The sequence below is a fragment of the Salmo salar genome, chromosome ssa08 (assembly GCF_905237065.1).
Source record: "Salmo salar chromosome ssa08, Ssal_v3.1, whole genome shotgun sequence".
Taxonomy (NCBI): Eukaryota; Metazoa; Chordata; class Actinopteri; order Salmoniformes; family Salmonidae; genus Salmo; species Salmo salar.
Window position 1 is genome coordinate 15,767,313 of NC_059449.1, and position 72,089 is coordinate 15,839,401.

The 72,089-nt window shown below is 44.8% G+C and overlaps 1 protein-coding gene across 1 annotated transcript; it reads right to left on the reverse strand.

Annotated features, from left to right (window-relative positions):
• Window positions 1-6,277: 6,277 nt before the first annotated feature.
• On the reverse strand, window positions 6,278-32,440 carry LOC106610259 (centlein-like). Its single transcript, XM_045722614.1, has 11 exons — window positions 32,100-32,440; window positions 31,473-31,560; window positions 28,503-28,591; window positions 24,627-24,711; window positions 24,061-24,075; window positions 21,355-21,474; window positions 20,123-20,281; window positions 16,487-16,606; window positions 15,849-15,904; window positions 15,429-15,591; window positions 6,278-6,598 (listed from the first exon to the last, which is right to left on the reverse strand). The coding sequence occupies exons 2-11, from the start codon at window positions 31,554-31,556 to the stop codon at window positions 6,335-6,337; spliced, it is 1,155 nt and encodes a 384-aa protein (XP_045578570.1). The 5' UTR covers window positions 31,557-31,560; window positions 32,100-32,440; the 3' UTR covers window positions 6,278-6,334.
• Between the last annotated feature and the right edge of the window lie 39,649 nt (window positions 32,441-72,089).

Below are 72,089 nucleotides of genomic sequence, written 5' to 3' on the forward strand. Positions count from 1 at the left end.
GTAATCCAGTTCTTTATGTGACCTCAAAGAAAGCCTTATCTTGTCCCCACTTTTCTCCTCGTCATGTGTTTTACCTCATATGGCCAGTGTGTGTATTTGTGTGCGTGTGGGGAGATAAGGACAGTCCTCGGAGGCAGTGGTTTATATGCAGAGCCTGCCTGGGCTTTCTTTCTCATACACAATTAATGATGAGGAACATGGCCTTAACATAACACACACACACACACAAAAAGCCTTAAACATATGCAACCATACTGTGCGTTGCCACCTCTCCCCTCGTCCTTGACGACCCTGCATAAAAAGGTGAGCAGTAAATAATGCATTGAGCTAGCCCGAGAGTGCTATACCTACCACTTCCTTCTATAGCTACCACTTCCTTCTATACCAGGCGCTAACACACATGCCACATTCCAGCGTATAAAAACTGCCGACTGACAAGTAGGGCCTTGGCACCTGTGTGTGTGTGTGTGTGTGTGTGTGTGTGTGTGTGTGTGTGTGTGTGTGTGTGTGTGTGTGTGTGTGTGTGTGTGTGTGTGTGTGTGTGTGTGTGTGTGTGTGTGTGTGTGTGTGTGTGTGTGTGTGTGTGTGTGGTGTGTGGTGTGTGTGGTGTGTGGTGTGTGTGTGTGTGTGTGTGTGTGTGTGTGTGTGTGTGTGTGTGTGTGTGTGTGTGTGTGTGTGTGTGTGTGTGTGTGTGTGTGTGTGTGTGTGTGTGTGTGTGTGTGTGTGGTGTGTGGTGTGTGGTGTGTGTGTGTGTGTGTGTGTGTGTGTGTGTGTGTGTGTGTGTGTGTGTGTGTGTGTGTGTGTGTGTGTTTTCTAGGATCACAGGTACTGAAAGAAACAGCACCAGCGCTGTCATCACCTCTCGATGTTTCCTGATCCCATCATCAGGAGTAGCAGCCTTGTTGCGAGTCGCTTGGCATCTGGGTGTGACCTTGTTAACTGTCGGGGTAATTCACTTTAACCAACGGGGAGAGGGGATGATAAATTATTAGCGGTGGAAGATTTTGTTCACATTTTATTAAATTGGCCTGTCAGAAGGGGTCGGCCAAATTATCTGGGGCCTCGTTTATTGGAGGTTGGCCATATTGCTACATCTGTTACAATTATTTATAATTTCTAGCTCAGTCGGACGGAGGGAAAAAGAACAACCAACCAGAGTTTTCTCGGTCGGCATCGGCAACGTAAAGCAATTTACAAATGATCTGATGAGGGACTGTTTTAGTTCTTTCCTCCCTCATTTTCTAAGCCAAAGCAGAAGAGAACGGGGGAGGGAGGGATGAGAGGGGGAGGGGAGGGGGAGAGAGGGGGGAAAGAGAGAGAGAGAGAGAGAGAGAGAGAGAGAGAGAGGCGCGCTGTAATTACCGAACACGATTAGGTTCTTCTGGGAACTTATCTGGCGCTCGTGGCCCTGGTAAGATGCGGCAGGAACATATGGAGGAGGCTTGTGATTGTGCTCCCTGAAGCTCGTGACCCGTCTGCTGCTGAGCCCTTCAGCTGAATTTAAATGAGCAGTGCCATGGCTAATGTTCTACACATGCACCATTTATGCCACAAAACAAATCTGATCACTGTTAATTATGGAGCAGCTATAACCAGGGCAGGCCCTACCTCACATCTGTGGCAACGCCGGGGTCTCTCTGCCTGTGTCTCCGATGCTGTTGGAAAGGTAGGCTAGGGTAACGCATGGACGGGACGGGGCGGGGGGTTGGGGTGGAGTTGGGGGGGTACTGAAGGGCGCATGGGGGTGTGTTTGTGTAACCCCCCAGTTCAGATGCAGTGGGCTGTGTTAGTCTGGATGGTTGCTCCTGAGTGGAAGTGGGTGTGTGTGTGTGCGCGCGCTGGGTCCTCCCACACAGTCTGTCTGACCTGTGTGCCTGCAGCACATGGCTGTGGTTGGTTAATGAGGAGAGCTGCAGTACACAGGGCTCCCTTCTAATGAGACCACTTGAGCTATTAAATCACAACACTGGAGTCCATGTTGAGTCCATGTCATTACTGTCTCAGGTCTAATATATGGGCTCTCATCTGCTGCCAGACAGAGAGCCCTGACACTGGGTGGTTCACTTGGTAAGAGCGTGGCACTAGCGGCGCCAGGGTCATGGGTTTGATTCCCACAGGGGTCGCACACAGTACAAATAAATTCATTATGACACAAAGAATGAAGTCGAAGTCATTAAATGATGGAGAATCTGAGAAAATGGAAAAACATGGCTCTAGTTAAATGAAGGTAGCTTTAGCGTAGGTTGCAACAAAATGGCTTTCAGTCCACAACTGGCAAAAGTTTCTCTCTATTGCTCTGCCTTCCATTAGGCTCCACTTTCCACTTCATCATTTTTGGGGTGTTTTGATGTAAATCGATTCTGTTACGTTTCTAAATTCCAACCCGACATCACGGCTTCTTCTTCCATCAATCTGCTTTTGTAGCTTTACGATTTCATAGATCCTATCTGAGAACCAACTATTAATGCTTTCCCCTCTGAGCCTCTGTCCACCATCACTAACCATCTAAACATTAAAAAAACACACACAACTTCCATTCTTCACTAGGTCTATAACTCCACAGGATCCAGGGGTATGTCATGTATGATGATGATGAGGATGATGATGATGCTGATCAAAAGAAGCACCTCTCCTCATCCAAACCTGACCCTGGCGGAACAGAGCGGCGGGCGAGTGGGGAGTGATACTTGAATTATACATCTGACAGACAGCGCCTGATTCACTAACACTAAACAAGGATTAGATGGAGGCAGATGTTATAGGAAGAGCCATGGCTGTTTAGCTGAGGGAAAGGAGGGAAGGATCCAGGCAACTAAAGTACCTTTTATTTAGCCAGAAGAAAATCGGAGAATAAGAAAGAGAGAATAAATAAGTGTTGTTACCGCAGTGGGGGGGGGACTGGATTTCAAAGTTTCATTTAGCATTTCATTATGTTAGCTCCGGTCTATGTGTTGATGTGGTACAGTCACACGTACTAGGACCCTCCTGCTTCCCATCAGTGTGTCTGATGAAGAACAAAAAAGGATGCAAGGCAAACTAGCACCCTATTCCCTTTAGAGTGGCAACAAGTAGTGCACTATATGAGAATAGGGGGCCGAGTTCCAAGTTGACAAAAAGGACAATAGGTGTCCTCCTAACATCCCCCTCTTCAACCTAGCCCCAACTTCATTGGACTGACTGAGAGCCTCTTCTTCACAACTCCTTCATTTCCAACGCTGATGTGGGGCTTCGCTAGTGAGCTCTGCTTTGAACGGCTGCCCACACAATTAAGAAGTCACTGTTCATTTAGATGGCTGTCCAGAAAAGCCTGAGGTCTACTATGTATTCTAATGTGGCTTCTACTAATCACCGCTTTACTGTAGCCAGCCAGAGAAACAGTAGCTAGTTACCCTGTGTGCAATGCGGTGACAGTATGGGCTGATTGGGCTACAAAACTCTGCTGGTGGCCACTGATCACTTGTGGGGGTTTCCCAGTCTCCTTGGTTGCGGTGGCAGCCGCCAATCTGGCAACCGCTCGATCCAACCTGGCAACCCATCATCCAGGCTGGTGTGTGGCTGAGCTGAGTCACCTGGGCTGCTGGGTTGTCAGACCACAGCCAGGACCTTCAGGCTGAATAGAAGAACAAGGCACAGGGCCATCTTCTAGACTCTATGGAGATCTGTCTCGGTCTGTCTGCAGTGTACTCACTGACTCACATAAAGGCACAAAGGCATCCAACTATCTAGATGAACGGCTAGCAAGGAACTAGCAAGCTCGTTGTGAGAAACTCTCACAAGGATACAACTATGGTACAAGAGGAAGTTTTAGTAGGATCACTGGCCCGTTCCTTCAAAACAAATGGAGATCAATCAAAAGATGTATCGAGAAAATGGAAATTATATTTCACCTACTTCCCTCTTGCCAACTCCAAATCATTAACACAACTTTCACCTGAATTCTGCATTCCAGTACAAATGTGTAGATGAAGGCACTACAGTAGCTATAGAAACTAGACAAGATTGAAGTCAAGATTGACATAGTCTGACTACTAGATAGACTGATTCCTATTCAGACTTGACCTGCTTCAGTCTAAGTCCCAGAGGCAGCATTGAGTGGGCTGTAAAGCGTTAACTCCACTTCAGACATGGAGACAGAAGACAGACAGTAGTTCTCTAGCAGAGCATGGCAACATAACACACAATGGGTGTTTTTTCACCTCCTGCACCCCCTTCCTCCTCCCTCCCTCCCTCCCTCCCTCCGAGAAAGTAGTGTTCAAAGCCGTCGCTCTTCCCCCTCTTTCCCCGTATTCAAATGAGTGTGGTGCTAGCTACGTCTCCCCCCGCCCAGCGCTCCCCCAGCGATCAGCACTTTGATCATCTCCAACAGGTAACTTCCAAACATTTAAAATGAAAATAAATCTCCGGCTAACAACCGGCGCATTAGAATTTAACAGGTGTTCGGCGAGAGGAAGTCGTTATGGAATATGCTATTTACGCTGGAATACACACACGCCCTGTCAGTGCAATTATAGCCTGGGAAACGGAGAGGCCTCTCCCTCCTGACTGGCTGTGATACCTTGGGACGATAATCTGATCTGTTCACTTTGATGTCAGTGGGTAAGGAAAGTTAAGAGACAAAGCAGCCCAGGTGCTGGTTACATGTGTTCTGGGTAAACACAATTTAATATTGATGCCACGCATCGGTTTTTATGCATAAGGATGCCCGAAAAATATGTGATCTGAGTTTCTTATGATGGAGGATGGATGGATGGATGGATGCTTACTGGGGTGGAAGACTGAGAGACAGGGGTGTCTGCCTTGTATTGGCAGTGTCAGAAAGAACACACACACACACACACACACACACACAAAGACTTGTAACACACACGCGCAAAAACAGTCAGTTATAAACATACATGCACACACACTACACACCAGCCTGGAACGCAGCTCCTCTAGAACGGAGTATTAATTACTGGGGTAACACTACATAGCTGGACTTAATTGCTCGCTAATTGATCCATTTATATTTCAACATTCATTCGGCTGAATTAACAGGGTTAAGTGAGACAGAGGCAATTGTAACTCACTTAACATTTGCACTGATATCTTTTGACTTCCTGTCCGGGGCGATGCTATCTGGAGGATTACCACCCGTCAAATTAGACAAACACAATCAATTTGTAAAGCAGCGAATAGCAAACCGTTCTGCACGGTGTAACACTACTCAGATCAGGACCTGTATGCATATCATATCTCAGAGTAGGAGGGCTGGTCTAGGATCCGTTTTACCTTTAGATTATAAATCAATAAGATTACATGGTCAGGGTGGACCTGATCCTAGATCAGCAATACGACAGCCTGATATAGTCTTGCTACTGTTGTGGATCTATGGACCGTGACTGACCATGTGTGGTCTAACCAATAGGGAGGATGACTGATAAACGCATCATTAAAAGATATTAAGTGCTACTTTGGTTGATGGAGCTGGACAGACAGACAGACACCATCTTGTTACTCTCTACCCTCTGGCTGTGAGTTGAGAAAGGGGGGAGAGCTGACACCATCATTACTCAACACCATAACCCATCTCCAATTAAACCTGGGCCTCCACAGACGGAGGGGAACGGCAAAATGGATGCCGCTTCTATGATTCTATCACCTGAAGAGAATTTTACATTGAGTCCCAGTCTAGAGAGGAGAGGAGAGAGAGAGAGAGAGAGAGAGAGAGAGAGAGAGAGAGAGAGAGAGAGAGAGAGCGAGAGATAGAGAGCGAGATAGATAGATAGATAGTGAGAGAGAGATCAGAAATCTACATGAAAGACACTGACATTGGGCTTGAACAGAAATGGGAAGATCAAGGGTGGGCTGGAGACATGATATCAAGCCAAGCGCCTGATGAGCGTCTCTCTGTCTCTAAAGACCACCCCCACAACGGGCTATGGTGGGCATATCACCACCCACACGCTCCTGCCAGGCCGGACAATAATTACACACTGGTTGAGTGTCAGGGGGTCGGAGGTTAGACGTATGTCTATATCAAGGGTGGTGTAAGTGCTGGACCATTATAAACAGCTTAGACGTGACATGGGTCAAAACAAACATTCATTATTTCATCAGGCAGTACTTAAAGTGTGAAAGTGCATGCAGTGGCGTGCATAAACACACACACACACACACACACACACACACACACACACACACACACACACACACACACACACACACACACACAGATCTGTCTGCAATGAAAACCTTCTGCAGTAGACAATATGGCCACTCAGTTCACTGCCTCTGGCTGTACAGCACTCTCAATATAATCCCTGAGATAGGACAAGTGTGACGCAAAATGTCTTCAACTTGCCTCTAGTTCAAACCTCCGACAGCTCACGTCAAAGTGTTTAGATTTGGTCTGCCTGGCTGGGGGACCGGCTGGGGCCATGGTCTGTGGAAGCTGCTGCTGGTTGTGTGTCTGCTGTTGTTGCTGTAGCTGGCCTTGGAGCTGCACAATCTGCTGTTCCTTCAGGCCCAGCTGGGTTGTCAGGGCGACGTGACTCTGGCGGAGCCGGCCCTCGTTGGATTTGAGCGCCTGGTAACATATGCTCAGCTCGTTGTAGAGCTGTGGCCACAAGTGGAGGAGAGGGAGAGAAAAAAGAAACACTCATCACATCAGGTGCTGACGGGACAGAGAGTCGGGACAACGATTGTTCTCCTATTTCCATGGAGAAGACGAGAGCACAGATGCTATGATCATCTGGAAGGAGGGTGGGAGAGAGAGAGAGAAGGAAAAAGGGGGTGAAGGAGAAAGTGGGAGAGTAGTGGAAAGTGTAAAACCCCTGACTGGACAGATTTTTTAGTCATGTTTGTCCCACCACCTCTCCACACAGAAACTCCTGTTACAGACAGGGCTTACAGTGAGTGGCTTGGCAACCATGTGATCGGCACAACGTTGAACATCTGAAGGAGAACACGTTTACTGCCTCACTGTAATGCCACTGTAAAGACAACACATTGTCAGCTTGCCTTATGGTGATGTGGTTTTGGGGAGGTGGTGATGGGGTTTTGGGGAGGTGGTGATGGGGTTTTGGGGAGGTGGTGATGGGGTTTTGGGGAGGTGGTGATGTGGTTTTGGGGAGGTGGTGATGGGGTGATGGGGTTTTGGGGAGGTGGTGATGGGGTTTTGGGGAGGTGGTGATGGGGTTTTGGGGAGGTGGTGATGTGGTTTTGGGGAGGTGGTGATGTGGTTTTGGGGAGGTGGTGATGGGGTTTTGGGGAGGTGGTGATGTGGTTTTGGGGAGGTGGTGATGGGGTTTTGGGGAGGTGGTGATGGGGTTTTGGGGAGGTGGGGATGGGGTTTTGGGGAGGTGGTGATGGGGTTTTGGGGAGGTGGTGATGGGGTTTTGGGGAGGTGGGGATGGGGTTTTGGGGAGGTGGTGATGGGGTTTTGGGGAGGTGGTGATGGGGTTTTGGGGAGGTGGTGATGGGGTTTTGGGGAGGTGGTGATGGGGTTTTGGGGAGGTGGTGATGGGGTTTTGGGGAGGTGGTGATGGGGTTTTGGGGAGGTGGTGATGGGGTTTTGGGGAGGTGGTGATGTGGTTTTGGGGAGGTGGTGATGGGGTTTTGGGGAGGTGGTGATGGGGTTTTGGGGAGGTGGTGATGTGGTTTTGGGGAGGTGGTGATGTGGTTTTGGGGAGGTGGTGATGGGGTTTTGGGGAGGTGGGGATGGGGTTTTGGGGAGGTGGTGATGTGGGTTTTGGGGAGGTGGTGATGGGGTTTTGGGGAGGTGGTGATGTGGTTTTGGGGAGGTGGTGATGGGGTTTTGGGGAGGTGGTGATGTGGTTTTGGGGAGGTGGTGATGGGGTTTTGGGGAGGTGGTGATGTGGTTTTGGGGAGGTGGTGATGTGGTTTTGGGGAGGTGGTGATGTGGTTTTGGGGAGATGTGGTTTTGGGGAGGTGGTGATGTGGTTTTGGGGAGGTGGTGATGTGGTTTTTAGTGATTTCATTGTTATTTTACTGATAGGAGCTGGTGTCTCGGTTGTGGTCATGTTTGTTAGAGTGTTAGGGGGACTGGTTGAGTGTGATGTCGTGTGGTGAAGTAATGGTAAAGTAACCGTATTATAAAAGGTGGTACTGGTATTTGTGTTAGTACTGTGTGCTATGGGTAGAGTGTGTTAGTACAGTGTGTTAGTACAGTGTGTTGGTACTGTGTGCTAGTACTGTGTGCTAGTACTGTGTGCTATGTGTAGAGTGTGTTAGTACTGTGTGCTATGGGTAGAGTGTGTTAGTACTGTGTGCTATGGGTAGAGTGTGTTAGTACTGTGTGCTATGGGTAGAGTGTGTTAGTACTGTGTGCTAGTACTGTGTGCTATGTGTAGAGTGTGTTAGTACTGTGTGCTATGGGTAGAGTGTGTTAGTACTGTGTGCTATGGGTGGTGTGTGTTAGTACTGTGTGCTAGTACTGTGTGCTATGTGTAGAGTGTGTTAGTACTGTGTGCTATGGGTAGAGTGTGTTAGTACTGTGTGCTATGGGTAGTGTGTGTTAGTACTGTGTGTTAGTACTGTGTGCTATGGGTAGAGTGTGTTAGTACTGTGTGCTATGGGTAGAGTGTGTTAGTACTGTGTGCTATGGGTAGAGTGTGTTAGTACTGTGTGCTAGTACTGTGTGCTATGTGTAGAGTGTGTTAGTACTGTGTGCTATGGGAAGAGTGTGTTAGTACTGTGTGCTATGGGTAGAGTGTGTACGTACTGTGTGCTATGGGTAGAGTGTGTTAGTACTGTGTGTTAGTACTGTGTGTTAGTACTGTGTGCTATGGGTAGAGTGTGTTAGTACTGTGTGCTATGGGTAGAATGTGTTAGTACTGTGTGCTATGGCTAGAGTGTGTTAGTACTGTGTGCTATGGGTAGAGTGTGTTAGTACTGTGTGCTATGGGTAGAGTGTGTTAGTACTGTGTGCTATGGGTAGAGTGTGTTAGTACTGTGTGTTAGTGCTCTGTGTTAGTACTATGTGCTATGGGTAGAGTGTGTTAGTACTGTGTGTTAGTACTGTGTGCTATGGGTAGTGTCTTAGTACTGTGTGTTAGTACTGTGTGCTATGGGTAGAGTGTGTTAGTGCTGTGTGTTAGTACTGTGTGTTGGTGCTGTGTGCTATGGGTAGAGTGTGTTAGTGCTGTGTGTTAGTACTGTGTGTTGGTGCTGTGTGCTATGGGTAGACTGTGTTAGTACTGTGTGTTAGTAATGTGTGCTATGGGTAGAGTGTGTTAGTACTGTGTGTTAGTACTGTGTGCTATGGGTAGAATGTATTAGTACTGTGTGTTAGTACTGTGTGCTATGAGTGCGTTATCAGTGTGAGCTATGGGTAGAGTGTATTACTACTGTGTGTTAGTACTGTGTGCTATGGGTAGAGTGTGTTAGTACTGTGTGTTAGTGCTCTGTGTTAGTACTATGTGCTATGGGTAGAGTGTGTTAGTACTGTGTGTTAGTACTGTGTGCTATGGGTAGAGTGTGTTAGTACTGTGTGCTATGGGTAGAGTGTGTTAGTACTGTGTGTTAGTGCTCTGTGTTAGTACTATGTGCTATGGGTAGTGTGTTAGTACTGTGTGTTAGTACTGTGTGCTATGGGTAGAGTGTGTTAGTGCTGTGTGTTAGTGCTGTGTGTTAGTACTGTGTGTTAGTACTGTGTGTTAGTACTGTGTGCTATGGGTAGTGTCTTAGTACTGTGTGTTAGTACTGTGTGCTATGGGTAGAGTGTGTTAGTACTGTGTGTTAGTGCTCTGTGTTAGTACTATGTGCTATGGGTAGAGTGTGTTAGTACTGTGTGTTAGTACTGTGTGCTATGGGTAGAGTGTGTTAGTGCTGTGTGTTAGTGCTGTGTGTTAGTACTGTGTGTTAGTACTGTGTGTTAGTACTGTGTGTTAGTACTGTGTGCTATGGGTAGAGTGTGTTAGTACTGTGTGTTAGTACTGTGTGTTGGTGCTGTGTGCTATGGGTAGAGTGTTAGTACTGTGTGTTGGTGCTGTGTGCTATGGGTAGAGTGTTAGTACTGTGTGTTGGTGCTGTGTGCTATGGGTAGAGTGTTAGTACTGTGTGTTGGTGCTGTGTGCTATGGGTAGTGTGTGTTAGTACTGTGTGTTGGTGCTGTGTGCTATGGGTAGAGTGTGTTAGTGCTGTGTGTTAGTACTGTGTGTTGGTGCTGTGTGCTATGGGTAGACTGTGTTAGTACTGTGTGTTAGTAATGTGTGCTATGGGTAGAGTGTGTTAGTACTGTGTGTTAGTACTGTGTGCTATGGGTAGAATGTATTAGTACTGTGTGTTAGTACTGTGTGCTATGAGTGCATTATCAGTGTGTGCTATGGGTAGAGTCTATTACTACTGTGTGTTAGTACTGTGTGCTATGGGTAGAGTGTGTTATTACTGTGTGGTATGGGTCAAGTGTGTGTTAGTACTGTGTGCTCGTACTGTGTGCTATGGGTAGAATGTATTAGTACTGTGTGTTAGTACTGTGTGCTATGGGTAGAGTGTGTTAGTACGGTGTGCTATGGGTAGAGTGTGTTAGTACTGTGTGTTGGTGCTGTGTGCTATGGGTAGAGTGTTAGTACTGTGTGTTGGTGCTGTGTGCTATGGGTAGTGTGTGTTAGTACTGTGTGTTGGTGCTGTGTGCTATGGGTAGAGTGTGTTAGTGCTGTGTGTTAGTACTGTGTGTTAGTACTGTGTGCTATGGGTAGAGTGTGTTAGTACGGTGTGCTATGGGTAGAGTGTGTTAGTACTGTGTGTTAGTACTGTGTGCTATGGGTAGAATGTGTTAGTACTGTGTGCTTGTAGTACTGTGTGCTATGGGTAGAGTGTGTTAGTACTGTGTGCTATGGGTAGAGTGTGTTAGTACTGTGTGCTATGGGTAGAATGTATTAGTACTGTGTGTTAGTACTGTGTGCTATGGGTAGAGTGTATTAGTGCTGTGTGTTAGTGCTGTGTGTTAGTACTGTGTGTTGGTGCTGTGTGCTATGGGTAGAGTGTGTTAGTGCTGTGTGTTAGTACTGTGTGTTGGTGCTGTGTGCTATGGGTAGAGTGTGTTAGTACTGTGTGTTAGTAATGTGTGCTATGGGTAGAGTGTGTTAGTACTGTGTGCTATGAGTGCGTTATCAGTGTGTGCTATGGGTAGAGTGTATTACTACTGTGTGTTAGTACTGTGTGCTATGGGTAGAATGTATTAGTACTGTGTGTTAGTACTGTGTGCTATGAGTGCATTATCAGTGTGTGCTATGGGTAGAGTGTATTACTACTGTGTGTTAGTACTGTGTGCTATGGGTAGAGTGTGTTATTACTGTGTGGTATGGGTCAAGTGTGTGTTAGTACTGTGTGCTCGTACTGTGTGCTATGGGTAGAATGTATTAGTACTGTGTGTAGTACTGTGTGCTATGGGTAGAGTGTGTTAGTACGGTGTGCTATGGGTAGAGTGTGTTAGTACTGTGTGTTAGTACTGTGTGCTATGGGTAGAATGTGTTAGTACTGTGTGCTATGGGTAGTGTGTGTTAGTACTGTGTGCTATGGGTAGAGTGTGTTAGTACTGTGTGCTATGGGTAGAGTGTGTTAGTACTGTGTGCTATGGGTAGAATGTATTAGTACTGTGTGTTAGTACTGTGTGCTATGGGTAGAGTGTATTAGTGCTGTGTGTTAGTGCTGTGTGTTAGTACTGTGTGTTGGTGCTGTGTGCTATGGGTAGACTGTGTTAGTACTGTGTGTTAGTACTGTGTGCTATGGGTAGAGTGTGTTAGTACTGTGTGCTATGAGTGCGTTATCAGTGTGTGCTATGGGTAAAGTGTGTTATTACTGTGTGGTATGGGTCAAGTGTGTGTTAGTACTGTGTGCTAGTACTGTGTGCTATGAGTGCGTTATCAGTGTGTGCTATGGGTAGTTGTTACCTTCTGATAGGAGGTGGTCTCTGCAGTGTGAGCCTCTTCCTGCTTACAGAGGACTCTGGGTATTGTAGTGTAAATGAATATCGTGGTAATATATAGTATAGTTAGTCACCTTCTGATAGGAGGTGGTCTCTGCAGTGTGAGCCTCTTCCTGCTTACAGAGGACTCTGGGTATTGTAGTGTAAATGAATATAGTGGTAATATATAGTATAGTTAGTCACCTTCTGATAAGAGGAGGTGTCTGCAGTGTGAGCCTCTTCCTGGTTACAGAGGATTCTGGGTATTGTAGTGTAAATTAATATCGTGGTAATATATAGTATAGTTAGTCACCTTCTGATAAGAGGAGGTGTCTGCAGTGTGAGCCTCTTCCTGGTTACAGAGGATTCTGGGTATTGTAGTGTAAATGAATATAGTGGTAATATATAGTATAGTTAGTCACCTTCTGATAAGAGGAGGTGTCTGCAGTGTGAGCCTCTTCCTGGTTACAGAGGACTCTGGGTATTGTAGTGTAAATGAATATAGTGGTAATATATAGTATAGTTAGTCACCTTCTGATAAGAGGAGGTGTCTGCAGTGTGAGCCTCTTCCTGGTTACAGAGGATTCTGGGTATTGTAGTGTAAATTAATATCGTGGTAATATATAGTATAGTTAGTCACCTTCTGATAAGAGGAGGTGTCTGCAGTGTGAGCCTCTTCCTGGTTACAGAGGATTCTGGGTATTGTAGTGTAAATGAATATCGTGGTAATATATAGTATAGTTAGTTACCTTCTGATAGGAGGTGGTGTCTGCAGTGTGAGCCTCTTCCTGGTTACAGAGGACTCTGGGTATTGTAGTGTAAATGAATATAGTGGTAATATATAATATAGTTTGTTACCTTCTGATAAGAGGAGGTGTCTGCAGTGTGAGCCTCTTCCTGGTTACAGAGGACTCTGGGTATTGTAGTGTAAATGAATATAGTGGTAATATATACACTGCTCAAAAAAATAAAGGGAACACTTAAACAACACAATGTAACTCCAAGTCAATCAGATGTGAAATCAAACTGTCCACTTAGGAAGCAACACTGATTGACAATAAATGTCACATGCTGTTGTGCAAATGGAATAGACAACAGGTGGAAATTATAGGCAATTAGCAAGACACCCCCAATAAAGGAGTGGTTCTGCAGGTGGGGACCAGAGACCACTTCTCAGTTCCTATGCTTCCTGGCTGATGTTTTGGTCACTTTTGAATGCTGGCGGTGCTTTCACTCTAGTGGTAGCATGAGACGGAGTCTACAACCCACACAAGTGGCTCAGGTAGAGCAGCTCATCCAGGATGGCACATCAATGCGAGCTGTGGCAAGAAGGTTTGCTGTGTCTGTCAGCGTAGTGTCCAGAGCATGGAGGTGCTACCAGGAGACAGGCCAGTACATCAGGAGACGTGGAGGAGGCCGTAGGAGGGTAACAACCCAGCAGCAGGACCGCTATCTCCGCCTTTGTGCAAGGAGGAGCAGGAGAAGCACTGCCAGAGCCCTGCAAAATGACCTCCAGCAGGCCACAAATGTGCATGTGTCTGCTCAAACGGTCAGAAACAGACTCCATGAGGGTGGTATGAGGGCCCGACGTCCACAGGTGGGGGTTGTGCTTACAGCCCAACACCGTGCAGGACGTTTGGCATTTGCCAGAGAACACCACGATTGGCAAATTCGCCACTGACGCCCTGTGCTCTTCACAGATGAAAGCAGGTTCACACTGAGCCGCACTGCCCTCTTCAGTAGGTCCTATGATTAAGTATAGTCTGGCCCAGGAGTGTGAAGGTGAACGGAAAGGCTGGAGCAACGAACCGCCCTTGCTGTCTCTGCCTTGCCGGTTCCCCTCTTTCCACTGGGATTCTCTGCCTCTAACCCTTTTACAGGGGCTGAGTCACTGGCCTACTGGTGTTCTTCCATGCCGTCCATGGGAGGGGTGCGTCACTTGAGTGGGTTGAGTCACTGACGTGGTCTTCCTGTCTGGGTTGGCCCCCCCCTGGGTTGTGCTATGGCGGAGATCTTTGTGGGCTATACTCGGCCTTGTCTTAGGACGGTAAGTTGGTGGTTGGAGACATCCCTCTAGTGGTGTGGGGGCTGTGCTTTGGCAAAGTGGGTGGGGTTATATCCTGCCTGTTTGGCCCTGTCCGGGGTATCATCGGATGGGGCCACAGTGTCTTCTGATCCCTCCTGTCTCAGCCTCCAGTATTTATGCTGCAGTAGTTTATGTGTCGGGGGCTAGGGTCAGTCTGTTACATCTGGAGTATTTCTCTTGTCTTATCCGGTGTCCTGTGTGTATTTAAATATGCTCTCTCTAATTCTCTCTTTCTCTCTTTCTGTCTTTCTCTCGGAGGACCTGAGCCCTAGGACCATGCCTCAGGACTACCTGGTATGATGACTCCTTGCTGTCCCCAGTCCACCTGGCCGTGCTGCTGCTCCAGTTTCAACTGTTCTGCCTGCGGCTATGGAACCCTGACCTGTTCACCGGACGTGCTTGTTGCACCCTCGACAACTACTATGATTATTATTATTTGACCATGCTGGTCATTTATGAACATTTTAACATTTTAACATTTTGACCATGTTCTGTTATAATATCCACCCTGCACAGCCAGAAGAGGACTGGCCACCCCTCATAGCCTGGTTCCTCTCTAGGTTTCTTCCTAGGTTTTTGGCCTTTCTAGGGAGTTTTTCCTAGGGAGTTTTTCCTAGCCACCGTGCTTCTTTCACATGCTTTGCTTGCTGTTTGGGGTTTTAGGCTGGGTTTCTGTACAGCACTTTGAGAATATCAGCTGATGTACGAAGGGCTATATAAAAATAAATTTGATTTGATTTGATTTGATTGATGTGCTCGCCAGAGGTAGCCTGACTGCCATTAGGTACCGAGATGAGATCCTCAGACCCCTTGTGAGACCATATGCTGGTGCGGTTGGCCCTGGGTTCCTCCTAATGCAAGACAATGCTGGACCTCATGTGGCTGGAGTGTGTCAGCAGATCCTGCAAGAGGAAGGCATTGATGCTATGGACTGGCCCGCCCGTTCCCCAGACCTGAATCCAATTGAGCACATTTGGGACATCATGTCTAGCTCCATCCACAAACGCCACGTTGCACCACAGACTGTCCAGGAGTTGGCGGATGCTTTAGTCCAGGTCTGGGAGGAGATCCCTCAGGAGACCATCCGCCACCTCATCAGGAGCATGCCCAGGCGTTGTAGGGAGGTCATACAGGCACGTGGAGGCCACACACACTACTGAGCCTCATTTTGACTTGTTTTAAGGACATTACATCAAAGTTGGATCAGCCTGTAGTGTGGTTTTCCACTTTAATTTTGAGTGTGACTCCAAATCCAGACCTCCATGGGTTGATAAATTGGATTTCCATTGATTATTTTTGTGTGATTTTGTTGTCAGCACATTCAACTATGTAAAGAAAAAAGTATTTAATAAGATTACTTCTTTCATTCAGATCTAGGATGTGTTGTTTAAGTGTTCCCTTAATTTTTTTGAGCAGTATAATATAGTTAGTTACCTTCTGATAGGAGGTGGTGTCTGCAGTGTGAGCCTCTTCCTGGTTGCGTAAGACTCTCTGTGTGTCCAGGTTGAGTCCCTCTAGCTGCTGGATGAGCTGGGCCTGCTCTGCAGCATGTTCACTACTCTGTCTGTACAGGGCCTGCACCTCCTGCAGCTCACGCCTGCGTAGAAACACACACACACACACACACACACACACACACACACACACACACACACACACACACACACACACACACACACACACACACACACACACACACACACACACACACACACACACACACACACACACAAAGCAACATCAAATACCTGCTATACAAACATATTCAAAACATAAATAATTGTTGACCTATCTGTGGCATAATGATACAAGACAATCTTACTAAAGTACAATGACATCTTCAATCACTAACACACAGAGCGTTTCCCTGAGCTGGATGTGACTGGCTGACATCTCTCAGTGACACCACGCTAAGACACAGAGTAGTTAAAAAAGGTGCGATTACCCACAAAGGCTCCTGGGTTTTCACAGTTTTTATCATATTGACTAAAGCTTAGCCAAAGCCTGCACCATTTCCCCTCCTCTCTCCCTGACTCTGCCTCTCCAAAGCTCTCCAAAGCACATCTGGTATGCAGGGCTTATCAACTGGTTCTAGATGAGGATGAGTGTGTCGCCTCAGAGCCTCGGGGTGGAGAGATGGCTAGAGCCTCTCGCACACACACTACTCTAGACGGGTTTAACTGAGACTGTAGTGGATAATGAATGCCACATAAAAGTAAATCTAATTTAGCAAGATTATAAATTGATATGGCACATCTTTTAATTGAGGGTCATTTCACTGTACAATTTATACTTAAAAAGGTATACAAAAACAACATGACAGACCAATTTGAATGCATGAGAAATATTGCCTTCATTTGATCCACGACGATGCCAAATCACAGATGTCATGGCACAGCAGTTCACATTTATTTTGAATGCAAGGTGTCCGAGAGTGACCTGAAAGGCGTCTGTCACATACAATGTATTTCTATAATGTTTTATTATCTGACCCGAGTTGGGTGACGTGTTCGGTCCCTCTGTCTGGAGGACAGGAGGTCTGCCAGGCTGCTGCACTGGCCCTGAAGGTCTGCCACCTGCCGCTGGGCATCGCTCAGATCACCCTCCATCTCCTGCCATGGTGGAGGACAAGAAGAGGACTACCAGTCAATCAATCAACTAATCAATCAAATGTACTTTTGTCTGTTTACAGCAACAGTCGTCACAAAAACATGCTGTAAAGTCCACAGACCACAGGTGTCAAACTCATTCCACAGAGGGCAGAGTGTCTGTGGGTTTTCGCTCCTCCCTTGTACTTGATTGATGAATTAATGTCACTGATTAGTAAGGAACTCCCCTCACCTGGTTGTCTAGGTCTTCAGTGAAAGGAAAAAGCACAAACCAGCGCCTGCTGGGCCTACTAGGCCCTCCGGAGAATTAGGTTTACACCCCTGGTCTAGAGGAAGCTGCATGACCTTTTGTGTTCCTCAGTGGATTTGGTAAGGGCTTGGTGTTCCTGTTCCCAAATTAGTTTCAGAACGGCGTAGATGTGCTAATACAAAAATCCAGGTGAAAACAACGGCCAGAGGCCAGGAAGCAGTGTATGACCCGTCTCTGCCCTGACGGAGTCCTCTACGACGTTACGTGTTGATGTTGTGTTGCTGAACTCCACTAACGGCCAAACAACTCTTACCATTAAGAGCCAGAGAGATAAGAGGTCTGAGAGTGTCTGAGCACTGAGGGTCATCTTAAAACTTCACAACAGACTTTTAACGAGAGGCTACAATTACAGCGGGGCAGACCCGGCCGCCTGGCATCAAACACACAGGGGGCATCGGGACAAGTCTGACTGTAATTAAAAACAGCTTCAATCACCGACGCCGGTGAAATTAATGGTGAAATTAATGGCCGCAAAATTTAATGGCAGCAAATTAGCCACTGTGAAAGTGAAAGATGTCGCTAAGGATGTAGCGATAACAATACCAGTACATCAACAAAATCAGTGCATAGTTGTGACTTCTTGTAACTTCTTAATATTCCAATTTTGAACAGACTTATTGTTATAAACTGGTGTGGAATCCTTGTGCATTCCATGTGTTCCATCCATATCTCAGAGTTGCACATCACACCATGGTATTAAAGCCTGACCAGGAGCAGAGCCAGGTGAGTGTCTATCTGTCTGTGTCTGGTGATGTGATTGATGTGCATAGTGGAGTTGTTACTAGGGCCTGGCCCTGTCATAATTACACCCTGGCCCTGACTTATTCAAAGCCCCCTCTTTCCCTCTCCTCCTCCTTCCCTCCCTCACTGCCTGTCTCTCTCTCTCTCTCTGTCTGCCTGTCTCTCTCTCTCTGCCTGCCTGGCTCTCTCTCTCTCTCTCTCTCTCTCTCTCTCTCTGTCTGCCTGTCTCTCTCTCTCTCTCTGCCTGTCTCTCTCTCTGCCTGTCTCTCTCTCTCTCTGCCTGCCTGTCTCTCTCTCTCTCTGCCTGCCTGTCTCTCTCTCTCTGTCTTCCTGTCTCTCCCTCTGTCTGCCTGTCTCTCCCTCTCTCGCTCTGCCTGTCTCTCTCTCTGTCTGCCTGTCTCTCTCTCTCTCTCTCTCTCTCTGCCTGCATGGCTCTCGCTCTCTGTCTGCATGGCTCTGTCTCTCTCTGTCTGTCGCTCTCTGTCTGTCTCTCTCTGTCTCTCTTTTTCTGTCTGTGTCTCTCTCTCTTTCTCTCTGTCTGTGTCTGTCTGTCTCTCTTTCTCTCTGTCTGCCTGCCTGTCTCTCTGTCTGTCTGTTTGCCTGTCTCGCTCTCTATCCTCTCTGTCTGCCTGTCTCTCTCTCTCTGTCTGCCTGTCTCTCTCTCTCCTGTCTGTCTGCCTCTCTCTCTCCCTGTCTGTCTGTCTGTCTGTCTGTCTGTCTGTCTGTCTGTCTGTCTGTCTGTCTGTCTATCTCCCTGTCTCTCTCCCTGTCTCTCTCCCTGTCTGTCTGTCTCTCTCTTTGTCTGTCTACCTGTCTCTCTCTCTCTGTCTGCCTGTCTCTCTCTCTCTGTCTGCCTGCCTGTCTCTCTCTGTCTGCCTGCCTGTCTCTGTCTGTCTGCCTGTCTCTCTCTCTGTCTGTCTACCTGTCTCTCTCTCTGTCTGTCTACCTGTCTCTCTCTCTGTCTGTCTGTTTGCCTGTCTCGCTCTCTATCCTCTCTGTCTGCCTGTCTCTCTCTCTCTGTCTGCCTGTCTCTCTCTCTCTGTCTCTCTCTCTGTCTGTCTGTCTGTCTGTCTGTCTGTCTGTCTGTCTGTCTGTCTATCTCCCTGTCTCTCTCCCTGTCTGTCTGTCTCTCTCTTTGTCTGTCTACCTGTCTCTCTCTCTCTGTCTGCCTGTCTCTCTCTCTCTGTCTGCCTGCCTGTCTCTCTCTGTCTGCCTGCCTGTCTCTGTCTGTCTGCCTGTCTCTCTCTCTGTCTGTCTACCTGTCTCTCTCTCTGTCTGTCTACCTGTCTCTCTCTCTGTCTGTCTACCTGTCTCTCTCTCTGTCTGTCTACCTGTCTCTCTCTCTCTGTCTGTCTACCTGTCTCTCTCTCTCTGTCTGTCTACCTGTCTCTCTCTCTCTGTCTGTCTACCTGTCTCTTTCTGTCTGTCTGTAGCTCAGGCACTTGACTGGATGAGCGCTGATGAGAAATGACTGTTGGCTCGTACTGAGGAGAGTTGTGCTGTGTGCGTCAGCGGTGTGTCTGTGTGTGTGCGTGTTCGAGCCTCTGTGCTGTGTGCGTCCACGGAGCCCCCCCCCAAACTCTACTATTGATGGGCAGTTGTGTTCTGTTCCAAGAGGGGAGTGGGAAGGGTAGTGGTGTAGTGGCAGTCTCCTGTGGGTTGACACTGATTGGTTGTCTGACTGTTTGAACAACATGTGTCCAACGTGCTGCTGTGGTGATTCTTTAGTTGCGAGGCTGATTAGAGTGAGAGAGTAAAGTTGATACATAATAATGACGAGGGAGAGATGCATATCACTGATTCTGCTAACAAGCTACAGGAATAAGGAGAGGACTAAAACACTACAGTCGTCCAGTGATCACATCGGGGGACTTGGCCGGGGCTCGGCTTCTTCTTTTCCTCACCAGACGAGACTTGGGTCCAAAATGTTAAAAGTAATTATTTCTCACCACCCTCAGAACAGGCCCATTAATATTTAAAATGTGTGCTTTGAGAGAGGAATTATTTGACATTCATATATTGAGGAGGGAGAAAAAAGGAGGTTCAAGGTGTGTAGAAGAAACGGAACCCTTCCTCTGTGTCTGTCTGTCTGTCTGTCTGTCTGTCTGTCTGTCTGTCTGTCTGTCTGTCTGTCTGTCTGTCTGTCTGTCTGTCTCTGTGTGTGTGTGTGTGTGTGTGTGTGTGTGTCTATATGTACACATGGATTGGTCCCCGGTTCCCCCCTCCACATGGCATCTCTGTGTGTGTGTGTGTGTGTGTGTGTGTGTGTGTGTGTGTGTGTGTGTGTGTGTGTGTGTGTGTGTGTGTGTGTGTGTGTGTGTCTATATGTACACATGGATTGGTCCCCGGTTCCCCCCTCCACATGGCATCTGTGTGTGTGTGTGTGTGTGTGTGCGTGTGTGTGTGCGTGTGTGTACATGGGTTGGACCCCGGTTCCCCCCTCCACATGGCATCTCTCTGTGTGTTACCTTGACTTTGGCGTCCGCGGCGTCTCTCTCCTCTCCGTGCCTCCTCTCTCTCCTCTGTGCCTGCTCCAGGTCACCTCGCAGGGCAGAGCAGCAGGACTCTAATCCCTCCTTCTCCTCCTCCAGGGCCTCTTCTCTCCTCCTCCTCTCCTCCTTCACATCCTGAATGAAGAAGGGGGGGGCAGGAGTCACAGGGCTAGATAAACAACACCGACGGATGAAGAGAGGGAGAGAATGAGAGAGGGAAAGAGAGAGGAGAAAAAAAGTAGCATGGGGTTTTGAGGAGGATGAGATGGGATGAATATGTAGAATGTAAAGTCAGTGCTATTCTGTGCTTGGTTGGGGCCTCCGCTGCTCAGCTCCACTGTGGCCCCCCCATGTGGCTCTCACGCATGTCTGATTGACAAGGTCACCTGTGCTGTGAGGCTGTGAGGGCCAGGGCTAACTGTGAGGCAGGTAACAGGGGCCACGCAGCTTCTCCCTTTAATGACAGGCCTCCTAATGAGAACACACTTCACTACAACATCCATTACATCTGATCCCAGCCTCCTTTGATGCTTCCCCCGCTCTAGGAGTTGGATTTGATGTTTTATTTTATCAGCGAGACCCCGCAATGCAAAGACGCATCCGCGGACCTCGACATCACTCCTTTATTAATGAATCATAGCCAGGGTCCCATCAGGGCCGTAATTAGGGATAAGCCACATCATCACACGAACGCCTTACTTTCACTCCCTCCATGGTCGATCATTAAGTATTTATCTATAGGCAAGTTATCGACTTCTCTCTCCCTCGCTATCTCTGGCTTTTCAGCATTCTCCGTCTGCTCAAACCCCTCAGTTTGGAGACATATCAGAGAGAGAGAGAGATGAACCGATGAGAGAGAGATTGATAGATAGATAGATAGATAGAGAGATAGAGAGAGAGAGAGAGAGAGAGAGAGAGAGAGAGAGAGAGAGAGAGAGAGAGAGAGAGAGAGAGAGAGAGAGAGAGAGAGAGAGAGATAGATCTAGCCCGCTCCAGAGCGAGGAAAAACACATAGTCCGTGTTTCTTTTCCTCCCCCTGCCTCTCTAAGTGATTTTGAGGCCTCAGGCTACAGTATAGCCCTGGGGGAAACGTCCTGTTTGGTGTCACAGTGAAGACTAGTAGTTGCCTACAAGGAGCCAGAGCACAGAGGCTTCAAAGCTCAAAGCGGCGTCAGGCAGGCGGGTGCCACTGGAAATTTGTTCCAAACCTTAAGTTCTTGACTCTTATTCCCCAGCTTGCGGCGCAGAGCTGCCAGCTCCTTCTTCACTAGTCCTCTGTCCTCGTCCACAGCCATCTTCCTCTGGACCAGGTTGGTGATCTCCTGCTGCTGCCCTGTCACTCTGTTTCAGCCAACGAAGGGAGTGGGGGAGAGGGGGAGAGAGATTGAGAGAGAGAGAGAGAGAGAGAGAGAGGATTATCGATGGAAAGAGAGAAAAAGAGAGAGATAGAGAAAAAGAGATAGATGGAGCGAGAGAGATGTTGGAAGAGAGAGTCAGAAAGAGAGATAGATGGAAAGACAAAGAGAGGACGAGAGAGGTGGAAAGGGAGAGAGAAAGAAAGATAGATGGAAAGATAAAGAGAGAGAGAGGTGGAAAGGGAGAGAGAAAGAAAGATAGATGGAAAGATAAAGAGAGAGAGTGAGAGAGAGAGACAGAGACAGAGAGAGAGACAGAGAGAGAGACAGAGAGAGAGAGAGAGAGAGAGAGAGAGACAGAGCGAGAGAGACGACGTTAGTCATCAACAGCAATCTTGGGCAACAGGAGTGAATAAACTATTTATGGATTTTGGAAGGAAGTAGGCATTACAGTAACTACAGGGGTCCCATTTTGGATCAATCAGAGGCTCCAATTGACAGAGAGGGGGACATTTAGTATGAGCCCCTGTAATCAAATGGCCACTAGCGAGGAAGACACAGTTGGATCTCATGTGAGGTCTAATCTACTCCACATCTAACCACTCTATCCAACTCATCTTCTGTGTCAGTTCGGTTCAGATCTGGCAGATACTGACAAGGCCTGTGACCGGGCCAGCACCTTCCTTCTAACCCCTGATCTCAGAACAGGTGCTGAAGGAGACCCTTCACAAGCCCTCGCTTTCATAATGCTGGCCTCAGTACACCTCCGTACACATGAGCCAACTCATGTACTGTAGGCCGCACACTACTGTATGTGCTAACCTCACCACTTACAATGTTACACAATGAGCCAATTATATAGAATAAGAGCACTCTAATACTGTCTAATAGGTGTAGGCCTGTATAGAATAATGAACTACTGCTCTGTACATTTACAATACAGTTACCGTGATAGCCTAATCAAAACGATGCTTCTCATCTTTACTAACAAACTAGAACAAAGGAATCAAACGATGAAAAAAGGTCCCATAATTTTAATGATCCATCTTTTTTTCTGTTCCTGCCGCCTAGTCTTCTGGCAGGCCTATAGCTGGGCGATTGTAGGAGGAGAGAGAGGAGGCTGCCCTTTTAACACTGCATCAGCTGGGCTCTGGCATGGCAGTAATCCACTGCAGGCTGTGGGTAGCTCTAAAATAACACCACGCTCTGGGATGCAATTAATTGCCATGTTGGGGGAATCGCTCAAATCTTTTCCAAGATGGTGGATTTACTAGACGCCTTCCTCTCCTCGTTCGCCATGCAAAAACGGGCTTTAATAGAGATTTATACGGGCGAAGTAGAAATAAATTCAAGCGTTGATAATGAGGTGGGCGAGAACAATTTCAACTCCAGTAGTGTTCGATTGGTAAGAAAAAGGTTTAGGGGAAGTTAAGAGGTCGAGGACAGAGAGATTAGCATAAAACATTCCCAGTGCAGTTAAAAATGAAAGCTAATTATGTTACAAAAATGGAGTGGAGACGAAAGAAAGCGGAGAAAGACAGAGGGAGAGAGAGAGGTAGTGAAAGAGAGAGGGAGAGAGAGGAAAGATGAGAGAGAGGAAAGATGAGAGAGAGGAAAGAGGTAAAGAGAGAGGAAAGAAGAGAGAGAGGAGAGTTAAAGAGAGAGGTAAGGGGAGAGGAAAAGAGAGAGAGGTAAAGAGAGGAAAGGAGAGAGTGAGAGAGAGAGAGAGAGAGAGAGGTAGCGAGAGGAGGAAAAAAGAAGAAAAGGAAAGATGATAGTGAAAGTTGGAGTGGAGACATTAAGAGGGCTAGCGTGAGGTCCTGTGTGGACTCAGCAGACCATCACATCTCCAGAACAGTAAAGGGGGAAAAACCAATTAATCACCATTTGGGTTCCTTTGGCCCAAATCTGGACGAGATGATGAATGTCAGTGGTCTGTGTGACACGGCACACAATCCTGACTATTAATGAGCTACGCAAATAGGCCAGAACTTCACCAACCAGAATTTCTACTGCTCTTATAAAGAACTTTGGGGTGGGGGTGGAGTGCTGCTACTTTCGAGGTATAGTTTAGAAGTGAGGGGGCATGGAAATGATCCAGTTAAATATGACACTTATCTCCATGGTTACTTTCTTAATAATACAATGTATTTGTAATATTCTAAACAGTTTGCTGTTTCTGCAGGCACACAAGATGATGTTGATCAATATTATACAGTGAGTGGGAACATACTGTCAGGTCTATTAAGACTTGAGCGGTGTCCAGTGGTCACCAAAGGTAGCCTAGTGGTTCAGATTTGAGCCAGTAACCGAAATGTCGCTGGCTCAAATCCCCGAGCCGACTAGGTGAAAAATCTGCAGATGTAACCTTGAGCAAGGCACTTAACCCGAAATACTCCTTCCTATAAGTCGCGTTGGATAAGAGCTGCTAAATGACAACAACAAAAAATGATGTAAAAATGTAGATGGCGCAGCAGATGAATGAACCTGCCTGCGTCCTTTCCTTCATTCACCCTCACAGTGACAGTGTTTGACTGATAACATGTTTTAAATCTGTGCCAGCACTCTTTTTCTCTGAACAAACAGAGGTAAGAAAATAATGTGTAACCTCTATTGTACTCCACAGCTCTGGCTAATTGTACATAGCTAAATCAGCTGCTGATGATAGCATTAGCGCCCGTCTCTCTGGGAGCGGATGGGATGATGTTAGCGTAGCATTAGCCAGCTGACAGAGAAGGTTGCTAATGTAATGACAGAAACTGACAGATGCTGCTGTTAAGGGACGATGATTAAGGGTAAATTACAGTGCGTCGCCGTAATCATTAGCTGTCCTAGCAGCACATAGAACACACTTACTGAGCCACTGTTATAGGTGGGTATAGAGTTAGCACTTGCGCTAGTGATAGGGCTTGCCTCAGACAAACCCGAGGCTTATGGGTCTTTTATATAACTGACTGTAGGTTAGACTGGACTTGCACTCTCACTCAGACAGACTTCTATTTCAATGCATCCCTTCATATCAAATGGAAGAGAAATTCCTATGGGAGGTTTCTCTGTTCAGACACCAGGATACGACACAGACATGGTTCACTAACTATGCATTCCACATATCATGACAACAATACCTGGTCCAGCTCCTGGAGCTTGTAGTCTTTGGCCTGCAGGATCTCCAGCACCTTGAGGTCCTTGGCTTCAGCTTTCCATTTCTCTCTGTTGGGGACACAGAGAAACATAGAAATATAATGTTAATCTATGTCATTCTAGTTCTATGGAGAGTCATAGAAATAGAATCTGTCCTTCTATTTCTACGGAGAGAGAGAGCGGCAGAGCGGGTGAAGTGACTGCGAGGCCCAGAGCTGAAGCATCGTTAGCAGCTCGTCTCCAACGACTCTCTGGTCCTGATAATGATGATGGGTTTCATTTGGAGGCATTAGGGTGATGTGGTGGTGACAGACCCACTGAGAGGATCTAGCATATGGCAAACGACAGCAAACAAGCTCATCTGAGGGGAAATGATAACTTCATTCGTATAAACAACGGGAAAACCCATTCAGTGCACAGGTTTACAGAGTATTGAATGTTATCAGAGAACTGAATATGCCAAATGCATGTAGTCTGCCACCCCTATGATAGCATATTATTTTAATGTGTAGTACATTAAATGACCGTTTGAAAACAAAACACAGAAACACTCAATATCAAACAAATATCTGTGCAATAGGCATATATCTGATTTTGTTTGACTCAGGCAACCAAATGAAAACAAAGAGGGCCTTAAAGAAAAGGAGGTCACAGGAAAAGAAGATAAACCCAAAGTTGTGTGTTCAAACACTCAGCGGGCTCCCTGGGCGCAGGCGGGCAGGCAGGCAGGCACCAGAAGTATGTCAATCAGCACCCCAGTGTCATTTCACTGTTCTCCAGATAAGGTAATTACCAGGACGACATCAAACCTGGAATCCTATTCAGCACACACACACACACACACACACACACACACACACACACACACACTACGCAAACTTTTTCCCTCGCTCTCTCTCCGCCCCATTGGGCCATGCAGCAGCAGCCTCTTCCAGCAGCATATCTTTCATTCTGGCTCGCTCAGGCCTCTTTTCTCCTGTTCACTGTTTGGGGAGTGGAGACAAAAGAATAACGATTGGGGCCAGTTTGTTTCAACAGCTTCTTGAGATCACCAGGGAACCCCCCCCCCACCTCTCCCTGTTTCTCCACCCCAGTCCAGGCCCCTCTCCTCCCTTTGCCTTGGCTGGCTCCCCCCACCCCCCGCAGGGACATTGAAATGAATGCCTGGTCTCCTCGGAGTCAAGCGCTACCTTGTATCCTTTGCCGTGTTAACCGTGTCCTGAGCAGCCATCCAATCGCTACAAGACCAGCTGGGAATCCCCCACAGGCCCGGCGCTTGACTGGAGTCGGCGCAATTATCATGTCAATATACCCGCCGTGTGCAGCGCGGTGCCAGTGAGCTGATAGACTACACACACACACTCTCTGGGTGCATGTTACCTAGGCCCCTGTGGACCAACATGCTTTGTTGGGTTTCCCTAGCCGGAGCTGTGGGGGATGGGGAAACTGCCTGACAGAGAGTTCATCCTGAACCTGGCACACATGTTTTCCCCCTGAAACCAACCGTCTGAGGCTCCTGCCAACTGACACGCTTTATTTTGTGTCTGATGCTCCAAAAGGCAGGGGAATGTAGAATACAGGCCTACTAGACCTGTTACATGAAAAGGAGCCAAAATGTTTTTACAATTGTCTTTTTTTATTACATTTAGCATGAAAAGGACTCCACATCTAGGCCTAGGTCTACTACAGTACATTGAAATGCTTGTTATTAACAGAAATGAACAGTCTTTATTTAGAAATTAGACTCTTTAGAATCTTCATTCTGTTTACGAGGAGCTTGGTGTGGCTTTAAGAAAACAACCTTTTGACACAGCATTTTAAATCTAACAACTTTCCAACAGAAGTTTTGAAAAGAACAGACATGCCTGAACTCACACTACTACCGTGTATCACTGCAGTAGTTCAAATACCTGAACCCATGTTCTTTCCAACCAGTTCCCATGTTGATGTATTCTGTGCGGCTTAGCCGCCCCTCGCAAAAGGTCATCTTCAATCTAACGTTTTATCCCGTAAAAACAAAGCACTTGGCAGTGAACGTTTTCCCAGTTTTAGAATGGGAGCCGAGCGAGACTGTTTTCATTAACGCGGGTGGTTTCCATGGCTGAGCAGCTAGACTGGAGATAAGAGGGCTTTAAGGAGCATCTGCACTATTCAGCCGTAAACCCACCAGAATGTCCAAGGTGTCTCACACACACAACCTTGGATAACTTTCAGCAGACGTACTTCCCTATCTACCTCTGTTTCACTTTGGAGATGGGATTTCTGGGAGATCTTAAAGCCCCTGAACATTTATTCACAGGTTGTAGTATGGAGATTAGTTACAGGCCATGCTTTCAAAGATATAACGTATGGGTGAGAGGGAGCGGTGAAATTTCGGAACACTTTCAATTACTACAGTGAGGGAAAAAAGTATTTGATCCCCTGCTGATTTTGTACGTTTGCCCACTGACAAAGAAATGATCAGTCTATAATTTCAATGGTAGGTTTATTTGAACAGTGAGAGACAGAATAATAACAACAAATCCAGAAAAACGCATGTCAAAAATGTTATAAATTGATTTGCATTTTAATAAGGGAAATAAGTATTTGACCCCCTCTCAATCAGAAAGATTTCTGGCTCCCAGGCGTCTTTTATACAGGTAACGAGCTGAGATTAGAAGCACACTCTTAAAGGGAGTGCTCCTAATCTCAGCTTGTTACCTGTATAAAATACACCTGTCCACAGAAGCAATCAATCAATCAGATTCCAAACTCTGCACCATGGCCAAGACCAAAGAGCTCTCCAAGAATGTCAGGGACAAGATTGTAGACCAACACAAGGCTGGAATGAGCTACAAGACCATCGCCAAGCAGCTTGGTGAGAAGGTGACAACAGTTGGTGCGATTATTCGCAAATGGAAGAAACACAAAAGAACTGTCAATCTCCCTCGGCCTGGGGCTTCATTCAAGATCTCACCTTGTGGAGTTGCAATGATCACGAGAACGGTGAGGAATCAGCCCAGAACTACACGGGAGGATCTTGTCAATGATCTCAAGGCAGCTGGGACCATAGTCACCAAGAAAACAATTAGTAACACACTACGCCGTGAAGGACTGAAATCCTGCAGCGCCCGCAAGGTCCCCCTGCTCAAGAAAGCACATATACATGCCCGTCTGAAGTTTGCCAATGAACATCTGAATGATTCAGAGGACAACTGGGTAAAAGTGTTGTGGTCAGATGAGACCAAAACGGAGCTCTTTGGCATCAACTCAACTCGCTGTGTTTGGAGGGGGAGGAACGCTGCCTATGACCCCAAGAACATCATCCCCACCGTCAAACATGCAGGTGGAAACATGCTTTGGGGGTGTTTTTCTGCTAAGGGGACAGGACAACTTCACCGCATCAAAGGGACGATGGACGGGGCCATGTACCGTCAAATCTTGGGTGAGAACCTCCATCCCTCAGCCAGAAAATCTGTGGAGGGAGCTGAAGGTTCGAGTTGCCAAACGTCAGCCTCGAAACCTTAATGACTTGGAGAAGATCTACAAAGAAGAGTGGGACAAAATCCCTCCTGAGATGTGTGCAAACCTGGTGGCCAACTACAAGAAACGTCTGACCTCTGTGATTGCCAACAAGGGTTTTGCCATCAAGTACTAAGTAATGTTTTGCAGAGGGGTCAAATACTTATTTCCCTCATTAAAATGCAAATCAATTTTTAACATTTTTGACATGCGTTTTCTGGATTTTTTTGTTGTTATTCAGTCTCTCACTGTTCAAATAAACGTACCATTAAAATTATAGACTGATTATTTCTTTGTCAGTGGGCAAACGTACAAAATCAGCAGGGGATCAAATACTTTTTTTCCTCACTGTAACTCACTGTTCAACCACTAGACTAACGGCCTGGGTCAGGTCCGGATTGGCCACTTGGAGGCGTTTCCATAGGGACCACACAAACTCCTTGTCAGCCTGTGAAAAGAACAAACAATTTCATGGATATACGATTTCACGGTTATGAATGATTATATTCAAATCTTATTATTATGACTAAATCAAATCATTATGCTAAAAATGTGGCATGTGGTAGTCTTAATGAACCACACAGACACATAACACAGAAATACTGAAATTAATTTCCTATTTTACTACATCCTTTTCCGAAATAATAACACTATTTCTCACATCTTAAAACGTAATTAGTGAGAGGCGATGTTATAGCAATTCTAAATGAAATACAAATAATTCAATGAGATGCTTGAAGACATTAGCATATATGGGGGGGACCAACCCAATCAATAATTCAAATGGCTTGTACAAAATAAAACTCTAGATGTGGTGTGCCTTCTCTAATCATGGTGCTGTCTTTACAGAGAGATTACATTACTGGAGTGTGACCTTCGGCTCAAGGGGAGGCTACATTGACACTTGTCATTATGCACAATTCATGACTGGGGAGTTGGAGATCAAACCAAAACAGCAGTTAAAGCAGCATATCCCTTATTAATAAAGTGCATGTGATTGTGGATGGTTTTCTCTGCAGCGCTGAAGTAACTAGCGGAGGAGAAGCACTAAACTGATGACAGAGAGAGTCCTGGAAGGCACAGAGACACCTGAGAGCCTCTGCCCCTGACACATTTCACATTCAAATTGACTCGCCGCCCCAAAAAACCCTGTTCCGTTTTTTTATTTTCTTAAGCTACATTACATTTAATGAGAAACATCAAAAAACTACATTTTCGGCACACTAAAAGATAGAATTATGCCAAATCGACTTAATATAAAAATCATCTGTGAAATTATGTTCACATCATCACAAGATGAAAAGTCATCACTCCCACTGGAATCTACTGGTCTCCAATTAGCACATGAATTTTAAAACCCCATTCAAAAGTGTCTAATCAATTATTTACTAAATGGCGGAGGCAGACCTTGGTAGACCATGGGCTGAACATACAAAGTGGAGAGAGCAGAGTCGATCCTTATTGGACGAATAGAGATCTCGCCAATCCCGGTCCTGCACTGCCGTTAATGACGAATTAAGAAATGGAGGCTTGACATCAAAAAGGTGGTCTCGCTTCTCCTGGCCTATGGCTGCCATTAACCCTAACATACTGACAGTCAGACTCCTCGCCTGGACCCTCACCACCCATATCAAGGGCTTCTCCACAGTATTAGAGATGTATCGAATGTGTTTTTGATGATCACTGAATTATTAATTGTAATTGCAGACCTTGAAAGACCATGGGCTAAACATACTAAGTGGGCCTGGAATGCAGCCACATATTAATAAAATTAGCATGGTCAAGTAGGAACATTTTCTGGCCGACAGACGGGCCACTTTGTAGTTAATGGTGGTCCTGAGAACGCTGTGCCAGAGAATTTACACATTAATGGCATTTCAAATGCCATGATTTGAATGGTACACGGTACAACTAACACTGTCTAACAGTCACTAAGAGAAAGACAGAATCATTGATGCTCTCTCTCTCCCCAGACCACCGAGGAGAAGTGATTCATGTCAATTCAATAGATGAGAAATACAGTAACTGGTTGATGTAATGGAGGCTGTGAGTGACCTCGGTCTGGATCAGGTCTGACAGACAGGCCATACAAAGTAGTCCCTTGTAACTGAGTTAGTAGAGCATGATGCTTACAACGCCAGGGTTGTGTGTTTGAGTCCCACAGGGGACTAGGATGAAAATGTATGCACTCGCTACTGTAAGTTGCTCTGGATAAGGGTGTCTTGTAAAATCTACAAATGCTGGTAAGCACTTTATACCGCACCTTGAAACGAGTGATACTCCCTTCAATACATTTTGGGATCATTGGACAGGAAAAAGCGCCACGCTCACCCACAATTCATTTTTTTGTTTGTTTTATTAAACAAGTTTAAAAGATTGACGTTTCAGCCTTCAATGGCCTTCTTCAGAATCTCAGAACACATCAAGACACAATAAATAAAAAATAAACTACTGTAAACAAGCAATGACCTATGCTGGACTCAAAAGACAGAGCCTTGTATAGTGTAGAGTGAAATATTTGTTGATACATTTGCCCATATACACGCTCACAACAGAGGTGAGCTTCCTCATGATGTGTGTGTGAATATGCAAAGTGAGATACTGATTCCAGGTAAATCCCCCGTTAATGTTTTTAGGCACCACCTGGTGGCGAGCCTGTAACAACAAGACAGCATCTCTCCATCACAGCATCAGAGAGAGAGAGACTGACTGAGGCTCATTCAGGAGGATGCAACATTATAGTATGTTCTAGATAGAAATATAATGTGTAGATCAAATGGGTTTGTGATTAACTGGGAGTTCAGTTCTATAATTCAGTTTCTATCTGCAACATTCTAAATGCTGAAACTCACTGATTAGCCAAATATGAAATGGTCATAGCCTATGGTGCAGGGAATGTGCAGTAGCAAGGAAAAGGGCAAAAAGCTAAACTTCATGTAAATCTATCATTGCTATTGTGGTTACAGAGCTAGATTTACTACTTAAGTTGGTGATGTACGGCTCAGTTGGTAGAGCATGGCGCTTGCACCGCCAGGGTTGTGGGTTCAATTCCCTGGGCCACCCATATGTAAAAAGAATGTATGCACACATGACTAAGTCAAAGCATCTTCTAAATATCATATAAGTTGTGTCTATCAATATTTTCCTATGTTTATTAGGATCTTGCCGTGTGTATTTGAAAGCACTTAGAAACTGTTCACTTGTAAAGTAGCTAACGGAAGTTGAGATGTTGTGTATAAACTGATTTATTTTAAACACAGAAAATGTTGGCAACAACATAGCTAGATTCAGCTGTTGACAAAATAAACAATATCATCCAGCAGAGTCACCTGGCATTGCACTAACTCCTCAGATAAACTCCTCACTTCTTCCTCCAGCAGCATGATGCGACTGCTGTCTCTAGTAGCCATCATAGAGCTGGAAAAGAGAAAAATAAAGAACATTATGGAGGCAGTACACATTTTCTCATCAATATACAGTAAGCTCCAGCGTTACAGTAGACAGCTAGCTACATAGACAACACTATATAGATATACATTAGACTGTATAGTAATATCGAGCCCGTAGTGATCAATGTTGTTGCTGCACTATTGATTTGGGAATAACGTTAGAGCTCTAGTGACAGAGACAAGTCAACAGGTGTTACTAATTGTCCTCGAGACTAGTGCCTGTTATGACATTCAGCTTGGTGGTCGTCTAATATTACATTAGCTAGCTAGCTACATATGGTCCTGTACCAGTAGGACATATTCGTATGTAGCCTAGCTTCACTTCAACAAAGGACAAAAGGGAGTAGTAACTTTGGAGAGACCATAGAGAACAGCTGGTTTGCCAGTTAGCTAGCTAGCTAACGTTAGTTAGCCTATAACTGAAGGTGAGCTCAGCAGTGAAGCACGACCGTGCACTGCAACAGGTGTTCTATTCTGTTTAGTTAGCAGTAAGTAAACAAACATTACCTTGGGTGTTGACAACTTTCTCGGTCGGAGAGAGTAGCTAACGTTACAAAGCAAAGTAGGAAGAGCTAACTTTAGCAGCTGGCTAAGTTGAACAATAACGTTACATGTCAAAAGTCCATGCATTGAACAGCATCATCGTGGACGGTAAGCAAACGTATCCTAAAGGACAACTATATATTTATCCGTGCATATACGGTATGTATTGCTGTCTACAAAATATAGCAAGACCAAATGCAAACTTTCTGAGTGAATCACACTGTTGTCAATAGCTACCGAGACGCCTTTCCATTTCAAACAAGCCCGCTGTTTTCCGTTTTTTACTTCCTCATACGTCAGCGTACTTCCCAAACGTCCGTTTTTACGACACGCCAACGTATTAGGAAGTAACTGAAAGCAGCGCTCCAATTGTTTGAAATGTCAAAGCATGTTGTAAAATACCTAATAGGAGATAACGTATTCATTTTTTGATTAATATGTACTTTAGTAAAGTCAATCATACTGTAATTGGTGTGCTAAGGGGAAATGCATGCATACAGCCACAGACCCCACTATTAGTGTAGCCTACAGCCTTTGCTTACTCTTGGTCTTCTCCTTTTTACAGTTATAACCACTTGCCCTACTTTTTAGTTTGATAATTGTTTATCATTTGTAGTTAGTATGAATGTTTAACATTCTTGGTATGGGAAAAAATCTGCCGTTTTGCTGGAGATGCAGCAACCTCCAGATTGCAGCAAACTATGGATGGACTCATGCTTGCATGCACTGTAATGAGTGGCCAGGCATGAAAGAGGAGAAGATATATTACAATGAAGAAATATCAGGACTGGCAACTCTGTTGTTCATTCACACAAATGTTGGTTCATCTGCTCTCTCTGTCTGTCTGGTCCTTCTGCCTGTCCAGCTGAGAAAAATAAGACAGAAAGAAAAAATAAATCAATTGACTTAGCGCAATTAGGCTGTTCCTTGACCCACAAGCAGTGCCTCTCATTAGGATCCTCATTTGTGGAGCGGTTTCAGAGGCATTAGACTGGTGCATAATGCGCAACATCTGCCCTGTTAGACTTGCACAGACAGACACATGGCATTTATACTGTATGAATCAGCTTTTCTCTTCTCCTCTGCCTGCCTCCCAACAAAGCTCATTGTTTAATGGAGATGGTGACCAATCATCCATTTAGGAGCCTGATTCTGGATCACTGGAAAAGGGGTTTGTTCCCCACTTCATATCATTACAGAGGAGGACAAACGTCACCAGTGACTTTCTATGGGGTCCCGGTCAGTGATTAGATGTATGACTAATTCAGGCCCATTACATCCAGATATCAGGTGCATGCAAGGTTAGAAATAAATTGCCACTCTATGGCTGCTTTCACACAGGCAGCCCAAGTCTGATCTTTTTTCCACTAATTGGTCTTTTGACCAATCACATCAGATCTTTTCACATCAGCTATATTTCAGAGCTGATCTGATTGTTCAAAAGACCAATTAGTGAAAAAAAAGATCCGAATTGGGCTGCCTTTCTAAATGCAGCCAATGTCATCCACAAACACCCAAAGTAAATATGATTAAACAACAATTACAACATCCTGTGTAAAAGGAGCAATGTCATTTTAGTGATAAATATAGGCCTATTTTATATGACATAATACCTCACATCCAGAAAACATGATCCAATGTTTTTGGCAGAAGCCCCCCTATTCACACACATCCCCTTTTCATGTTATTTGGCCCTCATCGTTTCCAATACAGGTTACATTACTGCAACATGTTCCACCATGTTTTGACAGTGTGTCTTACACGGTCTCTGAGGATGTCTGGAGCAGTGTGTGTCTCCCCTTTTAAGTGTTTGTTGTCTGTCCTCTTAATGACAGATTCATCTACATCTGAGGAACATTTTAGGCACATAAAACGCAGCTCTCAGCCAGATCCTTTCATCTCACCACTGATGTGTGCTTCCTGCATTTGAAAATAAAAAATACTTTTTCAAGTCCTGACTGACTGAACACAAACTCTTGTCGTCTTTTGATTTGGCTCCCGTTCGTCTTTCATCACACCGTTTTAAGATGTGTGACAGGTTATATAGTTTTATTTAAGTTCATTATTCTGAGAAAAACAGGTGTTCCCGTGTGCAGTGTGTGTGTGCCCAGTTCTTTCCGGGTGCAATATACTGCCTGTGAGTCATCCTGAAATGTTAGTTGCCTGGAGATACATTTAGAAGAGAAATACATCCAGTATACCGTCTCTTTATGTTGTCCTCCTCCTCTCCTGTCAATTACAGACTAGTGTCTTGTGACAGACTGTTTCATAAATGTAGCACATGGTTTTGGGTGCAAAGATTAATTATACAGGACTTGTGTGTTATTTTCAGGCTTACTGTGAATTAAGTGCATTGCATTGTCACTGTAAATTGATGGAGCATAAGAAAATCCCTCCCATAGCATATGCAGTGATATATAAGTCAGAAGAACATTATTTTAAAGATGTTAAATTGACTCTAGTCTTGTGAGTCGAGTGTCTTTGAGGCCCCTCAGCCCTAATTGCCACCAGTGTTCTGATGTGACGAGCCAGCCCATAAAATGAGTAGGCTTTACACTGTGGCAGTCCCAATGAGCATACTGTTCTCTTGCCTTCTCTCTCCACAGAGCCACACAGACAGAGAACAGTGAATAAAATCAAATCAGCACAGAGGTGGAGAAACGACACAGAATCTTGATCATGCAAATGCCTCCATCTGCATGAAAAATTCAGGAAACAAGTGACAAACACTTGGTTGGCTGAGGAGGAGTGAGGGAGGAAGGGAAGCCGAGCCTGGAAGCGAGCGACATTCCGTGGAGAATTCTGGGGATGTATAATTGTCTCCGCCTGCCACCTCAGGTAGGAGGACTGTCGTCTGCATAATAACGTTACCTTTGATTCCAACTGAGGGAGGTGAGAACCAACAGAACGAACAGGGGGCTTACGATCACACTGACTAAAGAGTCACAAGTCGTGTTGCCTTTGAAGAAACACAGGAAGTACAAGTGTCAGCTGTGATGTCAATTTGAACTCTGTTTAGCGGAATGTCTCTCTCATTCCGGAATGGAAATGAGATTCCAACCTGTGAGAGCACTGAGTCTCATATGACATCGCAGTCACTTTGCTGCTCCACTGAGGGCTCTGTTCTCTGAGATGGGTTTCATTACAGAAGTGTGGGTGGCCAGTCTGATGAATATGGATGGGTGGATATGACATTGGGTGGCTTTTTAACGTGAAAGGCTGTATATAATTCACTTTTCTTTTTAATATCTGCACATATTCATGCACTTGTATTTTTAATATCTGCTGAGAATGTTGGATATATTGTAGGTTGTGACAGTGTGGAAAAAATTATACACTGCAGCTAGTTTTCTCAACTGGACTAGAGAATGATATCAGTCGCTCAGTCTTGACGTCAAGCATGAGCCATTCTCATGTTCAACCTTGTGGGACCTCGCGCCTCAAGTCTCATAATACCCAATGACAGAGAGGCCATTGATTCCCCCCTCCTCCCCCCTCTTCACCCCTCTCCCACACTAAACCTATCTGTGTACCTAAATCAGACAACTACAGCGCCGCGTCCCAACCCCCCCTCCCCCCCCACACACACACATCCCCACATCCCCCCGGCACAAGCCCCTCAGTTCAGCCCCGGTTCTGGTCCTCTGCTTGACTCCCATCTGATGACCTTCTGAGCCATCCTCAGCAGACAGGCCCTGCTCATAATGGGAGGATTGATGAGAGGAGAGCCAACTTCCTGGGGGCCACCGTGGGAGGGGAGCGTAGTGTCATGAGCCCCGGGCCCAAGCTTACCCATGGCTCACCCATGTGGCGTGCCACTCCCCCCTGGTATAGTGTGGGAAAGAGGAGTCTGAGTATTTCTCCCAGGGCTCTGCATTGGTAGGCCTTGTCTTGTTCTTGGCTGGGTACTGACTGACTGAGAGGGCATAGCAAGGTAGTGAGGTTGTGTTTGAGTTCGCTTTTCCCTCGAGAGGTAGCATCTAGGGCCTGGCGGTCAGATACTGTACAAAGAGAGAACATGTGACGACTTCACCGTGGAACAAGGCGCACGCTATTGAAACTATGGTTTATCATCTTTTAGGTCTTTGTTACGCTAAAGGGTACATACATTTGAATTTAGTCACTTTTTTTGACAGCACCCCTTTTGATTTGAACAAAACCTTCCATACATATTATGTAGAAGTGGTCAGAAAGTTAGTTTTTAGACCTGAACGCCAAAACATTCAAGAGATAAAGGTGCTCAATAAATGTTCAGATAGGTTGATAACCCTGTTTCTAAGCTGTAAAAGTATATCAAACTCAACTGTTTATCTTTTCCAGTGATAAAAACATGGATGTCTCATGGTATGGTGGGGTATGCAAAATGGGTCAACTCTGAGCACATCTATCTCCTGAATGTTTTGGCATTCAGGTCCTAAAACTCACATTCTGACCACTTCCTCCATGGACAAACATGTACAGTATGGAAAGTTGAATTTTTTTATCAAAAGGGATGCTCTCAGAAAGCAATTGAATTCAAATGGATTTACCCTAAAGCGAGGAGATAAAAATACACTGTATATAATGTCTGAGATGGAAATAGATATACAGGTATCTGCCAAAATGAAGGAAACACCAACATAAAGTGTCTTAATAGGGTGTTGGGCCACCACAAGCTGCCAGAACAGCTTCAGTGCACCTTGGCATAGATTCTACAAGTGTCTGGAACTCTGCTGGAGGGATGTGACTCCATTCTTCCATGAGAAATTCCATAATTTGGTGTTTTGTTGATGGTGCTGGAAAACGCTGTCTCAGGCACTGCTCCAGAATCTCCCATAAGTCTTCAATTTGGTTGATGTCTGGTGACTGAGACACACAGACACACCCTTTAAACCCTCTATGCTCCTTTGAGACCCCTCTTTCAAAGTTACTGAGATCTCTTCTTCTAGACATGGTAGCCAAAATAATGGGTAACTGGGCATTTTTATAGCCTATATGACCAAGTGATCAAGTGTTTTCTTTATTTTGGCAGTTACCTGTATATTTGGAGAGAAAGAGATGACAGATACACTACTGTCAGGCGCGCGTGACATAACACTTAAATTACACTCAACATAGACCTTGGGATTCAGGCATGTGCAGTACAAGCCTAGTTCATGAAACTTCCAAGTAATGAACAATGAACCCCATGAGGTTGGCGGCACCTTAATCGGGGAGAACGGGCTCGTGGTAATGATTGGAGCGGGATCAGTGGAATGGTATCAAATACATCAAACACATGGTTTCCAGGTGTTTGATGCCATTCCATTTGCTCTGTTCCAGACGTTATTATGAGCCCTCAGCAGCCCCCACTGCAGTGAACATATTACATCAGAGGTGAGGTGATCATACTGAACATTCTCACAGGTTCAGAATGTCACCGAGCCCCCGGCCAAACAGCCCAGAATGTCCTTGCAGAGAGCAGTCAGTCAGAGCAGAATTAGAGCAGGTGTGTGTGTGGTGCTGATCGTGGTCCCTCCCCTTTCCGCTCCCCTCTGCCTTCCATGACATGATCAAATTGACCTTTTTCTCAGTGAGAACTGCTGCTTCCCAGACAGATGGACAGAAACCCAGCGTAGAATGGCCTTGTAGAGGCTGTGATAGCTAACTGCCATCCCCGGGAGAGGGCCTCCAACTCTGGGTTCAATAGCTCATCATCAATAACCCCTCTGGGTAATTAGTGAGAGGTAGGGTCCTGTCATGGGGACAGATAAACCTATACTCATTTAGTTTTGTGCTCTTTTTCAGTAAATGAAGGAGCTTTATAATATATTTTTAATCCAGATGTCAAACTGAAGAAGGGCTGAGCTTGGACATTCTCCTTACCACTTGCTGAGTAACTTTAATTAGTTGAACTGCCTGTGTTTATAAGCGTAATCAAATTAGACATCCGTGCTTGACAATATGCTAATGGAAGACGAGGTGGCGACTTCACACCAACATGGATGTCTCCAGCATCATTAGTGTAGCCGTTTAATATGTCACAACACTAATCAGCCCTATCATTAACAGTTTGTTTGACATGATGAATAAATTGGGGGAAGAAAAATCACTTTCAAAGCCATATAACATTATTGAGGCCCTTTGAAGCTATCAAAGAGACCCATATCATTATATTATACCCCCCGAGTTGTAGCACTTCTATTTTCTGGACAATCCTTAAAAGGCCTGTTTTGTTGCTCACGGAGCTATGTAATATCTTCTTTAATTAGCTGGATTTAAGCTCTATCTCCCTAACAAACAGGCATATGGTCTTTATCCTCCCATGGCCTTGGCCCAACCAATGAATATGCATATCCTGGGACCGGAGTTAGCTTGTTACCCCCAGAATGAATTCAGCACAAGTCTAATCCCTGATCTATTATTTACCCCTTGACCAAACATGTGAGTGGGGCTTCTTCTTCCAGACGCTCGACTTGATAGAAATGACTGCCTTGGGATTCCACTCTCACTAGGTCCAAAAGTAGAGACTGAGAAGCCAGTCACTGACTGCTCTCTCTCTCTCTCTCTCCGCCCTCCTCTCTTGACTCTTGAGATGCCTCAGTCAAACGTTGATCAGCAAACCCCTGGTAAAAACAAGTGCACAGTGAAACATTAATGAGAGACAGCACACTTCAGATGATCAGCAGAGGGACACAACTTAGGAAACATGTGGGGAACATGGGGAAACATCAGTGTCCTCAAGCATTCCTTCCTTCCTCCTGCTGGACTGGAGCAACTTGATGCACTAGTTTGAATTCTGAAGAATCTCACTCATCTCAAAGCCCTTTTGGTGTGTGTGTGTGTGTGTGTGTGTGTGTGTGTGTGTGTGTGTGTGTGTGTGTGTGTGTGTGTGTGTGTGTGTGTGTGTGTGTGTGTGTGTACACGCTTTACTATAGTCCTCACAAGAATAGTAAACCAATTACAATTCAGAGAAGTGAGGACATTTTTCGGGTCCCCACTTGTAAAAATACTATTTTAGGCATAGGGGTTAAGGTTAGGGGTTAGTGGTTAGGTTTGGAGTTATAGTTGGGGGTAAAGGTTAGGGAAAATGAGATTTAGAATTGGAATCAATTCTTGGTCCCCAAAAAGTCCTCAGAAGTATAGTAAGACATAGCTGTGTGTGTGCGTTGGTGCGTGTGCGTGGATGCGGTTGAGCGAAATTTGAGTTTGTTCACCATAATGTGAACTGAAAAAATATTATGTGGGTACTGGGTACAGAATTTGTAAACATTGAAACGAAGTTAAGTCAACTTTGGGGTATAACTAGCATCACCTTGAAAGCTGGATAGGGCCTATACAAAATATCTGATAACATTGTTCGATGTAATAATTATTGTTTTATGAATTTGGAACCTTTTAATATTTCAAATATTTAGTTTATTTAATAGAGAATTAATTTCCCCATTATGAAATATTTTGATAATACCTCATTTAGCTTACAAACAACCATTTCCCATAAACAAACAGAACAACAGGTTACAGTAGGCTATTTATCGGTATCCTATCGCTTACGGGAAATACAAGTACAAGTGTTTCGTAAATTCTAAAAGGCTAAGCACCTCGCCATGATTTTTCATGTCCGCAGGGTAGGGGTTTAGTCGAGTTGGCGCATTGTCACACACAGATGTGCCTCTTTACCCTGACACAACACCGTGACGGACTCAAACTCAAGACCCACAGTCACTCAGGTTACATTCACAAGGCGTATAACAGCCCCGAGAGTCCTGTCAGATTGTGTACCGTTCGAGCCCAACTTCCACAAGCCACTTTCCTAATTCTCCAACCAAGCCGTATCGTCCGCAACGTGTCCTCGGAGCATACAGCTGATTTAGCATAATAAATATCGGAGAGAGCCCGGGTCGGAACTACGGAAAACTGTCTTCTCCTCACAAGCATAGGTTTATTCGCCTTTTTCCCGAAGACGCTGTCAGCGATTTCCCTCGGCATCTCCTGGTTCACGTTTTGGAAAGGGGACAGTCGTGCCTCTGCCTGTATTCATATCCCGAGACCGACGGTGTGTTCCAAAGCAACGTATTCTGTTCTGCTCTGACAAGGAACGTATTTTCTCAGTGAACCAGACAGTGTTAATTTCTCAGGATCAAAACCTGAAACGAAGACGGGTCTCCGTTTTCAATCAAATGTCATAAAACTCTTATTGCGCACAACGAGTCAATACTTTTCTTGTAGGGACGAGGCCGACTTTTTAATTACTTCAGATTGTAATATATCAGGGGAGAATTCCCCCACTTGAGGGCGAAATCAGACATTCGAGGACGGCAAGTCGAGAGCGCCAGGACCCGGGTCTTCCATATACAACATGCAGAAATGGTAAATATGATTTTGAAACTGTTTACCCATTCAAATGAATCCCTGCATCAGGTATGGAGCTGGATTACAAACATTGATATAACTTTTTCTAACCGGCGCCTGGCCTGCGTGGCCTATTATTGCCCCAAGAAAGTTGTAAATAATTAATGCACACAAATAATTCATGCATTCATGATATTTTGTTTACTCTTTCCACATACTTTACAAATATGATATTTTGTTTTGAATATAGGCAATATTTAGAATAGGCTTTTATAGACTGTTATTATAATACAACTTCTATTTAGCCTACCTTATGTGAACTTTATTCAATCAACATGTTGGTGGCCCGTATAAAACCCCCTCACTGCAACGCACATTATTATAACATTATTATTACTTATAATAAATGAGAAGGAATATTATTTTAGGCTTTACAATTGTGTTGTTTTTGTGTTTCTTGAGCTTGAAAATGGAGCTGTGTGATTTTACCCCAGGTGCCCATTATTGAGCACAGTCAGACAGACAGTTTAACCATACTGAAACTTTTTACAAAATGTCCCGAACATATAGCCAGACCTGCAGACCCCCCCCATCCACGGCCAGTGATAATTGTCACGATGTCACTTTCAGATCGTGTTGATTGTTAGAGCGTGCATAACGATTATACAGGGACCATTTTCACTGTCAACTACTCACTGCAGTCTTTGGCCTACACAATGTAGCATCCCTTTGATTAAACCAATGATGATAGAATACACAACAAAACAAAATGCTATTTTAAAGATGACACCATGTAAAGCAATGTAAAACATCACCAATAGTACATTTCTGTGTATATTTACACACTGCTATATCAAAAACGTATCATAAGAAAAATGTTCCCACTATATTGCATTCTCAATTTTAACCCTTTCCAAACAGAACTTTATAATTTTGGAAACATTTCCAGATGATGAATATATTCCTGTGTTACATATTTAACATGCACGTAGTACTAATGGGTTGAAATACTTGAACAACTTTTGAAGTGACTTTTAAGTGATTAATGTGTGATACAGTGATACTCGTAGCTCTTGGCTTGGGTTCATTTGGTTTCCTAGAGTGTACCAGGAACATGTGCAGCTTCCTAAAACCAAACAAACACATAGCCTACAATTGTGATTTTGATGTTATTATAAGATGTTTTCAGTTTTATTAAATACAGTAGTTTTTAGGTGTTTTTATGTCATAACTTGAGGGCCAACAAAAATTTAAAAAATGGTGTGTATTAGAAAAACTATTTTTGCAACAGCTGGTTGAGTACATGTATACAATCTAAAATACACTGTATTGTTGAAGACTTAACAATTTACAATGTATTAGCGCACAGTGTTAATACATTCTCTCTGTCATGCATTCCTGTAGCCTACGTGTGTGTCTATGTGGCCTTGGTTCCACCTCCCCTAAAAGTCGAGCAATCGGAGTTGGGCAGAGCAGAGCAGAACACAGAGGCATTTCATGCCAGAGTAACACATTTCTACATGGACATTTGTGAAGGGTAGAGGAGTTGGGAGAGAGGTAGAGAGAAAAAGATCACAGGCCCCTTCTACACCACAGAAAAGAGCCTGTTCCCTCCTTCACTTTGACTGCTCCACTCAGTTTATGGGTTCAGCGCTTTACATAATGTTTAGTCCTAATCTGGGGAGCCTGAAAGTGATGTTTCATGGATGTGCAAGGGCTACAGTCAGAGAATGCCAATTTGCATTCCAGGAGTATTATTTGATTACTTTTATCTGCTGCTGCTACTAGCCTGGGCCCTTTCGCATGCATTTCATCTCGCCTGCCATGTCGCAAGTCGACACACCGTCGTTCCTCTCTCTCTCTCTTTCTCTCAGTCGAGGTTCAGACAAGGAAAGGAGAGGGGAAGTAAAGTAGAGGAAGGAAGAGAAGGAGAGCTAAAAAAGGAAGGAGATGGGGGGAAGAGATAAAGAAAATAAGACAAAAGTAGAAGATGGAAAAAGACAGTAAAAGTGATACATTGAACGAAGAGTGAAGGGAGGGGAGAAGAAAATGAAGAAGCGGGAGCACTTCTTCCATGTAGCAGACAGAGAAACTCAGGGCCAGAGTTGTCAGACAGCAGCAGCGGTGGGCTGGGATTCCTCTGGGCCTTGACTGAGGAGTTGGAGAGGGGAGCTGCTGGTTAGCCTTGAAGAGGGGAGCTGCTGGTTAGCCGGTTCAATAATCTCATGGACAGGTAGGGCCAGTCTGGACCCCCTGAGGGCCAGTGTTAATGAAGAGCAGGGCTGCTTTGTGCTCTCCTGCTCTGACCCCGCGCCGCCTGTCCCCACCGCCTGGATCATTTGATCTCTCCCTCTATTCTTTTCTCTCCTCTTTAAGGAGTTTTTATGGTATTTTTTTCCCTCTCTCCCTCCTTGTTCTCTCTTCATTGAGACTGGAAGGGTGTTAAGTGATGAGGTTGAACCGATTAAAAATATGGCAGTGTTTTCTCTCTCATTTGAGTGTCTTTTATGATGAGAAGGGATTGTGTGTGTGTGCGCGCGCGTGTCGGTGTATGTGTGTGTGAACCGACACCTTATGTCTCCATGTACACTTTTTGCAGTCACCAAGATACTTTTGTCAACAAAGGGCAGGAGACAGATAGAGGGAGGGAAAGAAAGAAAGAAAGAAAGAAAGAAAGAAAGAAAGAAAGAAAGAAAGAAAGAAAGAAAGAAAGAAAGAAAGAAAGAAAGAAAGAAAGAAAGAAAGAAAGAAAGAAAGAAAGAAAGGGAGGGAGGGAAAGAAAGTGAAGTGTGTCGCCCATACAGGTAGCTACTGCTTCTGCCCGTTTTGCTCAAACAACCCAGAAACACATCAACAACCCAGAAACACATCAACAACCCAGAAACACGTCAACAATGCTCTTGTTTACTCAGTGGAGGGGTGGAACACCATGCCAAACACATACACACTTTTGTATTGCTCTCCTTGTGTGGACCAAATAATTGATTCCTATCCAAAATCCTATTTTCCCTATCCCTAAATCTAGGGTGTGAATCTCCCAGTCAGACACCCCATGGAGTCCGTCTATAGGTGTCTGTTGTGGGCAGGATTGAGTGGAAGCTGCTTCAGGCTTTGGGTCTTTATTACTTTATTACTTGCCTGATGTCTCATTTTGCTCTATCTTTCCACATGAAGTGTATGGTTCAGTACATCTTAAGCAATGTTTTTGTTGTAATTTGGCTCCTCCCCAGCTTTTGTAGAATCACAACATTTCACATTGACAACCTCCCTTCAAATCAAATCAAATCAAATGATATTTGTCACATGAGCCCAATACAACAGGTGTAGACTTTACTGTGACCTAACCTTAACCTTACCCTTTCCTTAACCTAACCTTAACCCTAAGCCTAACCCTAACTCTAAAGCTATACCTACTGTAACCCTAACCTTAATTCTAACCCAACCCTAATTGGTCCCGTGTGGCTCAGTTGGTAGAGCATGGTGTTTGCAACGCCAGGGTTCTGCGTTCGATTCCCACGGGGGACCAGTACGGGGGGAAAAAATGTATGAAATGTATGCATTCACTACTGTAAGTTGCTCTGGATAAGAGCGTCTGCTAAATGACTAAAATGTAAATTGTAACCCTAAACCTAACCCTGTAAGCCTAAAATAGCATTTTGTCTTGGGGGACCGGTAAAATGTCCCCCATGTCCGAATTTTCGTGTTTTACTATCTTTGAGAGGACTTCTAGTACCCACAAGGATAGTTAAACAAAAAACACACACAGCCTGATATCTCCCTGTTCCTCTCCACTCGTCCACTCTTCTAATAAAGCCTTGGTGTTAGCGATAGTGTGTCTTGGCAATGACAGAAAAGGTCATATTTTGAGAGAAAGGGGTTCTGAAGGTCTTGGTGGCTGGAGACAAAAGCCTTGAAAAGGACACTGAAACCGAAGCTGCAGGCATTAGGACTAAACAAAGACACTGTGAAATCTTAAAACAAATTACATCTCAGGCAGTAACTTAATAAAAAGCACAGTGGGAGATTTACTTGATTTAAAACAATATACATTTGGTAGACATTAATTACATTTTTACCCCAGTGCGGAGGGAAAGAAATCAAATACACACATACACTTGCATAGACTTTCTCCAATTCCCTCTTAAGACATTCTACCATTTGGACAGACTTTTCCACCCCAGGTTTCAAAGTATAATAAGTGAAATGATCGTTTTTACATGAAGATTTAAGATGTGTTTTGTCTTGTAGTCGTAATTGTCCTCTAGTTAATATCTCCGTGAAGAGTTTTAAAAGGACAATACCGTCGCTGTGTTACGGAGTGGGATTCAATCAGTGGACTACAACGGAATCAGATCACAAGCCGAGTCTTAAGACTAGAAGCTGGGAGAAATGTTTGAGCTGTAAAATGACACTTGTGTGTGTGTACAGTTAAGTATTTCTCAAAAAATGCAATGAAGCATACACATACAGGACTAGTCACTTCCTTAAAGTGAGGTTAGTCTAGACGTTGTATGTATCCCAATTTAATAATACATTAATACGTTTCAAATTGGTGAGTAACGTTAAGTAATCAAAGGAGAACTCAACTAACTGTTCTGTTTTACAGTAAAGGTTTGGACTATTGCTTTAAACATGCACAGGGCCTGTGCATTACACTCCCACAAACTCTTTATTTGTTCAAGAGGAGAAATGATAGCACCCATTCAGACCAACTGCGGTGCTGCTGAGAAATACACGACTGCTCGGTATATATTTTATTTTACCGTGTCACGGAACACACAGTCACCATTCCTTTACGATTCGGGTGTAATTTTGCGCTGGTCCTAATTGATTTTGCACAGAACTAATTATGGGCCGCCAGTGTAAAATAAACACTTCAATGTCACCGGGTTGGCTAGGGAATGATCGGTAGGGAAATTGCAGTTCAGCTGTAATCCATACGTTCTTTAAGGGGGAGAGGAAGTAATTCATGTCGACGCTATAGAAATGTAGAGAGCGAAAGCGTTGGGAGCAGAGAGAGAGAGAGAGAGAGAGAGACATGGCTGTCCGTGTAACCAACAGGAGTCTCAGTGTAACTGAATGACTCAACTGGGAGGTATAAGGTTATGTGGTATAATTTATATTTTATAGCTCTCTCGGACTCACTAGCCTACTCCCGGAGTAAGTTGTTCGACGTCGTGCCATGTGGAAAGAGCCGGGAGATTCGGTGTAGAAATGATGGGAACTCCAGAACCCTGTCTGCCTTTCTTATGCTCTCCAACTCTCACTACATTTTTTCTCTCTTTTTCTCAGTATTCCTCCCTTTTTCTGTAATCCCACCACTGTAAAAGTATACATTACTTAACATTTTACGCCAACGAGGTAATTCATATTTTTAAGTTGAAACAACTAACACGTTTTATATTGCATCTCACTGAACAGTTTTTTTTGTGTGGGTGTGAGAGCCATTGGCCCACCTTCTAGTGCCTTGAGTGTCTTGGAGTAGACCCCCTTAGGCCACATGGAGGGATTTGATTAAAAGAGAATAATTTGCCCTAAAGGTGTCTTTCCTGCCTTCCTCCCCTCCAAAAACTACAGTGGAAGAAATCAGATATGACAAGATAAGTGGTGTCCCATGAATAATTCCTGAGGAACTAAAAAGTAGCATGTTGACTTTGGAATTATTTGCTTGAGTGTCTAACCCAGTCAGGGACAATGTTATTTTCACCTGAATCGACTTTTAACGATTTTCTTTCTTTCTTTCTTTCTTTCTTTCTTTCTTTCTTTCTTTCTTTCTTTCTTTCTTTCTTTCTTTCTTTCTTTCTTTCTTTCTTTCTTTCTTCTTTACCCCCACAAAACTTTCAGTTTTGAACATGTCTCTAAGCACTCATCATCATTATGCCACTTACAACCATGAGTTCCATCTGTCCTATGGAACCAGTTTAGAGAGTAACAGTATCAGATGGCTTTTGTCTTAGTTGGGGCCTGTGGTTTGAACACAGATGATCTGGTTGCTGGTGTTAGTGTTAGTAGCAGTGGTAGTGGCCCACGTGTGAATCTCCCAGTCAGACACCCCATGGAGTCCGTCTATAGGTGTCTGTTATGGGCAGGATTGAGTGGAAGCTGCTTCAGGCTTTGGGTCTTCATTACTTTATTACTTGCCTGATGTCTCATTTTGCTCTATCTTTCCACATGAAGTGTATGGTTCAGTACATCTTAAGCAATGTTTTTGTTGTAATTTGGCTCCTCCCCAACTTTTGTAGAATCACAACATTTCACATTGACCACCTCCCTTCAAATCAAATAGTATTTGTCACATGCGCTGAATACAACGGGTGTAGACTTTACCGTGAAATGCTTACTTACGAGCCCTTTCCCAATAATGCAGTTAAAAAGTAAGAAAAATTAGCTAAATAAAAAAAGGAAATATTAACACAATAAAATAACAATAACGAGGCTATATACAAGGAGTACCGGTACCGAGTCAATGTGCAGGGGTACGAGGTAGTTGGAGTAATTGAGATAATGTTTCAATCAAGCTATATCTGCTTGAATATGGAATGATGCTGATCTAGTACGATGCTGATCTAGTACGATGCTGATCTAGTACGATGCAGATCTAGTACGATGCAGATCTAGTACGATGCAGATCTAGTACATGCAGATTTAGTACGATGCATATGTAGGACGATGCAGATCTAGTACCATGCTGATCTAGTATGATGCTGATCTAGTACGATGCAGATCTAGTACCATGCAGATCTACTACCATGCTGATCTAGTATGATGCAGATCTAGTACCATGCTGATCTAGTACGATGCAGATCTAGTACGATGCAGATCTAGTACCATGCTGATCTAGAATGATGCAGATCTAGTACCATGCTGATCTAGAATGATGCAGATCTAGTACCATGCAGATCTAGTACCATGCAGATCTAGTACGATGCAGATCTAGTACCATGCTGATCTAGTATGATGCAGATCTAGTGCCATGCAGATCTAGTATGATGCAGATCTAGAACCATGCAGATCTAGTACGATGCAGATCTAGGACGATGCCTTTCTGTTTTGTATCTTATTCTGTCTCTGTGACTCAGAGCTGCTTGAATCTTTAGTTTATCTCACAGGAAAGGATTGGGTATATTTATATTATATTTCTACTCAAAGTTGCTTTCAAACAGATCTCTACATTTGTGAATTACGTAATTATGAGGTATGTAATGAATTACGCCGCGCACATCATTTTTTATATCTCTCGCACATTAATTTGGCCCCCCAAAAAGGTTGTGAGAGTGGTGAAAGCTATTTTTTATTAGCTCCAGTTCAAGCCTTACAGCTGTACAGGGAATTGAATTTGCGTTGGGACAGTACTGTAACATACGGCAGTAACTCAATAAGACTGATTGGATGAAATTCAATTGAAAGCTTCCTGCTGGGATAAAGTCCGGTGACAACATTGACAAATATACCCTGTATGTCTATATAATTACGCCTATATGATTAAATATATGCAATATGTCTTATGTTGTATGACTATATACTTTCAATTTAGTATCGTGAGGGGTCTGAGTGGGGAGGGGAAAACTGAACATTTGCTGTTATTGGCAGAGAGATTTGGAACTCCCTTTATTATTGGTCTATTCACTAATTAACACATGGTGACGTCACCACGGAGGGCCAAAACTCCATCCCACCAAAACAGTCTTCTCAAACAGTTCTTACGTTATCATCATTTTCAAAATTGTACAGTATTATTCCAAAAATATATACACTGAGTGTATAAAACATTATGAACACCTGCCCTTTCCATGACATAGACTGACCAGGTGAATCCAGGTGAAAGATATGATCCCTTATTGATGTCACTTGTTAAATCCACTTCAATCAGTGTAGATGAGGGGGAGGAGACAGGTTAAAGAAAGATTTTTAAGCCTTTAGACAATTGAGACATGGATTGCGTATGTGTGCCATTCAGTGAGTGAATGGGCAAGACAAAATATTGAATTGCCTATGAACGGGGGAGTGGTATGGTAGTAGGTGCCAGGCGCACTGGTTTGAGTGTGTCAAGAACTACAACGCTGCTGTGTTTTTCACACTCAACAGTTTCCGGTGTGTGTCAATAATGGTCCACCACCCAAAGGACATACAGCCAACTTGACACAACTGTGGGAAGCATTGGAGTCAACATGGACCAGCATCACTGTGGAACAGCTTTGGACACCTTGTAGAGTCCATACCCCTGGGAAATTGAGGCTGATCTGAGGGCAAAAGGGGGTACAACTCAATATTCAGGTGTTCCTAATGTTTTGTTCACTCTGTGTATATACCTATATTTACAATTCAATATATTTGCCATATATCCCTATATATTTACAATGCTATGTATTCAATAGCCTATATCCACATTTTCATGGCAGATATCCTCAGGCGATCAGGAAAATATACAGGCCCTTCAGAAAGTGTTCATTGCACTTTGACTTATTCTTATTTTGTTGTGTTACAGCCTGAATTCAAAATTATTTTTTTTCTCACCCAACTTCACACAGTGAAGGCTCCTCAGAGGAGGAAGTGGAGGACCATTATCCTCAGTGAATTTCAGAAAAATGTAAATGGTAAAACATTAAAGTTATCCTTTTTAGATAAAACTATACTAAATATAATCACGTTACCAAACAATTGATTAAAACACACTATTTTACAAAGAAGGTCTACACTAGCCTCAACAGCCCCCTGTAGGGTAGCACCATGGTATAGCCGGAGCACAGCTAGTTTCCGTCCTACTCTGGGTACATTGACTTCAATACAAACCCTAGGAGGCTCATAGTTCTCAGCCCCTTCCATAGACTTACAGTAATTATGACAACTTCCGGAGGACGTCCTCCAGCCTATCAGAGCTCTTGCAGCATGAACTGACATGTTGTCCGCCCAGTCAAAGGATCAGAGAATTAATCTAGTTCTGCAAGCATAAGCTACAGCTAGCTAGCACTGCAGTGTATAAAATGCGGTGAGTAGTTTACTCAAAGAGAGACAATAGTTGAACAGTTTTGAACAAATTAATTTATTCCAAAATGAAGGAGATGCAAGAGAGAAATAGAGAGATTTTGTAATTTTGTTTTCACTTACTTAGCTAGCAAATGCAGCTTGCTAGTTTAGCCTTCCTAAACACCCTGCTCAAACAGAGGGATGCTATGTTAGCTAGCTGGCTTTGACTATCCAACACAACACTGGAACTCTACCAAGTCAAGATATGTTTTTGGTATTACTAATTTATTGCCACCGTGGCCCGCCGGTGTAACTGCTTACTGACTGTACACTGTTACTGTATGTTTGTACGGGTTTACTAACGTGTTAGTTATATTAGCTATGCTGACTATGACGTTACTTTAGCTAATATGGTGACAACGATGTAGGCTGTGTGTAGCGGTGTGGCTTGGAAAGGTTTTTTCGCCTGGTCACATAAAACTGATGTGTTGTGCATTGAAGTCCACAAGTGAAGGGACAAGGTGAGAGAAGGAGAGTGCATAGAAGGAATACAATGTGGCTGCTATGAAAGTGAACTGTGTTTACGCGTGATCAGGGGTGTATTCATTCTGCCGATTCTGTTGAAAAACATTTCTTAAACGGAAGCAAATGGAACAAAACATACATGAATTTGTCCAATAGAAACTCTTGTTTGCAACTGTTGGAGTAATGATTACATCCTATATCAGCTAGATGCAGGCAAGAGTGTGCAAGACGTTATTGAATGTCACTGTCTGTCCATGTGCCACTGTCTGTCGCCTCAAATTTGTCTCTGGACCTGTGTGCACCTACGTTGTAAACTTTCCTTCATAGGCTAGGTTGTATCAACCTCATGATGGGTATAGGGAACATTAGAGTATCATGTAGTAGCCTAAACCTATCGCTGTTACATTGAACTGGGTGAATGGAATATGAATGACAGTAATCCAATATGCTTTAATATAAATAAGGCCATGCTCTGACTGCCACTGGTACTCCATAATGACAAAGTTAAAAACATGTTTTAGAAATGTTAGCAAATGTATTGAAAATGAAATACAGAAATATCTCATTTACATAAATATTCACACCCGTGAGTTAATACTTTGTAGAAGCACCTTTGGCAGAGATTACAGATGTGAGTCTTTCTGGGTATGTCTCTAAGAGCTTTCCACACCTGGATAGTACAATATTTATCCACTATTATTTTCTAAATTCTTCAAGCTCTGTCAAATTGGTTGTTGACCATTGCCGTTTTCAGGTCTTGCCATAGATTTACAAGTAGATTTAAGTCAAAACTGTAACTCGGCCACTCAGGAACATTCACTGTCTTCTTGGTAAGCAACTCAAGTGTAGATTTGGCCTTGTGTTTTAGGTTATTGTCCTGCTGAAAGGTGGATTAATCTCCCAGTGTCTGGTGGAAAGCAGACTGAACCAGGTTTTCCTCTAGGGTTTTGCCTGTGTTTAGCTCCATTCCTTCTTTTCACTCTGTGATTTAGGTTAGTATTGTGGAGTAACTACAATGTTGTTGATCCATCCTCAGTTTTCTCCTATCACAGCCATTAAACTCTGTTACTGTTTTAAAGTCACCATTGGCCTCATGGTGAAATCCCAGAGCGTTTTCCTTCCTCTCCAACTGAGTAAGGAAGGACTCCAATCTTTGTAGTCACAAGTGTAATTAATAACTTTTCCATGGTCAATGTCTGCTTTTTTATTTTTACCCATCTACCATATTGGCGAGGCATTGGAAAACCTCCCTGGTCTTTGTGGTTGAATCTATGTTTGAAATTCAGTGCTGGACTGAGGGGCCTTACAGATAATTGTATGTGTGGGGTACAGAGATGAGGTAGTCATTCAAAAATCATGTTAAACACTATTACTGCACACAGCGTGAGTCCATGCAACTTATCGTGGGACTTGTTAATCACAAATTTACTCCTGAACTTATTTAGGCTTGCCATAACAAAAGGGTTGAATACTTATTGATTCAAGATATTTCAGCTTTTCATTTTTAATACATTTGTAAACATTTTCGAAAACATAATTCCAATTTGACATTATGGGGTGTTGTGTGTAGGCAAGTAACAAAACATCTCAATTTAATACATTTTAAATTCAGGCTGTAACACAACAAAATGTGGAAAAGGTCAATGGGTGTGAATACTTTATGACGGCTCTGTACGCCATCCCCATATGCAGTTGGAATTGATGACTGAATATTTCACAGTCCTTTGTACTGTAACTTTACAATACATCACCATGAACCCGGCTGACACGTTTGAAGTCGGACCCCGTGATTATTTACCGCTGAGGTAATAATTATCATTGTCATAATCATAGTAATTAAGCAGTCTAAGAGTGATTAGATTTCTGTCTGAATGTCTGTGTTGTGATCCCACTCTCCCATTTTTCCTGTTTTGGGGCGATATTTAGGGTGGTATTGGGTAACGTCAGTTGCGAGGACAGGATATGGGAGTGGAGGTGTGTTTTGAGGAACAAGGCTGCTTGGGGATAGTGCTGACAGGTAGTGTGTACTGCCGGGAGGGGCACAGTGGCTCTTCAGAGGCAGCAGCAGACACAAGAGGAGCGCCTTCATCTCAGACGACTCCTTTCATGGGACTTTGCATTCCACCAAGGCAGAGTCAGGGAGAGGCACAAGACGAGACATGCGTCCCCCTACTCCCCCCTCCCCCCATTTCCAACCCCTGTGCTTCCCCTCTCCCTGTGACCTTAACATTTATCAAAGAACCCCATGCTGGAGTTCCTCTCAGCATCTGTGCCCTGCTGGCGCGAGAGACCGACGTGCACTGAGACACACACATGCACGCACACACACACCGTCCCAAGCTGTTTTAAATATGTGACTCTGCGGAGGGAGGGCTGTCCTTGCTGATCCCCCTCGGGGGTCTGAGGATTACTACAACCCCCCCACTTCACCTCTCTCGCTCCCTCTCTCTCGTTTCTTTATTGTACCTCCTGTCACTTCATCCTATTCATTTAACCTTTCATTAGTGTCGGCAGACAGCCTCTGTGTCTAGTGTATGGTGTAGGAACAATGCCAAAAAAGCCCCACTGTTAGTTATTAGATTCTTTCGTCCCCCGTTTACCCCGGCAACCCAATATTAAGGAAAGAGAGAGAGACAGAGATAGAATGTAAATAAGAAAGAGAGGGAGAGAAAGTGGGGAAAGAGAGGGGGTGGAGAGAGAGAGATAGAGAGGGGGAAAGCGAGGGAGAGAAAGTGGGGAAAGAGAGGGGGTGGAGAGAGAGAGGTAGAGAGGGGGAAAGCGAGGGAGAGAAGGGGAAGAGGGGGTTGCGTGGTTATGGCACCAGCCCATCTCCCCGGGTGCAGCATGCAGCAGGCCCCTTCTGGACTTGTCAAGGACATGTGCCACATGTTGATAGCACACAGGACCCAGAGAGAGAGAGAAAGAGGGGGAGAAGTACAGAGAGGGGGGAGGGAAGGACAGAAAGAGGGGGGGGAGACAGAGAGAGAGCGGGGACAAAGAGAGAGAGGGGTTTGAAGAGAGAGGGAGCGGGAGAGAGAGAGAGGGAGGACAGCAGGCAGGGTTGGCTGGGTCTGGCTGCTGCCGCGGCTCTGGAGGAGTTTACTGAAAACACAAACAGTTAGTGCTGGAATTCTGTTTTTAATGGGCAGAGGGGACAGGACAGAAGGAACAGGGATTCCTGCTGCTCTCCTCCCTGCTTCTCTCTCTTTCTCTCACTCGTTCTTTCCTCCTTTCTGTCTCTCTCTGTTTCTCACTCTCATTCTGACTTTTCTGTCTTTAGTTCCCCTCTCCCTCTCTCTTTCTCCCTCTCTATCTTTCCCCCTCTCCCTCTCTCTGTGTCTTCCCTTCCTCCTCCTGTATTCTGCCACTTTGAAACAGTCCTTTTTCTTTATGGTGCGTAGCCTCGTCGTAGGACCACTTTATGAAAAGCAGCAAACTTCAATACCCTGTCTGAGGCGCCTAAAATCTATAGAGCTTTCTGTAACAGGGCCCAAGGCCTTGACCTGGCTTACATTCACCTGGTGTATTTAGGAAAGACATGCTATACATTATGGATATGGAAAGATGATACATTTCAGACTTAAGATAATAAAAACCAAATTTCCAATATATTTGGATTAATTCTGAGTTTTAGTCTACATTTCATTCACTACGAAGTTACAGGGGTGGCAGGTAGCCTAGTGGTCAGAGCGTTGGGCCAGTAACCCAAAGATTGCTAGATCGAATCCCCGAGCTGACAAGGTAAAAATCTGTCGTTCTGCCCCTGAACAAGGCAGGTAACCCACTGTTCCTAGGCTGTCATTCCTAGGCTGTCAATAATAATGTTCTTAACTGACTTGCCTAGTTAAATAAAGGTTCAATAAAAAAAATGGCATATGAATTCCAACTTACGAATCACATGATGATAATGTCTTTCTAGAGAAGCCTGGTAGTGTTTCCTGTTGACATTACACCGGCATCCTTGATAAGGACTAAACTTGATGTGTCTCAGTGTATAGCTCAGTCAGTACACAGACAGCCTCCTGCTCCATCTATACATTAGGATCACACCACCCAGCCTGTAGTAGGGTGGGGGCAGTGAATCACTCCCAGAGGGGGCAGTGAATCGCTCGCCCGTCACAGGAGATTTGGCCGGCACACACACATGCACATACATATGCACGGACACACACACAAGAAAACGTGTGCACATGCACAAGAAAATGTGCACACACACACACCTAAAGACAGGGAGGGGGCAACATATTTCGACCCTGACCAGATTCTATCACACAGGGGTCCTGATGAAGTCCATCTCTCACTCCTGTCACCCCTCTCCACCCCATCCCTCCTTCCCTCCTTCCCTTCCTCTGCGGCCACCACTCTCTCCAAGACTTTAATCCACATCCTGTCCCTTACTTAAAGCCCTGGCCAGCAGGACTTTCTCCTCTCCTCTGTCATCCTCCTTTCTTTTTGCCCAGAATCTGTCTGTCCACCCCTCCGCCCTCTCACCACTCTCCTCTAACTCTTCTCTCTCTCTCTCTCTCTCTCTCTCTCTCTCTCTCTCTCTCTCTCTGGGGCAGTAATTGATAGTGATGCTGCTGTGTCCAGTGCTGTAGCCTACTAAGCATTCTGGTCAGCACTATACTAGAGGTGTGTGTGTGTGTGTGTGTGTGTGTGTGTGTGTGTGTGTGCGCGCATGCTTGAGTGTGTGTCTGCGCGTGTTGAAAATGTAAGGGCCATTTTTTTGCGCAGAACCCCAGTCTCAGCTGTGGTATGTGTCCTCGACTAAGGAATGCATACAATGGTATTTGTTGTTCATTAGTTTAGTCGTCCTTGCATGTAAAGAATTTCCTAAGTCAAGAAGTATTTGAAAATAACTATTAATGTTATCTAGAAAGTCATGAATGATTTTAAGAGCTCTAATTTAGCCTCCCCAGTTTGCAGAAGCAGTCTGGGTCAGATACTGTACGTGAGCATTTGAATATTTGTTTTAATTCTGCAATAGACTACTGTGTGTCTGTGGCATATCATGTCTAATTTAATGGTCTATAAAAATTCAGTACATCTATACACATCTATAAACGATCTAGTAGAAACATATATAAACATCTATAAACACATCTATACCTATATTCCATGTTTATCCTGAATAACCCATGCAGTACGGTATATTTAGGTTCTCTCTCGTGTCTCCCTACCCCAGCATCAGGTAACCGTGGCAGAGTCGGCTGAGTGTCGGCGTGTGTGAAGTGTAATTGCTACAGGAAGAGGAGGGGAGCGTCTCTTATCTGCTGCGGGGACTAAGCCCCTCCCCCGTCCACACAGGCATGGTATTTATTACCCCCTAAGTAATCACTTTGCTCTCCCTCTTTTGATAGACCGTTATTGCTCTAACTACTCGGGGTCCCTATAGGAATTTGCAGGCCCTCCAGTTTTATTAGACAAAGGCCCTCATTATTCAGACGCCGCATTAAGACCACCATTAGATCCACTCTGGCCCCCAGTCCACTGAGTCGCCCGCCGGATCCCGTTGCAAGACACTTCATACCGTACGTTGGGCACAGAATGCACACAAGCAGGCAGCCACACACATACACATATGCACACGCTGAGAATGTTATTCGGTCATGGTAGCGGTCTCTTGTAACTCAGTTGGTAGAGCATGGTGCTTGTATCGGTAGGGTTGTGGGTTCAATTCCCACGGGGGACCAGTATGAAAATGTATGCGTTCGCTACTGTAAGTCGCTAAATGACTAAAATGTCAATGTAAAATGTAGTCCAGTTACTACAAACAGAAGTCAAGATGTAACTAGTGTCCATGGCCTACAGTGACATCAAAATGACTGTTGTCGGGTAAAGAAGATGAGTTTTAGTGACTCAGATGTGGTTTGTTGTTTTCTTTTGGCTTCTTCATTCTGTTTGTTTCCCCACTCGGAGGCGGTTAGGCTTCGTCATTGTGGCTTTCTCTCTCTCTGCACTCGTTCCTTCGACTCTCCCTCATTCTTATGGCAGCAGCCAATGAGCACTCTTCCCCGGGGACACGAAAAAAATAAATAAACACCCAGCTCGTGGCAGAGAGAGAGAGAGAATAAGCGTCTTCCGTTCCTCTCCACCTTCACTCCCCTCTCCCTCATTTCCTGCGCTCTTTTTTTAATTTCTTTGTAGCCACCTGTGAGCGTCCAATATGGCGCCTTTCTTCGCCGCAGCTAATCGATGGGCTCTTATTGGGTTTGACTGTTTGGTCCAATATCTCATGGCCTCATCGCGGGCCGCCCCGGGGCCGGAGGATCCAGACTAATAACTCTAGTCAGTCTCTGGGGACTCGGTTGAGATCCAGAGATGAGGAGGGAGAGATGATTAGTACTGAGATGTTATGTAGCTGGAGTTCCAGACCCTCTAACACAGAGCAGAACATTATCTTCCCCCTGAAGAAATCTAGCATCGCAATCCTCATACATCTTAATTGTGTCATTTGGCCACCATGGTGACACATGCTAAATCATAAATTCTCCCCCTCCGCTGTAAATCCAATCCAAGACATGTTCCTGTAACAGGGACTCTCTGGCAAGCCTTCATAAGTCAGTATAGTGAAGTTGGCAGGGAACAGAGGCTCTGTAGACTGTAGGAGGGAAACATATGAGGAACACATAGAAACCAATATGTTTCCTGTATGTTTGTCTGTAGTTGTCGCGGGTCGATGGGTCCAGGGCCGCAGAGCCACGCTTCAATATGATGTCTGCTAAATCTGAGGAAAGAAGGTGGTTTGTTTGGACTGTAGCCTGTGGCTGTTTCTCAAATGGCATCCTATCCCCTATATAGTGCACTACATTTGACAAGGGCCCATAGGTCTCTGTTAGTGCACTATATAGGGAATAAGGTGTCACTTGGGATGCTGCCAGTGAATCCTCGATGCACTTTGAAGGTAAATGGAAGTCATGGTCACTCCGTGGTATGGTACACATAAACCCTGTATTGTACACACTGGCACTCTGTATTGCAGGGATATATTTAAGCAATAAGGCCAGAGGAGGTGTGGTATATGGCCAATATACCACGGCTAAGGGCTGTTCTTATGCACAACGCATCGAGGAGTGTCTGGATACAGCCCTTAGCCATGGTATATTGGCCATATACCACAAACCCTCGAGGTGCCTTATTGCTATTATAAACTGGTAACCAACGTAATTAGAGCAGGAAAAATAAATGTTTGTCGTATCCGTGGTATACGGTCTGATATACCACGGCAGTCAGCCAATCAGCATTCAGGGCTCGAACCACCCAGTTTATAACGAGTGTTGCAGTGAATAAACACTTCCACTGAGAATTTGGCATAGTCCTTGATACTGTCCCACTCCTTATGCAACAGTTGGGACTGTTGTACATTCTTGCACTATATAAAGTATGAGCATATCCAGGGCAACAATAATACATCTCAATTGGGACTGGTGAACTGCTGCACTTAAACTGAGTTTGTACTCATCCGTATAGTCTACTGTATACTGACTTAACACTTGTATTCATGGCAGTAAGTGTGCCATTATGTTGTAGGTGGAAGAATGTGCCCTTTTGTGAGTCACGGACTGAGATTTTTTTCTGAATGAAAAGAGATTATCCCCCAGTCTCCTAGCCACACACACGCACAAACTTAGCTCAGTAACATACCTGTCAGCTGGGACAACCCACTAGTTTGAGTGAAGTGAAGGCAAAACAGAGGTGAAACGAGACAAAATGAATTTGCGAAGGGAGAGTGCCACTTCAGCGTAAAGCTGTCATTACCACGGCTAGCGTACTCCCTCATAAATAGTTCTAATGAGCTGCTTTCAGCAGCCAAATCATTCTCTATGTAACATGATGTAACGGGAGAGGAACAGTCCTCTTCTTGCTCTGATGTAACCAGAGACGGTCCTCTGCGTCTGTCTGCTGATTTGATTCAAAACAGATGGAGTTTTTCTGCAGGATTTTCTGGTCATGTTTTAATTTTCAGAAGATCCCACTTCTGCCACCAAAATGATGGTTCAATGGTTCACTAATACAGTAGCTTGGTGTCTGATATTCTATACCTTCTCCCCTTTCAGTTTTGTTGTCGGTACATGTTTGTTGTTGCGAGTTTTCACTTGTAAATCTTTTTCTCGTTCACCGTGGCTATTTGGCTTGGGTTCGCAGCGCAGTTGCATTTTATAAGCCAATGAAAATGTCAGGCACATTTCTCAGAGTGAAAAATACCATTTTGTGACAAACTGTAATCTTATCCTTCAATGCGTCTTGGCTGTGTAGCACTGAGTAAAAGCTATGATTATGGGTGAAGGGTTTAAATGGCTGGTGTGTCTGTTTGTCTGTCCCTCTATCTGTTGGAAAGTGGCAGGCTCAAACCCATCACAGAGGTCGTATGTCACCGTTTCATTGGCTAGGTTCAAGGACTTCCTCTTGAACCTAGATGTGCATGTTCATGAATGCGTTTGTGGATTCCCAGAATAGAGTAAACGGGAGAATTGAAAGGCACCAAACAACACAGTAACAACCAGCAACACACAGCGACACCCAACAACACAGCAACACCCAGCAACACCCAGCAACACAGCAATACCCAGCAACACAGCAACACCCAGAAACACACAGCAATACCTAGCAACACAGCAACACCCAGCAACACAGCAACACCCAGCAACACCCAACAACTAAACAACAACATAGCAACACCCACCAACACCCAACAAAACCCAACACAACAATCACAACACCCAACAACACAATGGCAACACCCAACAACACAACGGCAACACCTATCAACACCCAACAGCCCTACAACACCCAACAACACCACAGCAACACCACAGCAACACCCAACAACACAGCAACACCTAACACAACAACACCCAATAACACAACAACGCCTTACACAGCAACACCCAACAACACCTAACAACACTCCCTCAGCTTATCTGTTTTACAGGAAATACACTAGGATCATACTGACTAGTGGTGTCTTTCCTTATTTTGGATTATACTGAATATTGGGTAACACTTCATTTGAACTATATGTCATAACAGTGTCATAATATAGTCATAAACATGACTAATAATGCTCAGTGGTGGGTCAGGCTGAATTCAGGAGCTAATATGATTTTGTACTGTACCCTCTCAGTTGGTATTGTTGACTGGGTCTGGTTGATTGTCCTCTGTCTGAATCAGTGGGTCCAACCAGACCAGTCCAGACAGGAGGTCTGGAGGGAGACAGTTTAGTGGACTATAGTCTATGTCCCAACTGCCAAAACTATTCAGTCAACCCCATGGGTCTGGAGAGAACCCATCCGTTCAACAGTAAATCCACACACACATACTAGTCACGCTCGGCCATATGGTCCCCTGTGTGTGTGTGTGTGTGTGCGTGCGTGCGTGGTACGGAGAACTTATGTCTGTCTTCACGTCACAGATAATTGCCTTCTATTCACAATGGCAAAACACACCAGACCCTCCTCGCATGATATAGTAGGAAAATACTGTAGCCTACACACACTCTCCATCACTGGGAAAGGCAACATTGGCTAATGTTGAGAACGGTGTGAATGAAAGTGGTAGTTTCTGTTCATTACAAAACAAATGGCACCTTTTGACTGCAATTAGCCTAGAGAACGTCTTTACTGACTACCAACAATGTCATTTTTCATCCGTTTAATGCCTCTCTTTGATGTGTTTTTAAGTAGGCTTACACTGGTGCAGTTTTCACAGATGACAAAACGTCATCCTATTCGTCTTCAATGTCTCTTCAATATCTTAGTTTATCTTCATTCTGGCTATAACAGCCTTAGGTCACATGGCCCATTGCCAGTCTGGGCCAGTCTGGGCAGTAGTTGGGGGAATAGGGCGGCCATGATTTCTGAACACATACGCACATTTCTATGTTGTAATCTGCACTTGGCTCCCAGACTTTTCTATCCCCCTAATCCTCAAATGAATCAATTAAGCTATAATTAAGAAAATGTGCTATAATGATCTCCAATTACACTTTTTGGGCCAGACAACAATGTGTCTTCAAAGCCTCTTCAAACCCTTGCATTGCTAGGTTAAATGCTAACACTTAAAGATAACACAGCTGCATTGGCCGTAGACTCTGCATCACTAACTACGGCAGGCGAAATGCTATCGCTAGAAGCTAACATGGCTGCATTGTCTGTAGACTCTGTATGACTAACTGCAGAAGGCGAAATGCTATTGCTAATAGCTAAAAGCTAACACAGTTGCATAGACTGGTTGGTTGTTTAGCAACAAAACCGACACGTGTGCAATTATGGGGCAAAACAGACAGGGTTGACTTGGATTGTTGACAACATGTAAATTAGATTTCGTCTCCAATGTTTATTGCAACATAAATACATTTGCACAATAAGCACTTGCTATCTCACAAATACATTGTTACAGCTAGCTAGAATTTTTGCCATATCAGCAACATCAGTCAAAACACCTCAAAACAAGACATGATTTCAATAACAAGATAAAGCTAGCTGAAATGAGCCACCTAAGATTCCCCACATGGCAGCTTCATGTCATTGTTGCTAGCTATCTGGCCATCCAGAATCATAACAACACACAGATTTCTACAGCCTTCTGCATCATTTTCGTGACGTTGTCTGCTAACCCAGCTACATGGCAGGAGATACTGCATCTCCAACTGTAGAAGGCGAAATGCTATTGCTAAAAGCTAACATCGCTTCCTATGGCTGGATACTGGCCCCTTTAATTTCGAAGGTAGACTTTGGGAGTTTTCTCCATCTGTTACTTTGCTTGCAGTTATATTTAAGTAGCTTGTCTGTTTTTTAAAGCCTGTGGATTTCATGTTTCACGGTTGTGGTTTCTGACCAGGTCTGCTCTTCAAAGCTAACCTTGGCTAACCTTGCTAGCCAGGAAGTTGACTTTGCGTGTCTCGATCTTACTTGACAAAGCGCAGTAAGTCAAACTCACTCTCTGCTCTGGATAGTGTAACTCTTTTCTTTATTTTCTTGGTTACTAATTAAGAAAAGGTGGAATTCCGGAATGACATTGTGCCTCTTGTAGCTACAGAACACTTGTAACGTTAGTAAAGATACTAGTTTTTGTGAGGACTGTATCTGAACGCTCTCTTTGGGTCAAGTTGACTTCATCATGTACTTCAATTATACAAATGGTATACTTTTATACTTCTTGTTCCTAAGGCTAGTGTAAAATTGCTTTTATTATGTTGCTACAAATGAGATAAGGGTGGAACTGCTAAAAATGTCTATTAGGCTTCTCAGAGCATTAGTGAGAGCTACAAACTGTAGTGTGTGTGTGTGTGTGTGTGTGTGTGTGTGTGTGTGTGTGTGTGTATCCATGTGTGCGTAGAGTATCTGAAAGGCTCTTTCAGCAGGACCATGGTGACTTGATGGTGTTTAGCCCGTCCTCCCCCACCTCTCTTGGGACTTGTCTATGAAGCAATCCCAGTTTTCCCTCTCCTCTCCTCTGCTCCGCTGCATCCATATAGCACTAATGATTATGGAAGTGGACAGTTTTTTAATGCAGTAATGTAATCAGTGCCGCCATTTGATTGCAGGTCCATTGCACTTGACGGCGCCCGCAAATGCATCTAATGCACACACTCTGCAGAGTAGTCCAGTGGTTCCATAATCAGAACACACAGCAGAGGTTGGTTAGGTGTGTGTAGCTTCACATTTTGGAATGTGTCGTCATGGGTTCTGGTTTGTGTCAGACACCCATACCATTTGACATTTTCCACGTTTGAAGTCGTACTCAAGAGCACTAACTCCAAATGGCATCCAAGTGTCTCAGAACTGCAAAGAAGCCTGGATTAGCCTTTGTTTATTTTTCGTGGTTGGGATTCAGGCAACCCAAGGGGCTGTCACTGGCTTCCACCAAGAGCCAGATCTACAGCAGAGAATCTAGAAATGGCTCCCTGCTTTCATTTAAAATCTCTCTTTCTCCTTACTTGCTACACTCGTAGTTTAGGAAGACCATGGCAACCCAGACCCACAATGCCCTGGGGGTGCCCTCTCAGCCTTGGCTGTGTCTTTGGCTGCATCTGACATGATACCATATTCCTTATGTAGTGCACTACTTTTGACCAGAGCCCTACATTCAAAAGTAGTGCACTATATAGGTAATAGCATGCCATTTCAGACCCACCCTTGTCCAGTGAGGGTCCAGGGAACATGTCACCTGACCCAGTCAGGCCAGGGCCCGGTCAGTCAGTCATCCGCTGCTCCCCATCCCTCGGTCCTCACAGTCCAGTGGAGCGCCCCTCGCCCTGGTGCAGCTAAAACAACACGCTGCATCCAGTTTGAATAATACCACGGTGCAGGTTGTATAAGGGCCTGAATGGTACACACTCACATACACGTGGACATGTGGGGTCCGGACATGTGGAGACGAGGTGTACAGAGTGTTTGTGCTTATGTATCGTTATGTATCGTTATCCGAGTAACTTCGAGGGTATGTGAGAATGTGTGTATTAGAATATGTGCGACTTTGTGTACGAGTCTGTGTGGGTGGGTGTTGGTAACGGTATGTCTGGGGACCTACCACCACAGTCCCCGATGCTCCCACAGAACACATCCCCAGACCCTCTCCCTCTCTCTCTCCTTCTACATCCCTCTATCCCCTCTCTCTCTCCTCCCGTCTTCCCTTCCTGCAGTTCATATTTCAGTTTGCTCCCAGGAGCTCGCAGGTCCGTGCCAGACGGAAATTTGCTGAGGCTGCAGGAGCCCCCTCGGAGGCCACACGGAGGAGGGACAGAAGGGGAACAATCGGGCCCAGTCCTCCCTCACTCTCGTTCCCTCTCTCTCTCCGTCTCGCTCTCCCCAGCCTGCCAGGCTGCACAGGTCCTCAGGGTGACTCGCTGTTGGCTCAGGACACAAAATCCATCCCGAATACCTCCCCCCACCCTGCTCCTCCTCTCCCTCCCTCCTTCCCTCCCTTTAACTCCCCGGGGTGGGACGGTGAGGCCATCCAGTCATACGCTGTCCATCAGTGTGTGTTTACTCTCGATGTGACAGGGCCGACACATCTGGAGTGCATATTCAGGTTCCCTCTCTCTCTTCCTCTCTCTCTCTCGCTCTCTTTCTCCCTCCCTCTCTCTCTTTCTGTCTCCTTCCCTCTCTCTCGCTCTCCTCAGTGCCACTAGGCACATTCCGCCAGATCATTTCAGCCCCCGTTGTTATGGCGATTGTCTCTCCCCTCCAGTGATTTTCAAGTTGCATGACAGAAATTGCTGGAGTTAACCAGGAGTGCAGGGGTGTGCAGGGGGAGGTTAGGGGAAAGAGGGCGAACGGGAGGAGGAGGGGGACAAAAGTCAAGGGAGATCAGGAGAGAGGAGGAGAAGAGGAAAGGAGGAGGTACGTTTTTTTTCTTCTCTTTCAGAGAGCAAACTAATTACAGCTTGAGTTCTTCCTTTCTTCCCTCCCTCCGTTCAGACACCCTGGCTTGTGGTCTAATGAAGTGACACTCTTTCTCTCTCTCTCTTTCTCTCTCCCTCCTTTGCTCTCTCACTCATCTTTCTCCCCCTTCTTTTCCCCTAACATTCCTGTGCTGGTGTGTGACTGTGACGGCTTGTCATCTCCCTGGAATGTCCTGCTCTCCCACCTCGTCCCCTGTTTCACGTGAAGCATTCGTTCCTGGGTTTCCGACCCTCACACTCACTCACACACTGAAAGGCTAGCTTTTTGAAAACGTGTGCTAGCAGATGGTGCCCATTCGGCTGCATACTTACCATTGGCTGGGGTCCACAACAAGCAGAGAGATCCACAGATCTGTAGTCCACGGGTTGTTTCTCAACTGGAGAAAAGTGTTCAAGTTATTTTATCTCGTGTTGCCTGTGGTAGGAAAACGGGACAATTTACTGTATTCTGGTAGACCGGAGGAATTCTCATGATTATGTTAATGACAAAATGGGGTTTACCAAAAGCAGCTTATAAATGAAAAACTGTTGTTTCACACAAACTGTATGTATTTTGTAGCTTGTACGACACAGGTCCTAGTAGCCACACGTTTGACATTTAATTTAGAATTTTATTAAATAGATGTTAGCAATTAACATTCTGTAAGGGGTGTTTAACTGGCGGCAAGGAAGTCAGATGCAGGAGAGAAATAACGGCGCAGTTTATTACAACAACAAAAAACACCGGAAAACATAATAAAAATCAATGGGTAAACATAACCCGACGCACACCAGTACAGACGTACACAAACACTTACAATAAACAATCTCCGACAAGGACATGAGGGAAACAGAGGGTTAAATACACAACATGTAATTGATGGGATTGAAACCAGGCATGAAGGAAGACAAGACAAAACCAATGGAAAATGAAAAATGGATCAGTGATGGCTAGAAGGTCGGTGACGTCGACTGCCGAATACCGCCTGAACAAGGAGAGGGACCGACTTCGGCGGAAGTCGTGACAGTAACCAAGTTTCCAAGTGTACATAGACGTGGAGAAACATGTTTCCTACTGTACATGCTGACATTGGAGAAACATGTTTCCTACTGTACATGCAGACATATGGAGAAACATGTTTCCTACTGTACATGCAGACATATGGAGAAACATGTTTCCAAGTGTACATAGACATGGAGAAACATGTTTCCTACTGTACATGCTGACATATGGAGAAACATGTTTCCTACTGTACATGCAGACATATGGAGAAACATGTTTCCTACTGTACATGCAGACATATGGAGAAACATGTTATCCTACTGTACATGCAGACATATGGAGAAACATGTTATCCTACTGTACATGCAGACATATGGAGAAACATGTTATCCTACTGTACATGCAGACATATGGAGAAACATGTTTCCTACTGTACATGCAGACATATGGAGAAACACGTTTCCTACTGTACATGCAGACATATGGAGAAACATGTTTCCTACTGTACATGCAGACATGGAGAAACATGTTATCCTACTGTACATGCAGACATATGGAGAAACATGTTTCCTACTGTACATGCAGACATATGGAGAAACATGTTTCCTACTGTGCATGCAGACATATGGAGAAACATGTTATCCTACTGTACATGCTGACATATGGAGAAACATGTTTCCTACTGTACATGCGGACATATGGAGAAACATGTTATCCTACTGTACATGCAGACATATGGAGAAACATGTTTCCTACTGTACATGCAGACATATGGAGAAACATGTTTCCTACTGTACATGCAGACATATGGAGAAACATGTTATCCTACTGTACATGCTGACATATGGAGAAACATGTTATCCTACTGTACATGCTGACATATGGAGAAACATGTTTCCTACTGTACATGCAGACATATGGAGAAACATGTTATCCTTACTGTACATGCGGACATATAGAGAAACATGTTTCCTACTGTACATGCAGACATATGGAGAAACATGTTATCCTACTGTACATGCTGACATATGGAGAAACATGTTTCCTACTGTACATGCGGACATATGGAGAAACATGTTATCCTACTGTACATGCAGACATATGGAGAAACGTTTCCAAGTGTACATAGACATGGAGAAACATGTTTCCTACTGTACATGCTGACATATGGAGAAACATGTTTCCTACTGTACATGCAGATATATGGAGAAACATGTTTCCTACTGTACATGCAGATATATGGAGAAACATGTTTCCAAGTGTACATAGACATGGAGAAACATGTTTCCTACTGTACATGCAGATATATGGAGAAAAATGTTTCCAAGTGTACATAGACATGGAGAAACATGTTTCCTACTGTACATGCTGACATATGGAGAAACATGTTTCCTACTGTACATGCAGATATATGGAGAAACATGTTTCCTACAGTACATGCAGACATGGAGAAACATGTTTCCTACTGTACATGCAGATATATGGAGAAACATGTTTCCTACTGTACATGCAGACATATGGAGAAACATGTTATCCTACTGTACATGCTGACATATGGAGAAACATGTTATCCTACTGTACATGCGGACATATGGAGAAACATGTTTCCTACTGTACATGCTGACATATGGAGAAACATGTTTCCTACTGTACATGCGGACATATGGAGAAACATGTTATCCTACTGTACATGCAGACATATGGAGAAACATGTTTCCAAGTGTACATAGACATGGAGAAACATGTTTCCTACTGTACATGCTGACATATGGAGAAACATGTTTCCTACTGTACATGCAGATATATGGAGAAACATGTTTCCTACTGTACATGCAGATATATGGAGAAACATGTTTCCAAGTGTACATAGACATGGAGAAACATGTTTCCTACTGTACATGCAGATATATGGAGAAAAATGTTTCCAAGTGTACATAGACATGGAGAAACATGTTTCCTACTGTACATGCTGACATATGGAGAAACATGTTTCCTACTGTACATGCAGATATATGGAGAAACATGTTTCCTACAGTACATGCAGACATGGAGAAACATGTTTCCTACTGTACATACAGATATATGGAGAAACATGTTTCCTACTGTACATGCAGACATATGGAGAAACATGTTTCCTACTGTACATGCAGACATATGGAGAAACATGTTTCCTACTGTACATAGACATGGAGAAACATGTTTCCAACTGTACATGCAGACATATGGAGAAACATGTTTCCTACTGTACATGCAGACATATGGAGAAACACATTTCCTACTGTACATAAAGACATGTGTCACGTCCTGACCAGTAAAAGGGGTTATTTGTTATTGTAGTTTGGTCAGGGCGTGGCAGGGGGTGTTTGTTTTGTGTGTTTCGGGGTTTTTGGTCTATGTTTTCTATTTCTATGTGGGCTTTCTAGTTTTTCTATTTCTATGTTAGTTTTGGGAACGACCTCCAATTAGAAGCAGCTGGTTGTCGTTGCTTCTAATTGGAGGCCATATTTAAGTGGGTTTATTTTCTCTTGTGTTTGTGGGTAGTTGTTTTTCGTATAGTCCTTGTGTCCTTACGGAACTGTTAGTTGACGTCGATTTATTTTGTTTAAGTGTTCACTTATATAAATAAAAGAAGATGAGCATGATACCCGCTGCGCCTTGGACCACTTTCTACGACGCACCTGACAACATGGAGAAACATGTTTCCTACTGTACATGCAGACATATGGAGAAACACGTTTCCTACTGTACATGCTGACATATGGAGAAACATGTTTCCTACTGTACATGCAGACATATGGAGAAACATGTTTCCTACTGTACATGCTGACATATGGAGAAACATGTTTCCTACTGTACATGCAGACATATGGAGAAACATGTTTCCTACTGTACATGCTGACATATGGAGAAACATGTTTCCTACTGTACATGCAGACATATGGAGAAACATGTTTCCTACTGTCCATGCAGACATATGGAGAAACATGTTTCCTACTGTACATGCAGACATATGGAGAAACATGTTTCCTACTGTACATGCAGACATATGGAGAAACATGTTTCCTACTGTACATGCTGACATATGGAGAAACATGTTTCCTACTGTACATGCAGACATATGGAGAAACATGTTTCCTACTGTACATGCAGACATATGGAGAAACATGTTTCCTACTGTACATGCTGACATATGGAGAAACATGTTTCCTACTGTACATGCAGACATATGGAGAAACATGTTTCCTACTGTACATGCTGACATATGGAGAAACATGTTTCCTACTGTACATGCAGACATATGGAGAAACATGTTTCCTACTGTACATGCTGACATATGGAGAAACATGTTTCCTACTGTACATGCAGACATATGGAGAAACATGTTTCCTACTGTACATGCTGACATATGGAGAAACATGTTTCCTACTGTCCATGCAGACATGGCGAAACATGTTTCCTACTGTACATGTAGACATATGGAGAAACATGTTTCCTACTGTACATGCAGACATATGGAGAAACATGTTTCCTATTGTGTATGCAGATATATGGAGAAACATGTTTCCTACTGTGTATGCAGACATATGTACATGCGGACATATGGAGAGGCAGGCAGAACGTTAGGTCTAATGGTGTACTGGAACATGTTGGACTCATTCGCTGAGTAGCAGAGATCCAATGGAAGTCAATAATGACAATGAAGTGGTGGCTAGGGGGGGTAGTGTGTGTGTGTTGGGAGGGTTCTGCGTGTGTGTAGTTTTGGGGGGAAGGGGGTACCTTTTGAGTCCCTTAATTGACATGATCTCCTGGAACGACAACAGCTGTGTGTGTGTGTGTGTGTGTGTGTGTGTGTGTGTGTGTGTGTGTGTGTGTGTGTGTGTGTGTGTGTGTGTGTGTGTGTAGTCTCATATTTATTCAGCTCAACGCCTGGATGAGCAGGACTTATCCTCTGTCCTGATTACCCTGCCTGCCCTGCCACCATTAATCCTTCAGAGACCCTGGCCCCCTATCACCAGTCTCTAACACACACACACACACACACACACACACACACACACACACACACACACACACACACACACACACACACACACACACACACACACACACACACACAGTGACTAACAGACAGACATTCCCCCGTTCTCTCTCTTTTTCTCTCTGTGTCTGGTTAGTCCTGAGGGCAGAGATGAGAGGTTGTGTGTGTGTGTGTGTATCTTCTCTCTGTCACCTGGCCCTCCAGGCCCCTGCTAGGCATCCCTAGGGCCCCCCAATCCCTCTAATGCAATGCACAACATTTTTGTGTGTGAGTGTGTTTGCACGTAGCTACCCTCCTGATGTTGCTCTCCCATATCAGCCATCCTTTTCTTTGGTAGAGACAAAGTCTTCAGTAGCCAGAGCCCTAGCTGTGTGTGTCTCTATCTCTCCTACTCAGGACACCGGTGATCCTTCAATAACACCCATCACAGCCAAGACATAATATTGAACATGGCCACATTCCCTCTACCCTGCTCTGTGCCCGTTTATCAATTATTGAAATGAGAAAAGTAAAAACACATTGTCCTGATAAGTAGGCTCTTTGTTTCTGGCTCGCCACGAGCACTTGAGACACACACACACACACACACACACACACACACACACACACACACACACACACACACACACACACACACACACACACACACACACACACTTACACTTGATGGAGGCTGGCGTCACCCCCCCCCCAACTTTCATGGGGAAAGGGAAAGAGCATGGGGAAAGGGCATGGGGAAAGGGAAGGGCATGGGGAAAGGGAAGGGCATGGGGAAAGGGAAAGAGCATGGGGAAAGGGAAAGAGCATGGGGAAAGGGAAAGAGCACGGGGAAAGGGAAAGAGCATGGGGAAAGGGCATGGGGAAAGGGAAAGAGCATGGGGAAAGGGAAAGAGCATGGGGAAAGGGAAAGAGCATGGGGAAAGGGAAAGAGCATGGGGAAAGGGAAAGGGCACGGGGAAAGGGAAAGAGCATGGGGAAAGGGAAAGAGCATGGGGAAAGGGAAAGAGCATGGGGAAAGGGAAAGAGCATGGGGAAAGAGAAAGAGCATGGGGAAAGGGAAAGAGCATGGGGAAAGGGAAAGAGCATTGGGAAAGGGAAAGAGCATGGGGAAAGGGAAAGAGCATGGGGAAAGGGAAAGAGCATGGGGAAAGGGAAAGAGCATGGGGAAAGGGAAAGAGCATGGGGAAAGGGAAAGAGCATGGGGAAAGGGAAAGAGCACGGGGAAAGGGAAAGGGCACGGGGAAAGGGAAAGAGCATGGGGAAAGGGCATGGGGAAAGGGAAAGAGCATGGGGAAAGGGAAAGGGCACGGGGAAAGGGAAAGAGCATGGGGAAAGGGAAAGAGCATGGGGAAAGGGAAAGGGCACGGGGAAAGGGAAAGAGCATGGGGAAAGGGAAAGAGCATGGGGAAAGGGAAAGAGCATGGGGAAAGGGCATGGGGAAAGGGAAAGAGCATGGGGAAAGGGAAGCATGGGGAAAGGGAAAGAGCATGGGGAAAGGAGGCACGGGGAAAGGGAAAGAGCACGGGGAAAGGGAAAGAGCATGGGGAAAGGGAAAGAGCATGGGGAAAGGGCATGGGGAAAGGGAAAGAGCATGGGGAAAGGGAAAGAGCATGGGGAAAGGGAAAGAGCATGGGGAAAGGGAAAGAGCATGGGGAAAGGGAAAGGGCATGGGGAAAGGGAAAGGGCATGGGGAAAGGGAAAGAGCATGGGGAAAGGGAAAGAGCATGGGGAAAGGGAAAGAGCATGGGGAAAGGGAAAGGGCATGGGGAAAGGGCATGGGGAAAGGGCATGGGGCTGACTAGATTTATATTCTGAACATAGTTTGTCATACTGTGTGTAGTATACTGTGTGTAGTATACTGTGTGTAGCATACTGTGTGAAGCATACTGTGTGTAGCATGCTGTGTGTAGCATGCTGTGTGTAGCATGCTGTGTGTAGCATACTGTGTGTATACTATGTGTAGCATACTGTGTGTAGCATACTGTGTGTAGCATACTGTGTGTAGCATACTGTGTGTAGCATACTGTGTGAAGCATACTGTGTGTAGCATACTGTGTGTAGTATACTGTGTGTAGCATGCTGTGTGTAGCATACTGTGTGTAGCATACTGTGTGTATACTATGTGTAGCATGCTGTGTGTAGCATACTGTGTGTAGCATATTGTGTGAAGCATACTGTGTGTAGCATACTGTGTGTAGCATACTGTGTGTAGCATACTGTGTGTAGCATACTGTGCCACACAATGTAAGACCTACAGGATGTTGAGAACCTATTATGTGAAAGAAATCACCTGAGATGTCTTCACTGTCCATAAATGTTCTGTGTGTGTGTGTGTGTGTGTGTGTGTGTGTGTGTGTGTGTGTGTGTGTTCCTGCCATTTCAAACGTTGGCAGGGAGATGAAACGCCTGTTGACACAGTGTTCTCTTTCCCCTGTTGCTTTTCCTCTCCTCTGTGTTGGAAGTGACCACAGGACCACCTGAGAGAGAGAGAGACACACACACACACACACACACACACACACACTCCATCCCCTTCTCCTGCCAGCGATCCAGCTCTCTCCACTGTCCCTGTCTTCTCCTTTTTCCCATAACAAATAACACGGCACGAAATCCCCCTAACCTCCCTTCTTGCTGCTGCATCATCTCTGGGAATGTTGCTTATGGCCCAGCCTAGTCCCCTGCTCAGAAGGACTCCCCTCCTGAAGAGTCCAACAGCTGTGGGCTCAGTGGATCATGTCCAAACAGCCAGCGCTGCTCCTTAAAAAACACTGAGAATTCAGGGTTGGACCGTATGTCTGTGTCAACCTTCCAGAGCTCCTCCAGAGCTCCAGGGCTAACCTCCCTCACCCTTCACATGTGGCCCGCTCCGGGGCCCTCGGCCTGGGCAGAGAAAGGCCAACCACTGGGTCCTCTGGTCCTCGGTTCCACTCCCTTCCCTTGGTGGGGGGCTAGATTGAGAACAGGTTTGGGTGAGACGGCGTGGTGGGAGAATGAAAATGAGTGAGAGTGAGGAAGAGCGAGACAGAGTGGGGCTTAGAGGAGAGCCAACGAGAGTGAGGGAGGGAGCGAGCGAGAGAAAGAGGAGTACATGTTTCTCTTTCTTGGTGTGATCAAAGCCAGGTCCCCTCACGCTGTGATCAGGCCCCACAGTCAAATGCAAAACAGCCTGAATTAAAACACGTTTCATTTAAATAAGCCGGATTCTAAAGGAAGAAAGGAGAAAACGACTCTGTCTAATATCCCCGTGTGGCGACGTTTAGTTCCGTTGTTGCAGCAACCGCTGTTAACTGACTCGAGGGGTTTTCAGAGGTGACAAAACACACTACACACACACACACACTCTACCGGTGATGAGGCTCCAGCCTAATGAAGACATGCTGTACTAGATAGGTTTGTTTCTGTGATTTGTGAGTAATTCTATTTCATTGTGTTTCTCACAGATGAGTACTGTGTTGTCATAGTGTGTTAGGTGTGTGTGTGTGTGGGGACGGAGGATGTGTCTGTCTGCCTGTGTGTGTGAGAGAGCAAGAGAGAGAGAGAAAGAGAGTCCAATGGAGTGGACTCATATCTCTAGCCCACATGGGACATACTCAGGAACACTTGGCAGCCGGGACAGGGGAAGTCCCCAGGACTGGGCCGTAAGCTCTCAGTACGTCTGTCTGTGATTCACTGTGTGTGTGTGTGTGTGTGTGTGTGGACAGTTTGTACCGACAGGAAACGGTGTGGGTG

Excerpts from the sequence above, each read along its gene's own strand:
- LOC106610259 (XM_045722614.1), bottom strand. The coding sequence starts at position 31,556 with ATGATGGCTACTAGAGACAGCAGTCGCATCATGCTGCTGGAGGAAGAA. Across the intron at positions 24,712-28,502 it reads GTTAGTCTAGTGGTTGAACA|AGAGAAATGGAAAGCTGAAG; the intron begins GTGAGTTACAGT and ends TGTCCCCAACAG. Across the intron at positions 15,592-15,848 it reads AGCTCAGGGAAACGCTCTGT|GCGTGAGCTGCAGGAGGTGC; the intron begins GTGTTAGTGATT and ends GTTTCTACGCAG.